Source organism: Heterodontus francisci, chromosome 16, assembly GCF_036365525.1.
Source record: "Heterodontus francisci isolate sHetFra1 chromosome 16, sHetFra1.hap1, whole genome shotgun sequence".
Classification (NCBI taxonomy): domain Eukaryota; kingdom Metazoa; phylum Chordata; class Chondrichthyes; order Heterodontiformes; family Heterodontidae; genus Heterodontus; species Heterodontus francisci.
The window spans coordinates 42,085,640-42,142,818 of record NC_090386.1 but is presented as its reverse complement, the minus strand read 5'-3'; the positions used below and the strand labels follow the sequence as shown (position 1 = coordinate 42,142,818).

Here is a 57,179-nt window from a genome sequence, read left to right as displayed (position 1 = left end):
TGCTCTAGAAAACCATCCCTAACCCACTCCAGAAACTTATTCTCTACAGCATTAGTGCTCATTAGGTTTACCCAGACTATGCTGTCAGGCAAGCCCCCCTACCCACCTGCCAAGAATGAGGAAAGTTAATTTTGCCACATGAATATTGATATTAAACTGTTGTTGGTGAAGAAAGAACTTTCTTTAGAAAACAGTTGGAGACTTTAGCTGGAGAGAGACATGAGAATATCAACAGACAGTACTTCAAAGGACAAAGGGGTTATTCCCTGCTCCAATTTAATCCACAATGGACTTTTGATTACCAGATGTTGAAGGTGGAAAGGCTAACATTCCAGGTTAACTGCTAAAATGGACGAATACACAAACAGACGTAGTCAGACCGGTTTGTGTCACATGACTTACTGATTGTTGGAGTTTTTTGAATTTGAACTTCCAACAAGGAATTTGAAGTCAGAAAGCAGTTTGCTCCTGGACTGAGAACACCTCTCTCCTGTCTGCTCTCATCTCCTTCTCATGGAACTGAAAAAACCATTAAAAATGTTTGAACCCCAAGAGAGAAAAGTCTCCTCCAGTGAAGAAGGTTTAAGAAGATTACTGGACCCCAATGAAAAGCAAGATTACCTACAATCAAGGACCCTACAGTGAGCTCGAAGCACAGTAAAAAAACCCTCTTCAGAGATTGTCTCAAACTTCTCCATTTCATTTTTCTTCTGCTCTTTTTTGTCTCTATTTGCATGTATGTATCGTGTATGCATGGTATGCGACATGTATCCATAGGCGTAAAGCAAATTAGAGTTTAAGTTTCAATAAATTTCACTTTTCCTCTTTAAACCTAAGAAAACCTGGTGTGCCCATTTCTTTGCCTTGTAATTGGAAAGTGGTGAACCAGGATTCACCAAGGGGGGAGCTCAAAACACAGAGTGTTTAAAAATCAAACCTTGTTACAATAAGACCAGATGAAGACACTAAAAGACCCCTAAACACCTTTCTCACCTGGTCATAACAGTGAGCAGATTGAAGTCATGTGGTCAGAAGCTGACCTTGGGGTCAAATAACAGTCTAGTTCAGCCTCTGACAGTTGCCAGAGAAGAGATGGAGTCAGTGGCTACGAAACAGAGTTGTGTTGGGAACTGAAGTCAATGGATTTGATCTTCCCAATATTCAGTTGGAAGAAATTTCTGTTCATCCAATACAGGATGTTGGACAAACAGTCTGATGATTTAGAGACTGTGGAGGGGTTGAGAGTAGTAGTCATGAGGTAGAGCCGGGTGTCATCAGCATACATGTGGAAACTGACACTGTGTTTTCAGATGATGTCACCAAGAGTTAGCATATAGGTAAGAAATAGGAGAGGGCCAAGAATAGATCCTTGGGGGACATCAGCTTTAATGGTGAGGGAGCGAGAATATAAGTCATTGCAGGTGATTCTCTGGTTGCAACTGAAGAGATAAGAATAAACACAGGCGAGTGCAGTCTCACTCAGCTAGATGATCAAGAGGTATTGGAGAAGGATTCTGTGGCCAACCATGTGAATGGCTGCTGACATGTCAAGAAGGATGAGGATTTAGTGGTGTAAATGCTGGAAGCTAGCTCACTGATAAGACATAAAATTTTTTCACTCCAGTTCTGCTTTGGGTAATATATGATTCTGGGCTGAAATACTTCTGTTAAGTGAATAGGAACTGAATGTATATAATTGTTTGTTGATCACATTTTATTCATTCTCTCAAGTGAATAAATTTAGCTGCAATTTCCAGTTGGATAAAATAACTCCACAAAATTCAAATGATAAATTTTATCAAGTTAACATCTCAAATCTTACACACTCACTTGTTGTCAATGGTTGCCATCTATAGAAGAACTCAGCCTGTAATATGGATAGACTGCAGATGAGCTGGAATGTTCAGTAGAAGCAATTCACTCAACACACCCTTATTCAAAATATTGGCAGCAGAGGCTCTATTTTTCTTAAAGATTACTTGAAGGTGCAGAAGTTTCATTATTTTTAATTCTAGCATCAGACTATTTTGGGAGTGCACTCTTTTTAAAAGAAAGAGTTAAGAGATTGCAAGTTAATTATAAACAAGGAACACCATTCAGCCCATCTTAATTCATCCTTCAAGAATGACCCTGAAGTCCCTCCATTAATGCATATAATTGTTTCTGAAATGATTCCAGGGTTCTTGCTTCTACAACTCAATGTGGAAGTCCATTCCAAGTGTTTATCACTCTGTGGGACAGATTTTGGCTTTGTGTGATAGTATGAAACGGGTGATAGTGAATTGGCAGCCCATTTTACCAATTCATAACCAAATGTTGATCTCAAAGGTTCTGACAGAGCAGCAAACTAAATTTATTCAACACAAAGTAAAATGGAACCGTTTATGGTTTTCTTTGCTCTTTACTTTTATAATTTGAATATCCTGTGGATTCTGTTGCAGTTGCTGAAATGAATTACACCACTGACTTCCATTGTGAGAAGAACAACCAAGAGCACAGGACTGCTCAGATCAGCACCAATCAACTGATAGTCAGGCGGGGACAGAAGTTCCGCATCACGGTGCAATCCTACAGCGATGAATATATACACAATGGCATAATTGCACTCACTGCTGAGACAGGTAGTCATGAATGAATTGGGGAGGTTTAAATGTCTTACAGAGTCATAGAGTCATAGAGTTATACAACACCAAAACAGGCCCTTTGGCCCATCGTGTCTGTGCCGGACATCAAGCACCTAACTATTCTAATCCCATTTTCCAGCATTTGGCACGTAACCTTGTATGCTGTGGCATTTCAAGGGCTCATCTAAATACTTCTTAAATGTTGTGAGGATTCCTACCTCTACCACATCTTCAGGCAGTGAGTTCCAGATTCCAACCACCCCCTGGGTGAAAAATGTTTTCCTCAAATCCCCTCTAAACCTCCTGCCCTTACCTTAAATTTATGCCCCCTTGTTATTGACACCTCCGCTAAGGGAAAAAAGTTTCTTCCTATCTGACCTATCAATGCCCCTCATAATTTTGTATACCTCAATCAAGTCCCCCCTCAGCCTTCTTTGCTCTAAGGAAAACAATCCTAGCCTTTTCAGTCTCTCTTCATAGCTGAAATGCTCCAGCCCAGGCAACATCCTGGTGAATCTCCTCTGCACCCTCTCCTGTGCAATCACATCCTTCCTATTGTGTGTTGCCCAGAACTGTACACAGTACTCCAGCTGTGGTCTAACTAGCGTTTTATACAGCTCCATCATAATCTCCCTGCTCTTATATTCTATGTCTCGGCTAATAAAGGCAAGTATCCCATATGCCTTCCTAACCACCTTATCTACCTGTGCTGCTGCCTTCAGTGATCTGTGGACAAGTACACCAAGGTCCTTCTGACCCTCTGTACTTCCCAGGGTCCTACCATCCATTGTATATTCCCTTGCCTTGTTAGTCCTCCCAAAATGCATCACGTCACACTTCTCATGATTAAGTTCCATTTGCCATTGCTCCACCCATCTTACCAGCCCATCTATATCGTCCTGTAATCTAAGGCTTTCCTCTTCACTATTTACGACACCACCAATTTTCATGTCATCTGCGAACTTACTGATCATTCTTCCTATATTCACGTCCAAATCATTAATGCACACTACAAACAGCAAGGGTCCCGCACCGATCCCCGTGGTACACCACTGGTCACAGGCTTCCAGTCGCATAAACAACCCTCGATCATTACACTCTGCCTCCTGCCACTAAGCCAATTTTGGATCCAATTTGCCAAATTACCCTCGATCCCATGGGTTCTTACCTTCTTAACGGCGGCACAGTGGCACAGTGGTTAGCACCGCCTCACAGCTCCAGCGACCCGGGTTCAATTCTGGGTACTGCCTGTGTGGAGTTTGCAAGTTCTCCCTGTGGCTGCGTGGGTTTCCTCCGGGTGCTCCAGTTTCCTCCCACATGCCAAAGACTTGCAGGTTGATAGGTAAATTGGCCATTAGCAATTGCCCCTAGTATAGGTAGGTGGTAGGGAAATATAGGGACAGATGGGGATGTGGTAGGAATATGGAATTAGTGTAGGATTAGTATAAATGGGTGGTTGATGGTCGGCACAGACTCGGTGGGCCGAAGGGCCTGTTTAAGTGCTGTATCTCTAAACTAAACTAAACTAAACTTAACCAATCTCCCATGCGGGACCTTATCAAAAGCCTTACTGAAGTCCATGTAGACTACATCAACTGCTTTACCCTCATCTACATATCTAGTCGCTGCCTCGAAAAATTCAATCAAGTTTATTCGACACGATCTCCCCCTGACAAAGCCATGCTGACTATCCCTGATTAATTCCTGCCTCTCCAAGTGGAGATTAATCCTGTCCCTCAGAATTTTTTCCAATTGTTTCCCAACCACTGATGTTAGACTCACCGGCCTGTAATTACCTGGTTTATCCCTGCTATCCTTCTTGAATAATGGTTTTAAAACTTAACTGCAGGGTGGTTAAGCTAGCAACCTACTGGATCTTCCACCACAAAGCTGTGAGCTCCCAATATTGGTGTTGCACATATCGGGAAACAACTTGCTTAATATTAATGAGATAGGACATGGCAATCTGAACATTTCCTACAAACAAATCAACGAGCTTGAAGCCCATTGTAACCAATTCTTCCCAGAGCAGAAGATTCACACTATTGCATTTATAATGTAAGCAAAATTATCTTATGATAAGGAAAATATCAGGGTTGTGCAGAAACCACACTCATTACCTTGCTACTAAGAAGGGATGCAAAATATACTTTAAACAACTTTTTGAAATATATTTCACCATTTTATTTTATTAAATTTGAAAAAGATGGGGATCCTCTAGTAAACAGAATTGGTTGATTTGTTAGCATACAATTACAGTCTGGTCGGATGTGGGCTTGATTTAATTTTTCTTGTCTTACTTTAGGGACAAAACCTTCAACGGCATATGGAACCAAAGTCCTGATTACATTAAATGTAATGAGTGAAAAAAAGTGGAGTGGGATAATTGTTTCTAGCACTGGAACCAGATTGAACCTGGAGATAACCTCATCTCCAAATGCCAAGATCGGACAATATAGCTTATATCTTCTAAGCTCAACAGAACATGAAACCAAAAGCTACAATCTTGGAAAGTTCATCCTACTCTTCAACCCATGGTGCACTGGTATGGATCTTTTTAATACTGGATCTATATTTAGAGAGTTAAAACCAGGTTGCAAATGAGAAAGGATCTATATTAATGAAAATGGGCCAAATTTGTGCAATCCACTAAAATGTTGTTGAATCCACTGACATTTTGTATCATGGCCAGAACCAAATACTTCCACTTCTGGGAGTCCAAAACTATGAGCCATAAATATAAGATAGTCACTAGTAAATTTGATAAAGAATTCAGGAGAAACTTCTTTAACCAGAGATTGGTTAGAATGTGAAACTTTTTACTACATGGAGTAGTTGAGGTGAATTTATGCTTTTAAGAGAAAATCCAACAGTAATTTCCATCCTGGTATCTCAACATGGACACTTAATTATAAATCCTACTTCCCAAACACACTGATATTGATAGCAGTCATTATTCACAGAAGGTCAATAAAGCAATTTAACAGTTTGGTTAGTTCTGATGAAAGAACATTGACCTGAAACATAGAAACATAGAAAATAGGAGCAGGAGTAGGCCTTTCAGTCCTTCGAGCCTGCTCCGCCATTTATTATGATCATGGCTGATCATCCAACTCAGTAGCCTCTTCCCGCTTTCGCCCCATACCCTTTGATCCCTTTAGACCCAAGAGCTATATCTAACTCCTTCTCGAAAACATACAATGTTTTGACCTCAACAGCTTTCTATGGTAGTGAATTCCACAGGCTCACCATTCTCTGGGTGAAGAAATTTCTCCTCATCTCAGTCCTGAAAGATTTACCCCGTATCCTTAGACTATGACTCCTGGTTCTGGACTTCCCCCACCATCCGGAACATCCTTCCTGCATCTACCCTGTCAAGTCCTGTTAGAATTTTATAGGTTCCTATGAGATCCCCCCTCACTCTTCTGAACTCCAGCAAATATAATCCTAACCGACTCAATCTCTCCTCATATGTCAGTCCCACCATCCCAGGAATCAGTCTGGTAAACCTTTGCTGCACTCCTTCTATAGCAAGAACATGCTTCCTCAGATAAGGAGACCAAAACTGCACAAGTATTCGAGGCCTCACCAAAACCCTGTATAATTGCAGCAAGACATCCCTGCTCCTGTCCTCAAATCCTCTCACTATGAAGACCAACATACCACTTGCCTTTTTTACTGCCTGTTACACCTGCATGCTTACCTTCAGCCACCGGTGTACGAGAACACCCAGGTCTCGCTGCATATTCCCCTCTCTCAGTTTATAGCCGCTCAGATAATAATCTGCCTTCCTGTTTTTGCTACCAAAGTGGATAACCTCACATTTATCCACATTATACTGCATCTGCCATGCATTTGTCCACTCACTCAACTTGTCCAAATCACCCTGAAGCCTCTCTGCATCCTCCTCACAACTCACCCTCCCACCCAGTTTTGTGTCATCTGCAAATTTGGAGATATTACATCGTTAGCGCTTTTTCTCTTTTCACAGATGGTGCTTGACCTGCTGAGTATTTCCGGCATTTTCTACTTTTATTTCAGTTTTGTTAGTGTCTGCACATCCCCAGGGATAGATCTACCTGTCACATTCCTTAAAATCTTTAAGCATACCCTTAGACTCCTGGTTAGCACCACCAAAGTCGGGGGTGGGGGTGGGGGGGGGGGGGCGAGGAGTGGGGTGGTGGGGAATATCTCCTTGCATTTGTTTAAAACTATGGGCTAGAAATTGGATTGCACCTGAATTGATGCAGGTTCCTCGTGCAGCACATGCTGCAGGTGCCTAATAATGTAAATTGATCCGCTGGCCTCATTAGGATAGAACCAGCCTGCTCTGGGTGTTGGGGGAACAGCAAGATCAGTTGCTTTGAATGCTGACTGAGGGCCTCAGGGGAATTTTGGGAAAAGAGAGGGCAATCAGCAGTTTGGAGGCAGTGGGGGAGTTGTGCAATGAGCAGTGGCAGGCAATGGTTTTAATGTGGAGAAGGGAGAAGCATTTCTGCAATAATGTAAGAGAAAAATATTTTGACTTACCTGTCAGGTGGCAGCCTCCAGCAATCCCTTTAAGGCCCACTAGTTTGGCTGCTGAGCATCTTAAGAAACTGACTGCAACCTGCAGGGTGCATGCTGTGGCCAATCACAGTCCAATTTTGCATGGGATCCTAAAACAGCAGTTATGCATTTGCAATGGGCTTAACTCTAGTTTCAGGCTTGCGCCTTTGACAGCTACGGAATAGCCCTAACTCATATGGAGGGAGACACATGTCCAGCACAAAATGAGCACACGCACACCATATTTGAGTCGTAGGTACTTGTTTTAATGGGTGCTGCACAATCCCATTTCTAGGCTGTTGGTGTTTACTTTGAAGAATAAACACAGATCTGTCAGATTATTGTATCTATACATCCTGTCAATTTGCTGGTCATAAATGTTGCTGCTATTACTTTCCTACTGTTGCAAGTTGTGATTCCTAATCCAGTCCTGAAGAAACTTTTGTTTGTCTTTTTACTTCACATATACAAATTACAAATGATTGCTGTGTTATGAAATCTGTGCTTTACCCTATCAGAGGATGAAGTCTTTTTGGACAGTGAAGAACAACGCGAAGAATATGTGCTGAATGAAGATGGAGTCATCTACATTGGGAGTAGTCGTTCTATTCAAAACCGCCCATGGTACTTTGGACAGGTATATGAAATTCTTGAACAATTTGTTATTGAGCTCTGTTTAGTAAGTGAGCCATAATGCATCTTCTGCCTGTATTCGAACTTGCACCAAGTCATATTCACCCATCACCCCGGTGCTCTCTGATTAGCTCCCGATCCACCAATGCCTCAATTTAAAAAATCTTATTCTTGTAATTCAATCCCTCCACAACTTCTCCCCTTCCTATCTATGTAACCTCCTCCAGTCCTACAGTTCCCTGAGAACTCTGCGTTATTCCCACTTTTGCATCCATCACTCCCTTCATCCCACTATAGGCAGTCGTGTCTTCAGCTACTTAGGCACTAACCTGTGGAGTTCCCTCTCCAAACCTCTTCATTTTTCCAACCCTCTCTTCTCTTTAAAGATGCTTTTCAAACCTACCTCTTTGATAAAGCATGTCCTAATGACGCCTCCTTGGGCCCAGTGATAATTTTGCCTTTTTATGCTCCTGTGAACGCTTTAGAACATTTCACTACATTAAAGGCACTATATAAATGTTGTTATTGTTTAGATGGCACTGAGATCAAATTGCAGTCTATGGTACTCTGTGAGCTATTTTCATCCCAGTATATAGAGTAACATTAAATCCCCTGCAAATTCAGTGAAATTTATCTCTGAATGTATGCAGCTCAACTCATGTAAACAAGTGTAAGTTTCCTGCCACTGATGCCAAAGTTAAGTTGCATGCTTTGAAGGTAACTGTAAAGGTTGCAGGTGATATATATTGAATACAGTTTTGTTCCCTGCTGCTACAAAACTGCAGCCTAGACATTATTGTTAGTGACACAAGCTTAACACCTTGAGATAATGGGCTGAATTTTACCAGCCCCTCGACACCATGAGTTGCAGTGCGGGGGCCGGTAAAATGCTGCGGGGAGAAACTCGCCTCGACCCGCAACGTCAAGAAGGGCCCGACGCATATTACCGGCGGGGGAGGGGGGCGACCTCGGTGTGGCGGGCCTGGCGGTGGGCCCTTCAGCTCCATATGCAGATGGCCACTAAATATATGCAAAGTAACTTAGCTGCCGTCCCACACCGATTTTACGGCCTCCGTTCAGCCTTCGCACGCCATCAGAATTCCGCATGGAGTTCCAAGGCAAGAAGCTGGTGGGAAGGGGGGGAATAATAAAAATTTCAGGGCGGGAGGGGTGGGGAAGCAGGGAAAACAGATTTAATTGGTTATGTGAATAGTGGTAAGGGGTTAGAGGTCTGATATTAGAAGCTTGGGCGGGAAGTTCGGGTATTCGAGAAATCAATTGATGGTCATTTCGATCAATTGGGGAATGGCCTCCATTAGTTATCTTTCTATTTAGTAACAGTCACCTATGTTTTGCCTTTAAACATTAAAATGAATTGTAAGGGATAAAAGCCCTTTAAAATTGATGCCGGCATCTGCACAGTGACGTTGGACGCCATTTCCGGGGACGTGGAGGCCGCCCCTACACCTCATCAGGGGCGGGCACTCCACCCCCACTATTGAAATGAGCCCCAGTGTGAAGGATTGCAGAGGCTCCTCGGCGGTCGCTAAATGCGGGCACCCCGCTGAGTTTAAAGGGTGCTATTTTAACAGGCGGCAAAAAGCTATTGAAAATAAACCGCTTAACATCTGCATTAATATAATAGACAAAGGGACGCAATACTAGCGTATTAAGTGTTTGATCATTAGTGTCACGAATACTAATGTCCAGACAGCAGATGTTTTCTCCTAAATTCTGTAACCAAAAGTTAAATAGCAGAAAGGCTTCATGGAATGCATGAATCCTTGGTTCTATATAGCAAATACTTTCCTAACAGTGGTGGTTTAGCATTCAGTGATGTAATACGTCAAGATAGCAGTATGAGCAACAAAATCCCTGAGATCAGGGAGAGGATATTTGCATGACTTATGTGCCGAAGGACCACTGTCATTTGAAGTGGATTTGGAAGGACCCAACATTCATCAGCATTCCACTCCTTTTCAGTCCCAACAGAAATCACAGCAATTTCAAGGCCAGGTGCAAAGAATCTTCACACATTTGTGAATTTCTGTCACTTACTCCCTTAGCAGCACTAGGTGGCAAGGACATCAGTGAATCCCTGCTGTCCAGCATTGTTAGAGCCACAAGGGTGGGGAGGGGGAGGGGATGGCTGCTTTCAAAATCCAAAGGCTGATTTTGCAGAGAGATCAGTTGTGTTGTATAAGCCGGCAGATGAAACAAATGGAGAATATAAAAAAAGAAATTTGGGCTTCCTTCCAGAGCTCCATAGGCTGATTAATGTGGCAGCAGCTGTCACAGCGAAGTTCATCCCCCGTGCTCAGGTAGGTGCCCCAGTTGTGCCAGAAATATCTACCCATGACATTTAAATGACCCTAACCCTGGAATCTCAATGGAACCAGGGTCAAAGCAAAGATGAAAGTACTGCTTTGCTTCAGATCTACACCCATCCTTGGTGCCCCAGGTACTTCAGGGTCATAGTGTCAGATATTCTATCATCCTGCTTACTTTTGCACTTACAATAATTTTGTTCATAATATTGCTTGCACTTCCACAAACTATAATATATTTAATTCTACGTCATAAATGAAACATGAAACAGTGAAAAAGAAATTTCTGTGCTTTGTGGCCCTTCTGCACATACGTCAGGCCAGATTTTGTGCTCGACCCAATGGCGGTTTCCATGGCGGGGTGGGAAGGGGGCCGGAAAATCAGCGCAACAGCGGCTGCCATAGAACCCAACACCTGAATTGCCGGGCCTGATCTTCCCGGGGGCGGGGACGTTCCATGGCGGCACCTCTGCTGCTCTGTGGCAGGACCCTGGTTTAAATATGTTAAATACATCTTTGCATACATTTCAATGTCATCCACTGTGATCTTCCCATCCATTCCCAATCTTGAGCTTGACGTGCGACACTCTTGTACCTTCACTTTCCTGTCCACAAGAAGCTGGTGCCACCAAGGCGGGGAAGGGGTCACCTCCGCATTCATCTATGGATGGTGGGAGGGAAGGTGTCACCTCTGTCTTCTCCTCTGGATGGTGGGGGGGAAGGGATCACCTCTGTCTTCTCCTCTGGATGGTGGGGGGGAAGGGGTCACCTCTGCATTCTTCTATGGATGGTGGGGGGAAGGGGTCATCTCTGCATTCTTCCATGGATGGGCGAGGTGGAAGGGGTCAACGCTGCATTGTGTGTATGGATTGATGGGGAAGGGGTCGACTTTGCATTATGTTATGGATGGGGTGAACAGGGACAACTCTGCATTTTGTTTTCAGGGTTGACAGCCTTTTAAAGATAGCGCCAGCACCTGCTCCTGCATCAGGTGACATCATTCATGGTGTTGCTGATTATGCCCTCGTCACATGATTCGGGAGGGGGGGCGGCCGCCATCAATATGTTAAGTGGCTGCCCGCTACGGAATCACGGCACTGCGTCCGCAAGGGTCACAAGCAGGAGAGCAGCCATTTTCCGCACCCGCCACCAATCCTGGCAGCGGGACAACAAGATCTGACCCATCATCACTACTATTGATAATTTAGCTACTGTCATTGCTACCCGTAACGTCACCGTTTCAAATCCCTGGTGATAACATCTCCCATTATTAGCCAGCAAGGCTTCCTGTGCCAAAACAAGGCCGTTATAATATTTCTTCAGGAAAAAATGTATTATATCCATCACAGAGAAAAGATATACAGGCAAAGTAAAGAAACTGGATAAGTACTCAACATTTGAATGGTTTTTTGCTGTTGGGGGAAACTATTATTCACTTCAGCCAAATGTCCCTCAGTGTAAAAGCCCTGCAATTATTCATCAACATGCCTTATTGGATCTTAGCATCATTGATTTCTAATTGTCCTCTTGTGGTAATAGGTGCGGGTGGTTCCCAGGGTTCACCTCCGAACTGACCATAATTGTGTTTTGTTTAAATTGGTGGGCTGAATTTTACAAGTCTGCCTCCAATATCGGCAACAGATAAAAACAATGGTGGCATCATTCAGCCGCCACAATCCTAAGCACAGTAGCTCATTTAAGTAGCCGGAGCGGGCCACCCTCCCCCCACCCCCGATCAAGTGGAGGGGGCGGGCTGTCCATCCCTGACAATGGCGTCAGCTGCCTGTGTGCAGGCTTCTGACTCATTTTTAAAGGACTTTGAGCCCTACCATTACATTTAAATATTTAAAGATACAGTGATAAAAATACATTTATTTTGGCCCTCTCCCACCACCACCCCCCCAAAAACCATTAAATTAATTACTTGCCCACTCCCCCCAAAACATTTACCTTGACCACCTGACCTTTCCCCTCCACAAAGTGCATAAGCTTTAACCTAAAACCCTTCCCATCATCCCCTACATCAATGATGTTACTTTGGCCCCATTCTCCCCCTCCCGTACTTAAAAAATTACCTCCTCCCTTCTCCCCGCAAGTGTCCTGACTCGTTTCCCTGGACGGGGATCCGAAGGCATGCGGGTGCCGGCCAGCGGCAGGAAGATCACAGCGGGGCGGAAGACAATGGTGTATGTATGATTAATTCAATTATTTTAATTTTTTAATATGTAAATGGGGGCCGCGCCACCAACCATTGGAGGGAGTGGGCAGGTTGGCCCGCCCAGCATCAGGGTGAATGGTGGCCCTCTCCGGGAGACATTTTCCGGCCACCCCCGTCACACAATCCGACGTCGGGGTGGGGGATCTGTAAAATCCAGCCCCATGAGTTAGCCCCTGAGTGTTTTACTTGCCAAATAAACAGACAGTGGCATGTTTTCTTGCAGGTTTAAAACAGAAGATTATGGAGCAATATTCATTCGCTGAAATGTTCACAACACCACTCATGCATGTATTCACTCTCACATGCACTCTCAAGCAAAGATAGGTAGAAGGTAAAGGGTAAGAATTCAATGTGTGGTAGGTCTTTGTGGTTTACTAAGTAGGACAGTTTCTTTTAAAGATGCAGGCCTGTGTGTTTGTAGTCTTGAATGTGTTGAGATGTATATTTCTGGTGGTTACGATTTCAGCCTGGAAGTGGTGATCACTTTCAGTTCTCTGCTGCACCAAGTTGGTGTGGAATTAGCAGCAGGGCTTCTTCTTGTTTGGGCTGAATCTTTCCACAGCTTCTGGCTGGACTGTCTTCTGTGAGGTTGCAGTTATCTCTCTCTCCCTCTCTCCAGAGGGTTACCTTTTCAGCTCACAATTCATCATGATAGCATTTCTGTTATTTGACACATGGCCTTCTCTCCTGGTGTGACAGCACATTGGACCAGGATGTAGAATCCATTGTTATCTATTGTTATCTGGATGAGTATCATTCTGTTAAGATGTAGCTACTTGACACCTTCTTTGCCTCAAAAGAAAACCATTCAATTCAGGAGTGTCTATTGATGGTTTCAGGATAGGTGTAGTCGATACCTCTTAGTCTGGAATATATCCTTTAGTCATTTTGAGACAGTGAAGCAGTGTTTGAATACACAAGCCAAGTCATGTGACGTTCAGCATCCATCTTTTGCAGCACAGCATCCATGTGTTTAAAAGGAAAAGTCAATTTCGAAGATTTCACATTGAATTAAGTTTGTATCTTAAATGTAGGATATGTCTTTACTGGGCATGACAACATAAAGGAGCTATTTGTTTTACAGATTTGCCCTTTGAGCTCTTAAATACAGAGGCAAGTGTTGAAAGTCGTCCTGAGAAAGACTGGTATAATATTACTTCATCTAGGACAGTAACTAACTAAAATCAACTCCTACCCTATTTTCTACACTCGAGTTGACTGTGTTGTATGTGCTTCAACTATGTGATGCTCTACGCCCAAGTGGTAAGGAAGAAAATTATTGTCACATATCACAGGCACTGGCCATGCCGTCCTGTGTTGTGGAGGGCATTGGCTGTGCTACACTACCCTACAGACACCAAATGTTTCCAGCAAAGTGGACTCCCTGGGCATGCAGCATTTCTGACTGAAACCTACCAAAATGTATTTAAATGAGCTGACTGTGGAAAATATCCCAGGGTTGGTTCACAGCCAAAGAGAGGATGCAAGGATATTGCACTTTCAGCAGCATATGCAACTAAATGGAACCACCGGGCCATGCTATCCCAGAACAGGAAAGAGAACCTCAGAACAATATCACTGAATGCTGTAGCTACTGAATATCAATATAATATTGAAGCTAACCAGATATTCATATTTCTGCTATTGTGGGAATTGTACATAAAAGTAGATATAAAAGACACTATCATCGCTGATCAGTTCTTGAAATGTTCTTTCTTTTTCAGTTTGAAGAGGATGTCATAGGTATCTGTCTTAAGTTATTGGAACTCAATCCCAAATGCATAAAGAACTCACAGAAGGACTATTCACGCAGAAATGACCCTGTTTACATCAGTAGAATAGTGACAGCTATGGTAAGCACAGTAATATTACAGCTGACAATATTGAGAGTAAAACGTAGTAATAATGTGATGGCTTTGAACAAAGGTTTATTTGTCTGCATAGATTTCATGTATTCTCTGGCTTAATATTTCTGTTTCCCCAATCCCTTCTTCCAGATCACAACAAACATTGTGAGATTTTGATGTTAGTTGTAGTTTGGTTGTCTTTTAAAACACTGCACCACACGATGAAGTTTTGAGACCTTGCTGAACATCTTCCATCCACTTTTTATAGCACGCCCGCAGTACTACATTGACGTGTCATCCTTGGATCAGTCTGTAGTACTCTCATCTCTAAGACCAAAAGTTGTGGGTTCGAGTTCCAATCCCAATATTTGAACACAAAATTTAAACTGACACTGTTGGAGTACAGCACTGTTGAATGTGCCACCTCCCAGATGTGATATTAAACCAGGAACTCATCTGCCCTTTCAGATGGACGTAAAAGATTCTATGGCCATACCTTGGGGGAAAAAAAAGGGGAGTTCTCCCTGGTGTCCTGACCAATATTTATCCCTTAAGCACCAACAGTAAAAAAAAAAGTTTCTCTGGTCATTATCTGATTGCTGTTAATGGGACATTGCTCTGCACAAACAGCTGCGTATTACTCAAAATCCAACATTTATTTCATTGTAGTAGTTCAATAGCTATAAAGAACATTGGGATGTCCTGAGATCATGAAAAGCACTTTATAAATGCAAGTTCTTTCTCTTTCTTTCTTTCTAAGTCACCCTGCAGAATAATAGAAAGAAAAACCAGGAGATATTCAGAAATACTGGCCTTTAGTCCTGATTGAATTATCCAGTGGCTCTTTTCTAGTTGTTCATTGATCAAAGGCAATGCCACTCTTTCTGGCCATCACTCAATCTCCCTCTCATTCATGCATCCTTTCTTATTTCTTTGTTCCTATTCACGTTTTATGATTTTATTTCCGTTGTGCTTGCTTAACTATTTCAATAGCCAAATATTTAAGAAAATAAGAAAGTCTGATGGAACAAATGGCCACTCAGTCCATCAAGCTCGCTCCTTCTTTACTGCAGGTCTGGAAGTCTACAGTAACCTCATTTAATGTGACTGCATAATCTGCTTTTTAAGAAAAGAGCAAAAAATTAATTCAACGTAATTTAATTCAGCATCACTGTACCTTATTACAATCTTTACTTCTGCTGTCTCAGTTAGCAAAGGTCTTGATCCTCAATGAGATATAATGGACTTGTGGCCTTGCAAATTGCAGCAAAGGACAAAGAACCTAGCAAGTGTTGAAGTGTATGGTTCTCCCTTCAGGGAAAGATGAGGGAAAGACGAAAGTCATCTCGATGCAAGTTTCATAAAAGGCTGTAAACTTTCTATTGCAATAACCATGATCACTTCAATGTAATGATTTCATTGCTAGTCTTAGGAATAAAAATTACACAACAGTGTTAATACAGTCTCACTGTTCTACCTTTTTCAGGTGAATTGCTGTGATGACAGAGGGATACTTCAGGGAAGATGGAATCCACCATATGATGGCGGGAAGTGTCCTTGGAATTGGAATGGAAGTTTTCCCATCCTTCATGAGTGGAACAACAATGGCTATCAACCGGTTCTCTATGGACAGTGCTGGGTGTTTGCAGCAGTGGCTTGCACAGGTACAGAAGGGAGGAGATAAAAAGGATTTTATTCTGAAAAGGAATCTAATTCTAAGGAGATTGTGTGATGGCCAGAAAGAGTAGCAGTGACTTTGATCAATGAATAACTAGAAAAGAGCCACTGTATAATTTAATCTTTATTGCTAGGGGGTTAGAGTTTAAAAATAAGGAAGTCTTGTTACAACTGTACAGGGTGTTGGTGAGGCCACACCTGGAGCACTGTGTACTGTTTGGTCCCCGTATTTAAGGAAGGATATACTAGCATTGGAGGCAGTTCAGAAAAGGTTCACTTGGCTGATTCCTGGGATGAAGGGGTTCTCTTATCAACAACGACTACACAGGTTAGGCTTTTATTCATTGGAGTTTAGAAGGACGAGAGGTGATCTCATTGAAACATATAAAATTCTAAGGGGGCTTGACAGGGTAGATGTTGAGAATATGTTTCCACTGGTGGGGGACTCTCGAACTACAGAACATAGTTACAGAATAAGGGGGCTCACATTTAAAACTGTGATGCGAAGGAATTTCTTCTCTCAGAGGGTGGTGAATCTCTGGTATTCTCTACCTCAGAGAGGTGTGGAGGCCATGTCACTATATGTATTAAGGACGAGGTAGATAGATTTTTGAAATCTCGGGGAGTCGAGGGTTATGCGGAGCAGGCCCGAAAGAGGAGTTAAGGCCTCGGACAGATCAGCCATGATCTTATTGAATGGCGGGGCAGGCTTAAGGGGCTGAATGGCCTACTCCTGCTCCTATTTCTTATGTTCTTATGTCTTAATCAGGGCTAAATGCCAGTGTTTCTGAATATCTCCTATTTTTTCTTTCCATTATTCTGCAGGGTGACTTAGAAAGAAAGAAAGAGAAAGAACTTGCATTTATAAAGGGCGTTTCATGATCTCAGGACAACCCAATGTTCTTTATAGCTATTGAACTACTACAATGAAATAAATGTTGGATTTTGAGTAATACGCAGCTGTTTATGCAGAGCAATGTCCCATTAATAGCAATCAGATAATGACCAGAGAAACTTTTTTTTTTACTGTTGGTGCTTAAGGGATAAATATTGGTCAGGACACCAGGGAGAACTCCCCTGTTTTTTTCCCCCAAAGTATGGCCATAGAATCTTTTACGTCCATCTGAAAGGGCAGATGAGTTCCTGGTTTAATATCACATCTGGGAGGTGGCATATTCAACAGTGCTGTACTCCAACAGTGTCAGTTTAAATTTTGTGCTCAAATCTTGGGATTGGAACTCGAACCCACAACTTTTGGTCTTAAAGATGAGAGTACTACAGATTGATCTAAGGATGACACGTCAATGTAGTACTGAGGGAGTGCTATTAAAAGTGGATGTAAGATGTTCAGTAAATGTGAGGTAATGCATTTTGGAAGGTCTAATGCAGGTGGGAAGTATACGATAAATGGCAGAACCCTTAGGAGTATTGACAGGCAGAGAGATCTTGGGTGTACAGGTCCACAGGTCACTGAAAGGGGCAACGCAGGTGGATAAGGTAGTCAAGAAGGCATACGGCATGCTTGCCTTCATCAGTCGGGGCATAGAGTATAACAATTGGCAAGTCACGCTGCAGCTGTACAGAACCTTAGTTAGGCCACACTTAGAATATTGCATGCAATTCTGGTCGCCATACTACCAGAAGGACGTGGAGGCTTTGGAGAGGGTACAGAGGAGGTTTACCAGGATGTTGCCTGGTCTGGAGGGCATTAGCTATGAGGAGAGGTTGGAAAAACTCGGATTGTTTTCACTGGAACGACGGAGGTGGAGGGGCGACATGATAGAGGTTTACAAAGTTATGAGTGGCATGGACAGAGTGGATAGTCAGAAGCTTTTTCCCAGGGTGGAAGAGTCAGTTACTAGGGGACATAGGTTTAAGGTGCGAGGGGCAAAGTTTAGAGGGGATGTGGGAGGCAAGTATTTTACACTGAGGGTGGTGAGTGCCTGGAACTTGCTGCCAGGGGAGCTGGTGGAAACAGGTACGATAGTGACGTTTAAGAGGCATCTTGATAAATACATGAATAGGATGGGAATAGAGGGATACGGACCCCGGAAATGCAGAAGGTTTTCGTTTAGGCAGGCATCAAGATCGGCGCAGGCTTGGAGGGCCGAATGGCCTGTTCCTGTGCTGTACTGTCCTTTGTTCTTTTGTCTCAAAACTTCATCGTGTGGTGCAGTGTTTTAAAAGACAACCAAACTACAACTATCATCAAAATCTCACATGCATATGCATTAAAAGTATCCTTAGAAATATATTTGTATGACTGATTCAAGCATTTAGACACGTTTACATGTTTTGGAACATATGCTTATGTTGAAAAATATTTTGTAATTCTTTTATTGAGAAGATAATCTATAGTGGTGATTCATTGACCTTTTGATTGTTAGATTAAATGCACATCTTGTAACCAATTCCATGAACTAATTCTGGAAACACAAATAATAATGACTCAAAAAACTCTACTCATCTTTGTGGAAATAATAACAAACAGAAGTTTTTATGATAAACTAAGATATACCAAGGAGCTTCTTACTCAAAAACTCATACCATCCATTTTCTGCTTGTTGTCTGGGTTTTCTTCCACACTCTTTTATCACACTAGTGGTCTGATAACAGTTACGATAAATGGACACAAACAATATGAAACCCGCCTCCATCATTTTCTGGCATTCTGAGTAGCTAAAAATCAGAATCAGTCCAGGGGTATTCTCCGAATCCCCTACCTCAACTCGGGTTGCAGATCCCACGGAAACCTCATAAACACCATTTTACTCCGTTTCTCTGGCGTTTCTGTCGAGCTGCCACTGAAGACATGGTGCACAATCGGGTGAACCCTGCACAGTGGCACAGGGGCGGCACAGTGGCGCAGTAGTTAGCACTGCAGCCTCACAGCTCCAGGGACCCGGGTTCGATGCCGGGTACTGCCTGTGTGGAGTTTGCAAGTTCTCCCTGTGTCTGCGTGGGTTTTCTCCGGGTGCTCCGGTTTCCTCCCACAAGCCAAAAGACTTGCAGGTTGGTAGGTAAATTGGCCATTATAAATTGTCACTAGTATAGGTAGGTGGTAGGGAAATATAGGGACAGGTGGGGATGTTTGGTAGGAATATGGGATTAGTGTAGGATTAGTATAAATGGGTGGTTGATGGTCGGCACAGACTCGGTGGGCCGAAGGGCCTGTTTCAGTGCTGTATCTCTAATCTAAAGAAACTCAACCGCCATAGAAACTTATAGTAGGGAAGGGGGAATAATTGAGCTTGTTACACTTGCCCCAGCTCACAGTAAAATATAGGCACTCTGTGCCATTCCCCTGCCCTATTCTCGTTTCCTTTCAATTGTTTCTTTATCAAATATTAATCCATTTTTCTTTTTAAGAGCGATTGTGAATTCTGCTGCCATCTTTGTTTCTGTTCAGGCAATTCCATGACACAACAATGCTCAGCATAAAAAATATTCTAGCCTCTCCCATTATTCTTTATTAAATTCAGGCCTTCGGGTTACTGATTCAGTGCCAATGGTTTAATCTCTATTTACCTACCAGAAGCTTTCATAATTTTAAATCGCTCTATCAGATCGCCTTCCAGTGAAATGAGTCCCAGTTTCTCTATCCTTACCTCATAACTAAACACTCTGATGCCCAGGATCATCTTGCTGAATCTATTCTGCATTCTTTCCATAGCCTTCATATCCTCCCTAGAGCAGGGTTCCCAAAACTGGTCATGATACGACAAGTTTTTTCCTATTGAATTTGGGTGTATTGGATCTCTTGGGTGCAGGACATTGAGAACATTAGGCAGGCTTCTTAACTGGTGTGCACTCTTTCCCACCCTATGTTCCTCTATACTAGGGTTATCCAACATATGGCCCATTGGCTTCTTCTTTCCCACCAGATTGGCTTTATAAAAATTACACTATTTCACAGCTGAATTGGAATTTCCAATCTCAGATCTTTATCTTTTTTCATTCATTCATGGGATGTGGGCGATGCTGGCCAGGCCAGCATTCATTGCCCATCCCTAATTGCCCTTGAGAAGATGGTGGGGAGCTGCCTTCTTGAACCGCTGCAGTCCATTTGGGGTAGGTATACCCACAGTGCTGTTAGGAAGGGAGTTCCAGGATTTTGACCCAGCGGCAATGAAGGAACGGCAATATAGTTCCAGGTCAGGATGGTGTGTGACTTGGAGGGGAACTTGCAGGTGATGGTGTTACCATGTATTTTATGCCCTTGTCCTTCTAGATGGTAGAGGTCGCGGGTTTGGAGGGTGCTGTCTAAGGAGCCTTGGTGCATTGAGCAGTGCATCTTGTAGATGGTACATACTGCTGCCACTGTGCGTCGGTGGTGGAGGGAGTGAATGTTTGTAGATGGGGTGCCAATCAAGTGGGTTGCTTTGTCCTGGATGGTGTCGAGCTTCTTGAGTGTTGTTGGAGCTGCACCCATCCAGGCAAGTGGAGAGTATTCCATCACACTCCTGACTTGTGCCTTGTAGATGGTGGGCAGGCTTTGGGGAGTCAGGAGGTGAGTTACTCGCCTCAGGATTCCTAGCCTCTGAGCTGTTCTTGTAGCCACGGTATTTATATGGCTACTCCAGTTCAGTTTCTTGTCAATGGTAGCCCCTACGATGTTGATAGTGGGGAATTCAGCGATGGTAATGCCGTTGAATGTCAAGGGGAGATGGTTAGATTCTCTCTTGTTGGAGATGGTCATTGCCTGGCACTTGTGTGGCGCGAATGTTACTTGCCACTTATCAGCCCAAGCCTGGATATTGTCCAAGTCTTGCTGCATTTCTACACGGACTGCTTCAGTATCTGAGGAGTCACGAATGGTGCTGAACATTGTGCAATCATCAGCGAACATCCCCACTTCTAACCTTATGATTGAAGGAAGGTCATTGATGAAGCAGCTGAAGATGGTTGGGCCTAGGACACTACCCTGAGGAACACCTGCAGTGATGTCTTGGAGCTCAGATGATTGACCCCCAACAACCACAACCATCTTCCTTTGCGCTAGGTATGACTCCAGCCAGCAAAGGGTTTTCCCCCTGATTCCCATTGACCTCAGTTTTGCTAGGGCTCCTTGATGCCGTACTCGGTCAAATGCTGCCTAGATGTCAAGGGCAGTCACACTCACCTCACCTCTTGAGTTCAGCTCTTTTGTCCATGTTTGAACCAAGGCTGTAATAAGGTCAAGAGCTGAGTGGCCCTGGCGGAACCCAAACTGAGCGTCACTGAGCAGGTTATTGCTAAGCAAGTGCCACTTGATGGCACTGTTGATGACACCTTCCATCATTTTACTGATGATTGAGAGTAGGCTGATGGGGCGGTAATTGGCCGGGTTGGACTTGTCCTGCTTTTTGTGTACAGGACATACCTGGGCAATTTTCCACATTGCAGGGTAGATGCCAGTGTTGTAGCTGTACTGGAACAGCTTGGCTAGGGGCGCGGCAAGTTCTGGAGCACAGGTCTTCAGTACTATTGCCGGAATATGGTCAGGGCCCACAGCTTTTGCAGTATCCAGTGCCTTCAGTCGTTTCTTGACATCACGCAGAGTGAATCGAATTGGCTGAAGTCTGGCATGTGTGATGCTGGGGACTTCAGGAGGATGCCGAAATGGATCATCAACACGGCACTTCTGGCTGAAGATTGTTGCAAATGCTTCAGCCTTATCTTTCGCACTGATGTGCTGGGCTCCCCCATCATTGAGGATGGGGATATTTGTGGAGCCACCTCCTCCAGTTAGTTGTTTAATTGTCCACCACCATTTACGGCTGGATGTGGCAGGACTGCTGAGCTTCAATCTGATCCGTTGGTTATGGGATCGCTTATCTCTGTCTATCGCATGCTGCTTACGCAGTTTGGCACGCAGATAGTCCTGTGCTGTAGCTTCACCAGGTTGACACCTCATTTTGAGGTATGCCTGGTGCTGCTCCTGGCATGCCCTCCTGCACTCTACATTGAACCAGGGTAGGTCTCCTGGCTTGATGGTAATGGTAGAGTGGGAGATATACCGGGCCATGAGGTTACAGATTGTGGTTGAGTACAATTCTGCTGCTGCTGATGGCCCACAGCGCCTCATGGATGCCCAGTTTTGCATTGCGAGATCTGTTCTAAATCCATCCCATTTAGCACGGTGATAGTGCCACACAACATTTGGTGAGGTAATGCATATTGGAAGGTCTAATGCAGGTGGGAGGTATACAGTAAATGGCAGAACCCTTAGGAGTATTGATAGGCAGAGAGATCTGGGCGTACAGGTCCACAGGTCACTGAAAGTGGCAATGCAGGTGGATAAGGTAGTCAAGAAGGCATACGGCATGCTTGCCTTCATCGGTCGTGGCATAGAGTATAAAAATTGGCAAGTCATGTTGCAGCTGTACAGAACCTTAGTTAGGCCACACTTAGAATATTGCGTGCAATTCTGGTCGCCACACTACCAGAAGGACGTGGAGGTTTTGGAGAGGGTACAGAAGAGGTTTACCAGGATGTTGCCTGGTCTGGAGGGCATTAGCTATGAGGAGAGGTTGGAAAAATTCGGATTGTTTTCACTGGAACGACGGAGGTGGAGGGGGCGACATGATAGAGGTTTACAAAGTTATGAGCGGCATGGACAGAGTGGATAGTCAGAAGCATTTTCCCAGGGTGGAAGAGTCAGTTACTAGGGGACATAGGTTTAAGGTGCGAGGGGCAAAGTTTAGAGGGGATGTGCGAGGCAAGCTTTTTACACTGAGGGCGGTGAGTGCCTGGAACTTGCTGCCAGGGGAGGTGGTGGAAGCAGATACGATAGTGACGTTTAAAAGACATCTTGACAAATACATGAATAGGAAGGGAATAGAGGGATATGGGCCCCGGAAGTGCAGAAGATGTTAGTTTAGGCAGGCATCAAGATCGGCGCAGGCTTGGAGGGCCGAATGGCCTGTTCCTGTGCTGTACTGTTTTTGTTCTTTGTTGTTCTAACATGACAGACGGTATACTCAATGTGAAGGCGGGACTTCGTCTCCACTAGGACTGTGTAGTGGTCACTCCTACCAATACTGTCATGGACAGAAGCATCTGCAGCAGGCAGATTGGTGAGGACGAGGTCAAGTATGTTTTTCCCTCGTGTTGCTTCCCCCATCATCTGCCGCAGACTCAGTCTTGCAGCTATGTCCTTTAGGACTCGGCCAGCTCGGTCAGTAGTACTTCTACCGAGCCACTCTTGGTGATGGACATTGAAGTCCCCCACCCAGAGTACATTTTGTGCCCTTGCCACCCTCAGTGCTTCCTCCAATGGTGTTCAACGTGGTGGAGTACTGAGTCATCAGCTGAGGGAGGGCGGTCGGTGGTAATCAGTAGGAGGTTACCTTGCCCATATTTGACCTGATGCCATAAGACTTCATGGGTTCCGGAGTCGATGTTGAGGACTCCCAGGGCAACTCCCTCCCTACTGTAGACCACTGTCCCGCCACCTCTGGTGGGTCTGTCCTGCCGGTGAGACAGGACATACCCAGGGATGGTGATGGCAGCGTCTGGGACCTTGTCTATCGGGTATGATTCCGTGAGTGTGACTATGTCAGGCTGTTGCTTGACTAGTCTGTGGGACAGCTCTCCCAACTTTGGCACAAGCCCCCAGATGTTAGTCAGGAAGACTTTGCAGGGTCGACAGGGCTGGGTTTGCTGTTGTCATTTCCGGTGCTAAGGTCGATGCCAGGTGGTCCGTCCGGTTTCATTTCTTTTTATTGACTTCGTAGCAGTTAGGTACAACTGAGTGGCTTGCTACGCCATTTCAGAGGGCATGTAAGAGTTAACCACATTGCTGTGGCTCTGGAGTCACATGTAGGTCAGACCAGGTAAGGAAAGCAGATTTCCTTCCCTTAAGGACATTAGTGAACCAGATGGGTTTTTACAACAATTGACAATGGTTTCATGGCCATCATTAGACTAGCTTTTAATTCCAGATTAATTAAATTCAAATTCCACCTTCTGCTGTGGTGGGATTCGAACCCATGTCCCCAGAGAAATACCCTGTGTCTCTGGGTTACTAGTCCAGTGATAATACCACTACGCCACCGCCTACCTAATGCTCATTCCAACATCTTTCCATATTCACAGCTGCTGAGAGCGGGAGCAGCAGTTTCTAAACTTTGGACAGATCGTGGCTTTCCGGTGAGCTTTTAAAAAACAGTTGGAACCCATGGGAAAACCCCAAATCTGTCTGAAGTTCGGAAACTGCTGTTTCCGCTCCCAGCAATGCTTAGAGAGAGGGGGTGTGGGGGGGCAGAGAGAGAGAGGGGGGCAGGCAGAGACAGAGCAGGGGCAGAAAGAGAGGGGGGACAGGGAGAGGGGGACAGAGGGAAAGCGGGGACAGAGAGAGGGGAGGACAGGGAGATGGGATCAGAGAAAGGGGGGAGCAGAGAGAGTGTAAGGTCAGAACAAAAAAGCGAGAGGGGGACAGAGAGAGAAGGAACAGAGAGAGAGGTGAGGGCAGAAAGGGAGGGGGGCAGACAGAAGGGGGGACAGAGAGAGAGGGGGGATGGAGAGAGAGGGTGGGACAGAGAGAAGGGGAATAGAGATAGAGAGGGTACAGAGACAGAGGGTACAGAGAGAGAGGAGGGACAGAGAGGGACAGATAGAGAGAGGAGGGACAGAGATAGACAGAGCGCTGGGACAGAGAGAGAGGAGGAACAGAGAGAGAGGAAGGGGAATGGAGACAGAGAGGGGGAACAGAAAGGGTACAGAGAGAGAGGGGGGACAGAGCAAGAGAGACAGAGAGAGAGAGAGAGGAGGGGCAGAGAGAGTGAGGGGGAACAGAGAAGGAGAGACAGGGAGAGGGGTAATAGAGACAGAGGGGGGACAGAGCCAGAGGGAGAGAGGAGATAGAGAGAAAGGGAGGGCAAAGAGAGAGGGGGACAGAGAAGGGAGGACAGAGAGAAAGATAGGGGTCAGAGAGAGAGGAGGCAGCAAGGAGAAAGGAGGGGAACAGATAGAGGGGGCAGAGAGAGGGGCAGAGAGAGAGAGGGGGGACAGAGAGAGAGGGGGGACAGAGAGAGAGGGGGGCAGAGAGAGAGGGGGCAGAGGAAGAGGATGCAGAGACAGAGATGTGGGACATAGAGAGGGGAGACAGAGAGAGTGAGGGAGGGTACAGAGAGAGAGGGGGGGAAAAGAGAGAGATGAGGGCCAGAGAGAAGGGGAGGAGCGAAAGGGCATAGGGAGTGAAAGAGAGAAGAGGGATAGGGAGAGAGAGGGTGAGGGGGGACAGAGAGATGGGGCAGAGAGAGGGGACAGGAGAGAAAGAGAGGAGGAAGGGGGTGGGGAGAGAGAAAGGAGTAATAGGGAGAGAGAGAGAGGGGGAGAGTGGGACAGGGGAGAGAAAGAGAGGAGGGACAGAAGGACAGAGAGGGAAGGAATGAGAGAGAGAGAGAGATGGGGGACAGAGAAGAAGAGGGTGGATAGAGAGTGAGAAAGTGGGGGGGAGGACAGAGAGGGGGGGATGACACACAGAGGTGGAATGATACAGACAGGGGAGGGAACAATGCACAGAGGGGGGACAACACAGCGGGGAACACCGAGAAGGAGGACACAGGGATGGAGGGGGAGAGAGACAGACACAGAGGGTGAGAGAGTGAGACAGATACAGAGAGACAGAGGAGGGAGAAAGAGCAATCAAGATCACTCCTGCAAGATGGACATCTATCCAGAATACTCCGCATCGCTACAAAGAAGTGTGCGCGCAGACATTGACTACTTGTGCAAGTGAAAAAATGCCAGGTATCTCACTAAATCAGTGTCCAACATAGTGCCAAGAAAGTAAGTCAATAAGTTAATATACTCATTTAAAGCTTCTCCGCAAAAATGCACATTAGTTGTTGTTTTGATTAATAGTAAGATAAATTTTAATGCCTTTATCTTTCCAAAATTGTCTCACCAGCCCCCATGTAAGGTAAAAATTGTAATGTGGCCCCCCCCCACATGAAAAGGTTGACACCCTTGCCTTATACACTGCACTCGAGTGACCCAATGGCCCAGGTTTTGCATGAAGAATAATGGTAAGGCTATCAGTGCTCACTGTTATTAAGAAGTAAATTGAGCAGAAACTTCCACTGTCCGCACACACAGTTAAATAGCACCTCACTGAGAGATTCAACATTCAAACACATGAAAAGCATGAAGTTGTGATATTTACCCACTAGTTACCCCTAAACTTGCCAGAAAAATTTAGGACTTGTCCATTCAAGTGTAATTGAATTTCTAACAGCATGGTAAGTTTCAATTACTATCAAACAACTGCTCTGGCACTGAAAATGTACTTTTACAACAGTGAAGTCTTATTTCATCATGTTTTAATTGTTGTTGGAGATTTAAAACCTTTTTTAACTTCTTTCTTTTTATCTCTTTTTCCTAATCCCATCTTTCTTTGCCGCTCTTATTTTGCTTCCTGAAAATAACTTTATGTTGAATAAAATATTCTAACTTTTACATTCATTTATAGGATGTAAGCATTCATTGCTCATCCCTAATTGCCCTTGAGAAGGTGATGGTGAGCCACCTTCTTGAACTGCTGCTGTCTTTATGGTGTAGGTACACCCATAGTGCTGTTGGGGAGCGATTTCCAGGATTTTGACCCAGCAACAGTGAAGGGATGGCGATGTAATTCCAAGCCAGGATGGTGTATGACTTGGAGGGAAATTGCAGGTGGTGGCATTCGTGTGTCTCTGCTGGCCTTGGTCTTTTAGGTGGTAGAGGTTGTGGATCTGGAAGGTACTGTCGAAGGAGCCTTGGTGAATTGCTGCAATGCATCTTGTAGATGGTACACACTGCTGCCACTGTGCATCAGTGGTGAAGGGAGTGAATGTTTAAGGTGGTGGATGGCATGCCAATTAATTGGGCTGCTTTGTCCTGGATGGTATTGAGTTTCTTGAATGTTGTTGGAGCTGCACTCATCCAGGCAAGTGGGGAGTATTCCATCACACTCCTGACTTGTGCCTATCAATGGTGACAGGCTTTAGAGAGTCAGGAGGTGAGTTACTTGCCGCAGACTTCACAGCCTCTGCCTGGCTCTTGTATCCACAGTATTTATATGGCTGGTCTAGTTATGTTTCTGGTCGACAGTAATCCCCAGAATGCTGATGGTGGGGATTCAGCAATACTGTGCCATTGAATGTCAAGGGGAGATGGTTAGATTCTCTCTTGTCTCTTAAACCTCCTGGTTTAGACTCAATGAGGGAAAATACATTCGTATAGTGATGCTTGCAGTGGTGCTACATAGACTTATGTCAATTCTCTGGGGCAGGCAGCATTGCAGGCCGCTACCTGCGCAGTCCACATGACATTCCTCAATGATATCAGTGAAGAATGCCACAGGGACTGCGCAGATAGCAGCCTGCAGTGCTGCCTGCCCAAAGGGGGAAATTGACGTAGTCTGCTTAACACCGCTTGAATTGGCGCTATGTGAATGTGCTTTTCCCACTGGATGTTTCAGTTAAGATTTTTCAATCTGATTTGGTTCCAGAGACTCTCCATTGTTTACTCAGTTCACGCATGTCCTAGATCTCCTGTAGAGGATGTCGCACCATTTTAATTCTCTAATTACCACAAAGCACGGTGTAAAACCCCACAGAAATTCTGTGAGCAAGTGTAAGATCAATGAACGGCGAGCACCGTTTGTTCCCCAATGACCACACCATCTGGGCCATTATATCCAAGAGCTATAACTGAAAAATATGCCCCTTATTCTCACTGAAAATAACCAATGATTTGCATAGTTTCGCATTACTTCTGCACTTCTACTCTCTGCCCCTAATTTTAAGTGTTAAGATCCTTTCTTTTTACATTTTTATCAACTAAATTATCCTATTGAACAGTATTTAAACTGGAAATCAAATAGCAACTTTACCATGCATCCAGTTAATCAGGAAGCCAAAAAATATCAATCTATGGGTCATTTCATACAGACTAAAATCACAGAATTTTTTTTAAGTTAGTTAATTTATGGAAGCAAACTTATAGACAAGTACTATAAAGTATAAATAATAACCCAGATTACAAACTAGAATGATGTTTTTTCAAAGAGTGCATTGTCTTCCCAATCCCACCAAAATAATTCACTCTCTTGCTATGATATGTATGATATATATATATATACATGGCTTGGCCATGTGAGCCGCATGGAAGATGGCAGGATCCCCAAAGACACATTGTACAGCGAGCTCGCCACTGGTATCAGACCCACCGGCCGTCCATGTCTCCGTTATAAAGACGTCTGCAAACGCGACATGAAATCGTGTGACATTGATCACAAGTCGTGGGAGTCAGTTGTCAGCATTCGCCAGAGCTGGCGGGCAGCCATAAAGACAGGGCTAAATTGTGGCGAGTCGAAGAGACTTAGTAGTTGGCAGGAAAAAAGACAGAGGCGCAAGGGGAGAGCCAACTGTGCAACAGCCCCAACAAACAAATTTCTCTGCAGCACCTGTGGAAGAGCCTGTCACTCCAGAATTGGCCTTTATAGCCACTCCAGGCGCTGCTTCACAAACCACTGACCACCTCCAGGCGCGTATCCATTGTCTCTCGAGATAAGGAGGCCCAAAAGAAAAAAAAGAAAAGAAGATATATATATATAGGGCAGCGCAGTGGCGCAGTGGTTAGCACCGCAGCCTCACAGCTCCAGCGACCCGGGTTCAATTCTGGGTCCTGCCTGTGTGGAGTTTGCAAGTTCTCCCTGTGTCTGCGTGGGTTTCCTCTGGGTGCTCTGGTTTCCTCCCAAATGCCAAAGACTTGCAGGTTGATAGGTAAATTGGCCATTAGCAATTGCCCCTAGTATAGGTAGGTGGTAGGGAAATATAGAGACAGGTGGGGATGTGGTAGGAATATGGAATTAGTGTAGGATTAGTATAAATGGGTGGTTGATGGTCGGCACAGACTCGGTGGGCCGAAGGGCCTGTTTCAGTGCTGTATCACTAAACTATATATGATATGTAATTAATCACTAATCAGAGTCTCATGCAGTTGACTGTATGTTGCCAGCATGACAGAAGGGCAGAACACTGAAGTGACTGTACATGTTCCTTTTTTCGTTGAGTGTATCTGTGATAGTTTTCTTGAACAGTATGTAATGGAACCGACGAGGGAGCAAGCTATCCTAGATCTAGTCCTGTGTAATGAGACAGGAATAATTAATGACCTCATAGTTAGGGATCCTCTTGGAAGGAGTGATCACAGTATGGTTGAATTTAGAATACAGATGGAGAGTGTGAAGATAAAATCCAATACCAGGATCCTGCGCTTGAACAAAGGGGACTACAATAGAATGAGGGAGGACTTGGCTAAAGTAAACTGGAAACAAAGATTTTATGGTGGGACAGTTGACGAGCAGTGGAGGACTTTCAAAGCAATTTTTCAAAGTGCTCAGCAAAAGTATATTCCAGTGAAAAGGAAGGACTGGAAGAAAAGGGGTAATCTGCCATGGGTGTCTAAGGAAATAAGGGAGGCTATCAAATTGAAAGAGAAGGCATACAAAGTGGCCAAAAACAGCATGAAACTAGAAGATTGGGAAAACTTTAAAGGTCAAAAGAAAGCCACAAAAAGAGCTATAAAGAAAAGTAAGATAGAACATGAGAAAAAACTAGCACAGAATATAAAGACAGATAGCAAAAGTTTCTATAAATATATAAAACGAAAAAGAGTGGTTAAAGTAAACGTTGGTCCTTTAGAGGATGAGAAGGGGAATTTAGTTATGGGATATGATGAAATGGCCGAGGCATTGAACAGGTATTTTGTATCGGTCTTCACGGTGGAGGACACTAATAACATGCCAGTAATTGACAAAGAGACGAACGTAGGTGAGGACCTGGAAACAATCATTATTTTGGAAGAGGTAGTGTTGGGCAAGCTAATGGAGCTAAGGATTGATAAGTCTCCTGGCCCTGATGGAATGCATCCCAGGGTACTAAAAGAGATGGCGGGAGAAATAGCAGGTGCACTGGCGGTAATTTTCCAAAATTCGCTGGACTCTGGAGTAGTCCCAACAGATTGGAAAACAGCAGATGTGACGCCACTGTTTAAAAAGGGAGGTAGACAAAAGATGGGGAATTATAGACCGGTTAGCTTAACCTCTGTAGTGGGGAAGATGCTTGAGTCTATTATCAAGGAAGAAATAGCAGGGCATCTCGATAGAAATTGTCCCGTTGGGCAGACGCAGCATGGGTTCATGAAGGGCAGGTCATGCTTGACAAATCTTTTGGAATTCTATGAAGACATTACGAGCAAGGTGGACAATGGGGATCCAGTGGATGTGGTGTACCTAGATTTCCAAAAGGCCTTCGACAAGGTGCCGCACAAGAGGCTGCTGCAAAAGATAAGGATGCATGGCGTTAGGGGTAAAGTATTAGCATGGATAGAGGATTGGTTGACTAACAGGAAGCAGAGAGTGGGGATAAATGAGTGCTATTCTGGCTGGCAATCAGTCACTAGTGGTGCGCCTCAGGGATCGGTGTTGGGACCGCAATTATTTACAATTTATATAGATGATTTGGAGTTGGGGACCACGTGTAGGGTGTCAAAGTTTGCAGATGACACTAAGATGAGTGGCAGAGCAAAGTGTGCAAATGACTGTGAAACTTTGCAGAGGAACATAGATACATTGAGTGAGTGGGCAAAGGTCTGGCAGATGGAATAAATGTGGGCGGCACAGTGGCGCAGTGGTTAGCACCGCAGCCTCACAGCTCCAGCGACCCGGGTTCAATTCTGGGGACTGCCTGTGTGGAGTTTGCAAGTTCTCCCTGTGTCTGCGTGGGTTTCCTCCGGGAGCTCCGGTTTCCTCCCACATGCCAAAGACTTGCTGGTTGATAGGTTAATTGGCCTTTATAAATTACCCCTAGTATAGGTAGGTGGTAGGGAAATATAGAGACAGGTGGGGATGTGGAATTAGTGTAGGATTAGTATAAAATGGGTGGTTGATGGTCGGCACAGACTCGGTGGGCCGAAGGGCCTGTTTCAGTGCTGTATCTCTAAACTAAACTAAATTTCGGTAGGAGTAACAATAAAAAGGATTATTACTTGAATGGTAAAAAGTTGCAGCATGCTGCTATGCAGAGGGACCTGGGTGTCCTTGTGCATGAATCGCAGAAGGTTGGTCTGCAGGTACAGCAAGTAATTAGGAAGGCAAATGGAATTTTGTCCTTCATTGCTAAAGGGATTGAGTTTAAAAGCAGAGAGGTTATGTTGCAGCTGTATAAGGTACTGGTGAGGCCGCACCTGGAGTACTGTGTGCAGTTTTGGTCTCCTTACTTGAGAAAGGATGTACTGGCACTGGAGGGGGTGCAGAGGAGGTTCACTAGGTTGATTCCGGAGTTGAGGGGGTTGGCTTATGAGGAGAGACTGAGTAGATTGGGATTATATTCATTGGAATTCAGAAGAATGAGGGGGGATCTTATAGAAACATATAAAATCATGAAGGGAATAGATAAGATACAAGTAGAGAGGATGTTTCCACTGGCCGGTGAAGCTAGGACAAGAGGACATAGCCTCAAGATTAGAGGGAGCAGATTTAGGACTTAATTGAGAAGGAACTTCTTCACCCAGAGGGTTGTTAATCTATGGAATTCCTTGCCCAGTGAAGTAGTTGACGCTACTTCAGTAGACGTTTTTAAAGCTAAGGTAGATATATTTTTGAACAATAAAGGAATTAAGGGATACGGTGAGAGAGCGGGTAAGTGGATCTGAGTCCACGAAAAGATCAGCCATGATCTTATTGAATGGCAGAGCAGGCTCGAGGGGCCGGACGGCCTACTCCTGCTCCTAGTTCTTATGTTCTTATGTACAAGGATTTTTTTTCAGAGATTATCCTTCACAGCAATTTTGAAAAGGTTAGAGAATCATACATATTTGGCAAGGTAGCCAGTTGAGTTATTGCCATGATGCTCCCAGGAATCGCAACAATGAACAACAAAGAACAGTACAGCACAGGAACAGGCCATTTGGCCCTCCAAGCCTGCACCGATCAATGGTCTGTGTTGTGGGCAGCAAGACTGAAAACGCACAATGTCAGACATCTAGATTGAATAAGATGATAGATGTTAAAAGGTTCAAATGATAAAGTCTTCAAACAGTTCTTAATCATTTCAGTAGTGATTAAAGCTATTTGTATTATAACCATTAACATTGAATAGATTATACAAGCTATCTTAACAGAAATACCAACCCCACCGTCTCATAAATTAGGAGACAAACACCTAAAGATCAAGAGATTTGGTACAAAAATTGAGTTGCAATTTTTTTTCTCCAACATAAACCAATATAGATTGATGATTGGTTTATAAACCTCATTAGTGCCTTATTTAATCTCTAACAAGTTAGCACTCTTCACAAAAACTATATTACTACATCTGAAAATGCTTTACAAAAAACTTTTTTAAAACCCTGGAAATACTCAGCAGGTCTGGCAGCAAAGCTTCTACATCCGCTGAGTATTTCCAGGATTTTCTGTTTTTATTTCAGATTTCCAGCATCTGCAGTATTTTGCTTTTGTTTTTAAAAAATTCCTACCCGTTATTTCCACACAAGTAAAAGAAGGATCCACCCTCCCAAAACAGTGACGACTGGCTGATACATCTGCATCCTTATAGGATGAGACCTAACCCATGTGAACCAGCTTAATGCATTAAGACATTGAAAATGCATTTACCTACTGTGGAGTAACTATTATCAACTCCAAAGTTGAGTTATTTAAAATATGATAGTGGCAGTTAAGTTAATACAAACATATGAATAATAACTGATAGGTAAAGACCATCTAGTCCATTAAGCCAGCCCCACACAATTGAGATAGCTTGTGTATCACTACATATTCACTCACAAGCCATAAAATGAAACATTTCAATTATCAGTTTCAACGACTGGTTTTAATCATTGTTTTCATATGCAATATCTTGAAATAATTTAATATAACAAATGGCCATGTGGAATAATAGACACTGAGTGAACAGTATGGTTGTGCTGCTCTTTTAGTATTAATAGAAAGCAATTTTACAGCACTCCTTATGGAGGGGCACACTTCAAAGTGCTTTAAATTGAAGAGTGCAAAACAATAGATGCGAAGCAGGAGGGGAAAGTTCCTTCTCCTATCCTCTGGAAAGAGCACCTGCCTCCGTGCCCTTACAGCTTCCAGCATAACCTCAAGTGCCATGTCCGTAAATCATGGGGCTGCTCTCCCCTTTCTAGCATCCATCTTCCGCCTCCTTTTGTCTCAGCAAATTTGCTATTCAAAATGTCATGTGCAGCTACAGTGCTTGCTGCCATTGTGTCTTTAAATGTTGTGCCCTCAATTGGACTTCCAACAGCTACTCCCACCTGCTGCTCCTAATTGGATGCCAAACCTGGAGGTGCCCTCCTAATTTACTGGCCTCTGGAAAATTCAGTCGGAAGGCCCTCTTTTCACAGGGTTTGGGTGCCAACCCAGATTTGGTCCTGATGCGCTGTCAAATTCTAAGTGCACAAAATTCCACCCATAGTCTCCTTAGGCCAATCTATATGAACTTCTAGATGGCTGTACATAATTTATATGCATTGTGCTACCCAATTCCCACCTATGTTGTCACAAATTTTAATTCTGCTCAGGACTAGAAAGAATATAGAAGAACATTTTCAATGGGTTATGTTTGATATAACAAATTTTCCATGGCTCTGCTCTTGGACCAAAGTTTTGCCAGATAAGTGTGTGAGTTTTAGAATTGGCCTAATAATAGAGTGCTTTTTCTGTCCTACACTGCTGTTTCATAAGCTTCCACACCAAGAGGAGATATAAACAAAATTTACCTTTCATTACCCACTGGATCCTACTATAAGACTCTAATGGTTCTCATACCAGATGTGACTGAGAAAAATGGCTGGCTGTTAGGTGCCAGCCTTGGCTCAGTGGTACCACTCACATCTTTAAGTCAAAAGGCCGTAGGTTCAAACCCCTATCCAGAGGTTTGAGCATGTAACCTAAGCAATACTGAGAGAATGCTGCATTGCTGGAAGTCCTGTCTTTCAGTTGAGATGTTAAACTATGTCTCCCAGCTCAAGGTTGGTATAAAAGATTCTTCTGAAAGAAGAGCATGGAGTTCTCCTGAAGTCCTGACTAACATTTTATTCCTCAACCAACAGCACTAAAACAAATTATGCGGTTATTTCACTCATTGCTAGTTGTGGGAACTTGCTGGGCTGGATTTTGTGCCCACGACAGGTGGGAGAAATCCACCTCACTCCATTAGATTTGGAGCCCCCCCCCCCCCCCCTCCCCCGGAGTGATTGTACAGCACCAGGCCAATTAACAGCCCCGTGCCAAAATCCCCATCCTTTTAAAGATGGAAATCCCGCTTCTAAGAGTTGCCAGTCAATCACAGGACCAGCAGCTCAGCAGTATCACCAGCGCCACCGAGAGTGGTGGCCACTGTCGGTACAGCAAGAGGCCTTAGACACAGGCTCAACGTTGGAGCATTTAGTGCAGAGGGAGGGTTTTTTCCAGGGGTAGAATGTCTGGCAGCAGGGGTCCTCCATGAGCCACAGATTGCCCACAGAGAAGACAATTCCCCTCCCCGCCCAAAGCCTGCAGGGATGTTGCCAGCAGAGCGGAGGCCCCCCGCCCAACTTACTGCTGCTTAAATCCCAGAAAATGCAGGAAGAGACCCTTAAGCAGCCATTTATAGGCCCCTTATAGGGCTCAATTGGTCTCTGGGTGGGAAGTCTGTCATCAGCCTAACCTGACCTCGACAAAATCACATTGCAACAAGGAGGTGATGGGCTGTCCGCCTCTGCCTCCCATTGCAATTCTATGGGATGCCCACTCCAAACCTGTCTCAGCGGGATGCATAAAATTCAGCCCACTGTGTACAGACGGACTGATGTGTATCCCTACATTAAAACAGTGACTACAATTCAAAAGTATTTAATTGATCCTGAGGTTGTGAATTGCTTGGCATGCTTCCATCTACGAAAGTTGATGGGCATGCAGCAAGCAATCCATTTAGGTGGGGTGTCTTCTATTGGTGCACCTTTGCTGATGGTTGTGAAGGCCAATCCTTGAGAGGCAGGTTCTGTGCTGCACATAAAGCTGCCAAGCGATACTGTAACTAATTGTTTTTGCTGCTGGCACCTGTTGCCAAACTGCTGTATCCACTGGTCGTCATGGTAATGCACACCAGTCCACAGGATCTGTCGCCATTTCCCTCTTGTACCAGCTAGTGACTCCTAGGTGTGATAGTCATCATTTAGGGTATTCATGTCATGCTTGCAAGCATCCTTGAAGCGGAGCTTTGGACCCCCCCTGATTATGTGGCCCCGGCTACCTCACCATGCAGAAGGCCTTTGGGTATGTGACCATCTTCCATCCTGTGGATGTGTCTGATCCACCGAAGCCGCCTTTGTTTGATTAGTCCCAACACACTTGGCAGCTCTGCCTTTGAAAGAACTGCCACATTTGTGATTTTGTCCTGCTAGAATTTACCCATAATGTAACACAAACAGCCAAGATGGAAATTATTGAGCGTCTTTTCCTGGTAGTTGGAAGTTGCCATGTTTCACAGCCATACAGAAAGGTGCTGAGAACACAGGCTTATTAAACCATCAGCTTGGTGCTAAGGTTCAGTTTGGTGTTATCCAATGTGCATTTCGCAAGTCAGCCAAAGGTGGTTGCTGCTTTCCCTATGCTATATCGAGCTCTGCATCAAGGGACAGATTGTCTGTCACCGTGGACCCAAGGTAATAGAATTGTGAATGGTGCTATATAAATGCAAGTTTTTTCTTGTTATATTGATTAGACGTTGATAGACTAAAAAACACTTTAAAGGAAGAATATTCAACATACCTGTGTAAGCTTTTCCTGAAAGTAAAATTCTAAGTTACCAAATACTCTATTAAGATGCTGGCAGTTTTCTCAGATCTCTGATTCTCACAGTTATAAACATGTGCAATTAAGTTGTTATAAAGTAACCTTTTTTTTATTCCTTTAGTTTTGAGATGCTTAGGAATTCCTACTCGTGTTGTCACAAATTTTAATTCTGCTCATGATACCAATGGGAACTTAACAATTGATAAAGTAATTGATGAATATGGGAGAACATATGGACAACAAAATGATAGTGTCTGGTGAGTCAAATTAGTATAAAAATGCAAATGTTAGCAATCTGAAATAAAAATAGAAAATGCTGGAAATACACAGCAGATCAATCAGCACCATTAATGAGAAAAAAGAGGTTAATATTTTTTGTGTCCACCTCTCATCAGAAATGAAGATCCTGTTTTTTGACAACAGCCAGAAAGCCCTACAACCCTTGACCATAACTATTGCTACAGATTTCTTAGCCAGTGGCTGACTGCTTCTCCTTCGCATTTAAGAGCTAAGCCCTGCCGGGGTGATCATGCCAAGGGTGAGCGGCATCTGGCCTATGCAATTGTTCTCAACCAGGAAATAGAGGCAGGTTCTGGTCAAATCCGCCCTATTCAAATACCACCCATGTGGAGGAGAAGCGAAGGAAAATCAGCCCTAGTCACCAGATGTTTGAAAAGGTTGCCAGTTTTCTCCTAGAGACCCATCTCCTGAAGGCGGAGGGTTTGTCTTTGCGGTTGCTCCTCTTGTTTTGTCCAATGCAACCATTTATTGACCTATGCAAATTAGGAATTTGCTGAACAAGAAATGCTGGAAATACTCAGCATCTATGGAGAGAGAAGCTAAGTTAACGTTTCAGGTTTCAGGCAGAGGACTGCCTGCAGGGTATCACTGAGGGGCAGACTATAAGTGAGGAAGAGAAGAGAAGAGGGCCAGGAATGAATCCTTGCAGAACTGCCAAGGTGATGTTGCAGAACTAGTAACAGAAGTCATTGCTAGAGATGCTCTGGCAATCATCATCAAAGTAAATGAATCAAATAAGTACAGTGCCACTGAACAGGACAATGTAGAAGTGGCATTAGAAGATGACAGTGTGTTTGACCAAGTCACAGGTTGCAGAGAGGTTGAGGAGGACAAGGAGGGATAATACAGCATTATCACAATTACAGAGAATGATTAGGGCTCTTTTGGGGCTGGGGGAAGGGAAGGATCCTGATTGGAGAGATTCAAGCAAACATTTCTGGGAGAGATGGGCAAAGATAGGGGAGGTGACAACGCATCAAGAACCTTGGGAGAGGAACAATGGCATGGAGATAGGATGGTACTGAGGTCAGAAGGATTGAGGGTGTTTTTTGAGGAGAGTTTAAGACAGTTTTGAGACAGAAAAGACCAGTGCCTGATGAGAGGGATCCATTTAGAATATCCACAAATATGGAAGCCAGGAAGGGAAGTTAGGTGATCAGGAGTTTGGTGACAATGGAAGCAAGCAAGCAGCAGGCAGATGTTATGAAAGGATTGAGCTTGGAGAGGGCATTGGACAAGTTGGGAAGGAGATTGGAGAAGGTCTCGCATAGATGAAAAAGACAAGGTGAAAGTAGCAGAGGCAGCTGAATGAATGGTCACTATCTTGTCAAAGAAGAAATCCATGAGCATCTTGCATTTTTTAGAAGTGAGCATGGAGGAAGCAGGTGAGAGGAATTTAAGGTAACAATTGACAGTAGAGAAAAGAGCTTGTGGTTATCTTTTCCCTCCAAGATTCTAGAGTTGTGGGCAGTTTTTAGAAAGGAGAACTCGATGTAGGTGAGTCAGATCTGGGATAGTTCTCTTCTTGTCTTGTTAAAATGTATTTTCTTTGGCCAGTCATTTAGTTCACAATTACAACTTGTATTTATATAGTGTTTTTAACTTAGTAAAACTTCCCAAGGTGCTTCACAGACAAAATTTGACATTAAGCCACATAAAGAGATATTGAGATCCAAAAGAGGTAGTGTTTAAAAAGTGACATAAAGGAGGACAGAGTTTTAAAATTATCTTTGATGTTCCTCTCTTTTTCAATGCTTATGTCAAACCGAATTGTGTTAAGGACACTATGTTCTAGTTGAATCCCAATAATTTTTTATCTACTTTCCCTACTTCATTTTATTTAATACTTCTCTGTCCTGCTGAATATATTCACAACATTCACAGTTAAGACAAAGATTTAGACTGGTCTCCAACCACTCTCAAAGAAGTGTTGTGAATGGGAAAAAATAGTTACAGTATATACTGGATAATCTTACCGAAGTGCAAATTATAACCAGAAAATGCTCTGTAATAGTGATCACAGATATCCAGTGACATCATGTGCAAATTAATGATAATTGATCCTTATGGAACTGAAAGTTCAAATGATCATTATTACTGATCCTGAGACTGATGATCTGTTCTTTATTGCCCTCATTAAGTACACAAACAATTATCAATTATTTCTGTGAGAATTTTAGTTATATGGAGATGTTTTGATGTTGCTGCACTTTAGGAACTTCCACGTCTGGGTAGAGAGTTGGATGGCGCGAAATGATTTGAAGTCAGGCTACAATGGATGGCAGGTACTGGACCCAACCCCACAGGAGAAGAGTGAAGGTAAAGAGAGGGATTCTGTTCCATGAACTATAATAGTGCACCTCAAGCAGTTCATACCTTTTCTCATAGTTGCGACTTACTGTTGTATTGAGTGTAAATAGTGCTTGTGTCATGCACTATTTTATTGGCCTAATACAGGTCTGCCAGTTGGGCAGCATTAGCTTCTCAGGGGAAAAGGTCCTCTCATCAATAGAGATAGTGAAATAAATTCTGAAGCATAATTTAATCACATCACTTTCAATGCTTCTTAGCTTATCTATCTAAAATAACATTATTTCAACAAGGTTGCATGATAGAGGAAGCAATCTTTAAAAAATAAAAACAAGCAACTATATTGTAATAAAAATGTATGATTTTTGAGTAGATTGATGTGAGGTGACTGTAAGGGCTTCTGAAAGGGTTTGTTAAATTTGAATCATGGTAATGGTCATTTAAATTCATTGAGATTGTTTCTCAATCATTACTTTGATTTTTTAGAAATTTACTGCTGTGGACCTACTTCAATCAATGCAATCAAAGAAGGGATTGTGGATATGAAATATGACACTCCCTTTGTGTTTGCTGAGGTCAATGCAGATCAAGTAACTTGGATCTGCCATGGAGATGGCAGAAAAGAAAAGGTATTTGTTGAAACTAAACATGTGGGCCAGAATATCAGCACCAAGAGCTGTGGCAGTGCTCTTCGCAATGACATCACATGCAATTACAAACATCTTGAGGGTAAGGAAGAGAAGCATATATTTTAAAATATGACTTTTAAGCTTTATTATTCTTCTTGTGTACATCTTGGTGCCAGTTTTATCAATCCAGTTTTATGACAATGAATTCAAATATCAGATGATATTTTGTAATTAAGGTGAACTGCTAGTATATTGTATTCTACAGCTACACTTGTGGGTTAAGAAACCCACACTCACACACATTATGTGGGGGGGGTGGGGTGGGGGGGCGGGGGGGTGGTGGGTGGTGCCATTGGTTAGCTTAGATGGCTGGCGTGTGATACAAAAAGACACCAACGGTGCAGGTTCAATCCCCGTACCAGCTGTGTTAGTTCATGGAGGCCTGCCTCCTTGCCTTGCCCCACATTTGTGGAGTGGTGACCCTCAAGCGATACATCACCAACTGCCTCTCTAATGGGGAGAGATGTCTATGATCCTTTGGGTCTATGGCTAGAACAACAACACAAATAATCTAAATAAAGGGAGCAGAAAAAAATAAGTAAACCACAGTTTTCTTATGTAACAATTTATTTTTCAACATATTTAGGCTCTCATCGAGAAAGAGACGTCTTTAATGAAGCTGATCTCAGAAATAGACTGGGTCCTCAGCCACAAAATAAATTCCAGATCCATGTGAAGACTGGTGAATCAGTAAACAATGGGTCTGATTTTCAAGTTCTTGTAACCATCTCCAACCACAGTTCAACGAATATGGTCTGCAGACTTAACTTCAGTGCTCAGATAATGGGGTATAACGGATACTCACACAGCCAGTTTATGAGAAAGAATATGGAACCAATTGCTGTTAAAGCCAATGAAGGTAATTCTTTCTTTTGGGCCTCCTTATCTCGAGAGACAATGGATACGCGCCTGGAGGTGGTCAGTGGTTTGTGAAGCAGCACTTGGAGTGGCTATAAAGGCCAATTCTAGAGTGACAGGCTCTTCCACAGGTGCTGCAGAGAAATTTGTTTGTCGGGGCTGTTGCACAGTTGGCTCTCCCCTTGCGCCTCTGTCTTTTTTCCTGCCAACTACTAAGTCTCTTCGACTCGCCACATTTTAGCCCTGTCTTTATGGCTGCCCGCCATAATAAGGTAATGGAACAGCTAGTAATCTTGCATCTTACTTGTCTTCATTTACTGTTGTAACAGATATCCTATTATGATCTGATCAGATCTGCTGTGATAACCAGAAATATAATACATTTAGTAATGTAATCTGTTAAATTGTCAGGCTTGCTAAATGATATAACTTAGTAACCAGTTATGGCAAAATTTAGGAGCAACTTGGAATTAAATATCCCAGATCCATATCTCTCTGTGTAGCTCTTTCATGCATATAGATATCCATGCATCATGATCCAAGCATTACACCGTTTGTATGCAAATCTCTGTCACACTTTTACCTGACTGGTTTAAATCCATATTCTAACTGCCTGCTTCCTTCTGATTGTCTGGTGTCCACAGTATTCATCATTACCCTCACCACCTATGCCCCACCCCACAAAACCCCCAACAACATTTTGGATCTGGAATGCAATGAAAAATCCTTCCCTTGTTAGTCTATGGAACACTCATAGAGCAGGAAAGACAGGAGTTGCCACTTAAGTTCTATGATGGAAACCTTGGAAGTCAATAAGTTAGGTAACTTTTCATTCAAAACCTCAAAACAACATAAACCAGAAAAGGAAAACCAAGAAATGCTGGAAATAGTCAGCAGGTCTGGCAGCATCTGTGATACGAGAAGCAGAGTTAACATTGCAGGGGTGACCCCAAGCTTCCGGTTGCTGGCCATTTCAACACTCCCCCCTGCTCTCATTCCCACATCTCTCTCCTGGGATTGCTGCATTGTTCCAGTGAACATCAATGCAAGCTTGAGGAACAGCATCTCATTTACCGATTAGGCGCGCTACAGCCTTCTGGACTGAACATTGAGTTCAATAATTTCAGAGCATGATGGGCCTGCCTTATTATTTTTATTTTTAGTTATTTTTATTTTTTATGTGTTCATTTTATTTTAGTTTGTTTAGTTTGTTTCTACTGTGCCTACCCACTGTTTTTCCATGTTTGTGCTTGGGACCAGGCTGTTCATTTTTCTGTCCATTAACACCCTCTCTGTACTAACGCTTTGTCTTTCAACACACCATTAATATATCCTTTGCCTTTTCTCCATGACATTCTGGTCAGTTATTCTCTGTAACCTTGTCCTATCTACACCTTCTCTTTTGTTATCTCTTGCCCCACCCCTGCTTTACTTGCTTAAAACCTATTACATTTCTGGCTCAGTCAGTTCCGATGAAGGGTCACTGACCTGAAACGTTAACTCTGCTTCTCCCTCCACAGATGCTGACAGATCTGCTGAGTATTTCCAGCGTTTCTTGTTTCTCTTTCAGAGTTCCAGCATCTGTAGTATTTTGCTTTTATAAACCAGAAAAGATTTTATCTGAGGAAAATGATATAAATAATTATGTACAAGGGATTGTTTGCTAATGTAATTTACATTTATTAAAGTATTTACATGCTCATTTATTATGTGAAAGATAGACCTTCAAATCTTCAACCAAACCCTTACCTTTCTGCATTGGAAATGTCTGTAATAAGGTTTTCCAAAAATTATAGAAATGTTCATCATTGACATCAAGATTAAACATTCGCAAAGCATGCCAGTACTTGCTGTTTTTAAAGCTGAGAAATTACTGCGTGAAGATCCCCAGGGAAACTATATCCCCAGGATAGCGAAGATGATTCTCGACAGGGGCGAGAGTAACAGGGTAGTTGTTATGGGGGATTTTAACTTTCCAAATATTGACTGGAAATACTATAGTTCGAGTACTTTAGATGGGTCAGTTTTTGTCCAGTGTGTGCAGGAGGGTTTTCTGACACAGTATGTAGACAGGCCAACCAGGGGCGATGCCACATTGGATTTGGTACTGGGTAATGAACTCGGCCAGGTGTTAGATTTAGATGTAGGTGAGCACTTTGGTGATAGTGATCACAATTCGGTTAGGTTTACCTTAGCGATGGGCAGGGACAGGTATATACCGCAGGGCAAGAATTATAGTTGGGGGAAAGGAAATTATGATGCGATTAGGCAAGATTTAGGATGCGTAGGATGGGGAAGGAAACTGCAGGAGATGGGCACAATCGAAACGTGGAGCTTATTCAAGGAGCAGCTACTGCGTGTCCTTGATAAGTATGTACCTGTAAGGCAGGGAGGAAGTTGTCGAGCGAGGGAGCCGTGGTTTACTAAAGAAAGTTGAAGCGCTTGTCAAAAGGAAGAAGAAGGCTTATGTTAGGATGAGACGTGAAGGCTCAATTAGGGCGCTTGAGAGTTACAAGCTAGCCAGGAAGGATCTAAAGGGAGAGCTAAGAAGAGCAAGGAGAGGACACGAGAAGTCATTGGTGGATAGGATCAAGGAAAACCCTAAGGCTTTCTATAGGTATATCAGGAATAAAAGAATGACTAGAGTTAGATTAGGGCCAATCAAGGATAGTAGTGGGAAGTTGTGTGTGGAATCAGAGGAGATAGGGGAAGCGTTAAATGAATATTTTTCATCAGTATTTACAGTAGAGAAAGAAAATGTTGTCGAGGAGAATACTGAGATTCAGACTACTAGGCTAGATGGGATTGAGGTTCACAAGGAGGAGGTGTTATCAATTTTGGAAAGTGTGAAAATAGATAAGTCCCCTGGGCCAGATGGGATTTATCCTAGGATTCTCTGGGAAGCCAGGGAGGAGATTGCAGAGCCTTTGTCCTTGATCTTTATGTCGTCATTGTCGACAGGAATAGTGCCGGAAGACTGGAGGATAGCAAATGTTGTCCCCTTGTTCAAGAAGGGGAGTAGAGACAGCCCTGGTAATTATAGACCTGTGAGCCTTACTTTGGTTGTGGGTAAAATGTTGGAAAAGGTTATAAGAGACAGGATTTATAATCATCTTGAAAAGAATAAGTTCATTAGCGATAGTCAGCACGGTTTTGTGAAGGGTAGGTCGTGCCTCACAAACCTTATTGAGTTTTTCGAGAAGGTGACCAAACAGGTGGATGAGGGTAAAGCAGTGGATGTGGTGTATATGGATTTCAGTAAGGCGTTTGATAAGGTTCCCCACGGTAGGCTATTGCAGAAAATACGGAAGTATGGGGTTGAAGGTGATTTAGAGCTTTGGATCAGAAATTGGCTAGCTGAAAGAAGACAGAGGGTGGTGGTTGATGGCAAATGTTCATCCTGGAGTTTAGTTACTTGTGATGTACCGCAAGGATCTGTTTTGGGGCCACTGCTGTTTGTCATTTTTATAAATGACCTGGAAGAGGGTGTAGAAGGGTGGGTTAGTAAATTTGCGGATGACACGAAGGTCGGTGGAGTTGTGGATAGTGCCGAAAGATGTTGTAGGGTACAGAGGGACATAGGTAGGCTGCAGGGCTGGGCTGAGAGATGGCAAATGGAGTTTAATGCGGAAAAGTGTGAGGTGATTCACTTTGGAAGGAGTAACAGGAATGCAGAGTACTGGGCTAATGGGAAGATTCTTGGTAGTGTAGATGAACAGAGAGATCTTGGTGTCCAGGTACATAAATCCCTGAAAGTTGCTACCCAGGTTAATAGGGCTGTTAAGAAGGCATATGGTGTGTTAGCTTTTATTAGTAGGGGGATCGAGTTTCGGAGCCACGAGGTCATGCTGCAGCTGTACAAAACTCTGGTGAGACCGCACCTGGAGTATTGCGTGCAGTTCTGGTCACCGCATTATAGGAAGGATGTGGAAGCTTTGGAAAGGGTGCAGAGGAGATTTACTAGGATGTTGTCTTGTATGGAGGGAAGGTCTTACGAGGAAAGGCTGAGGGACTTGAGGTTGTTTTCGTTGGAGAGAAGGAGGAGGAGAGGTGACTTAATAGAGACATATAAGATAATCAGAGGGTTAGATAGGGTGGATAGTGAGAGTCTTTTTCCTCGGATGGTGATGGCAAACACGAGGGGACATAGCTTTAAGTTGAGGGGTGATAGATATAGGACAGATGTTAGAGGTAGTTTCTTTACTCAGAGAGTAGTAGGGGCGTGGAACGCCCTGCCTGCAGCAGTAGTAGACTCGCCAACTTTAAGGGCATTTAAGTGGTCATTGGATAGACATATGGATGAGAATGGAATAGTGTAGGTCAGATGGTTTCACAGGTCGGCGCAACATCGAGGGCCGAAGGGCCTGTACTGCGCTGTAATGTTCTAATTCTAATTCTAATTCTATTTCTAAGATAGTCAAAGAAACCAGAATTTGTTTTACTTGTGCAAATTATCCCCCCTTTCTATCCCTACTTATCTCCACCATTGCTGAAATCTTTATTCATGCCTTTGTCACCTCCAAACTAGACTGTTCAAGCCTATTCCATACCAGCCTGCCTCCAAATCTCCATTTTACAGAAATTCCAACTCATCCAGAGCTCTACCACTCATATCCCATAGTATGTCCAGTTCGTATATCACCGAGACCTTGGTAACCTTTACTGGCTATCAATGCTTTAGTGCTTTGGTGGATTGGATTCAAATTCATTGTTCCAACCCCCCCACTCCACTGCTTCCGCACCGCCCCCCCCCACTCCCCTCCCGTACCCACAGCTTTACTCCACCCTATCTTTGCAATCTCCTTCAACCTTATATCATGGCTCATACCCTCTGCTTTTTAGAGTGTGGATTCTCTGCACTTCTCGCCCCCATTGAACCGTCCTCCTCACACCATCTCTGGTGACAATGCTTTCAGTCATCATGGCCTTAAATTCTGGAGTTTTCATCCAAAATCCCACCGTGTTGCTACATCTCTCCATACCTTTAAAATCCATCTTAAAGACAATCTCTTCAACCTTGCCTTTGTTTATCTCCCCATCCAATTCCAGGCCCTCCTCCCCTTTGGGGAGTATGGTGGAACTTATAGACATTATAAACATATCAAAAAAGGCTATTCCATCTAAACTTATGAAACGTTTTTAGTTTATTCCTTGTTCTTAAATTGTTCTTTCAGTTGAGACTGTGCGTCTGGAAGTGTCTTACTCAGACTATGGTCATCTCCTTGAAAATCATCATTTGATCAAGCTGACTGCTTTGGCAACCAATATAGCAACAAATGAATGTGCATTTGCAGTGGAAGACATTACCGTGATCAATCCTGACATCACAATTCAGGTAATAACCTGTAACAATGCCATCAGCTGCTTCTTCACAATTGAAACTACAATTGAACTGCCCATCTCTGAAGTTATTTCACTCTTTCCATCACATTCAGTGGTCTCCCTGCACTTACCCTCTATTAATAGACAGAATGATTTTTTTAAACATTACATTATAAAACACAATACAAAATTTGAATTATTATAATGTTAAATCAAATTATTTTCATTAATGACTTTTCCCCTGAGAAGCTGATGCAGCCCAACTGGCAGTATTGGATAACACGCAACAATTGGTAAGAAACTGAAAGTAAATGGGATTTTCCATAGAGCAGGAACAGCTCCGAGGAATTTCCCAGTTAGTTGTTTCCTCCAATTCTCCCAGTTTATACTGGCATTCTTTTCCATATTCCCCATAAATTCAATGTGGCATTCTTCTCCCTCTCCAACACTGTTCAAGTTGACCTTCTTTAAGCTGGCACTCTCCTTCCCCATTCCCCCTGAGTTAATACTAAAGCAATCCTTTCTCCTTTGTCCCAAAGCAGCTCCAGTTTCTCCTTTCCCTTCTCAAAGAGCTGGCTAAAAATGTGATGCCTTTCTTCTTCCCCTTCCTTCATTTCTCTTGCTTTCTGCTTCCCCTCTTCCCTCAGTGCCACTCCTACCTGAGTCGAGCCACAAATAGAATTGATTCTGGTTTCTCCAATTGTATGCACAAACTTCAGTTGTCATATGAATTCCTACCTGCAGTATATGGTGGCAGCCAGAATCACTTCAAGTTAGCAGCAGGTCTCAGATAGGGACTGTGTCAAGGAGAGAAGGATTGCATTGATTTTTGTCATCAAACATTGATATGTGAACTGTGCTCCCAAATCACCGATGCCAATTTGAAAGTCTAATAGTTGGCATGCAGGTAAGAGCTTTGAGTTCTCATATTAGTGACAGAACAATCCTCAATAGTCATCAAAAGGGAGAAGTGGAAAAGGAAATAAATTCAGCTTCGGGACGGCTTAGATGGAATTTTGTTTCACTTCAAATCAGTAAATGTTCAGCTCCAATCACACCACTTTAATAAACATGAGTTTGATTTCAAGAGTCTGGATGAGAAGGAATAACTACAGCGTTAAATACTGACTTGTTTCCTCAGATCCTGGATGATCCTGTTGTGAACCAACGGTTGACAGCAATAATCAGTTATACAAATCCTTTGCGTGTGTCACTGAGGAATTGTATCTTCACCATAGAAGGAATAGGTCTCATTGATGGGATGGAAAAGCAAATGTAAGTGGAGAAAGAAATGGTTGCTAAAAATATAAAATGCACACAATTGAGCAAACAAATTATTCTTTTATGGCATATCTAAGTGCCTTCTTTCTTTCTGTAACAATACATATAAGATTAAAACTAAGTTCACTTACAGGAAATAACTCAGCTTGTTTCGATGCACAATAGGACCCAGAGAGATGTTGTAGAATTAAATGCAACTTCAGTCGTGGTGTAAAACAGGTGGTGGAAAATCAGATTGAGTTTCTCATCCACTAGGACCTGTTTCATGCCCCTCCCAAAGTTAAATTTTACTCGCGTTATGTCTGTGGCAAATTTTGGAAGGAGTGGTTAAGTCATCAATTCAAATACAAGCATATTTTGTGTTTTATTTTAATACATGTTCGATTGACAGGCCCATTTGTGTTCAAGAATTATGAATAAACGTTTCATTTGTCCAGATCAAATTGTGAAAGTTTGGCAATTTAAAGCCAGTGGTCCAGTCCAGTGAAATATTCACTCTCCTGCCTTCTGCAGTCAGGGAAGATCATGAGAGGGCACATAGCATAACAATTTGCTGAACCAGAGTGATGAGGGTTTTCCGTTTACAGCAATTGCTTAAAAAGGGAATGACGTGATTAGTAGTTGAACATCACAGCAGGGCACAGTACCCTAGTGATTACAGTACTGTCCTAGCAACCCAGAAGTTGTAAGTCAAATCTATCCATGGCAAATTGTGAAATTGAATGAAAAAAATATGGTGGTTTATGGGCTAGCACCAGGAAATTTGATTCCTGCAATGATATAAAAACCCTATTGGTTCACTAGTGTCCTTTAGAGAAAGAGCGTAGCTCTCTAACCTGATTGCAACTCCAGTCCCAAAGTACGCGATTGACTCAATGTCACACACATTTGCTGCATTCCAGGCCGAAGACTGTGCAAACAATGCCATATGTAATAGTAAATTAGACTATTATGTGTACAGAAATATTTAATCCAATTTAGTTATAATATAGATGGATGTCAAGTAAGTTACATTTGTAATCTAATGATCAAATCTGTTTTTATGAGAAAAGTGGAGGTTGAGATGACAATAATTTGAACTTATTTTTCATGTAATTGATTGCAAATACAGTTATAATACATTGTCAGGATTCTAATGTATTTTTGCACCTACTTTAATGGACAGAAAGCATAAATTCTATGCTGTAGAATGGTTCCTTGAGCACTAGGTGCCCTCCACTACCTCTTTCAAATGTCTGTTCTTCATGTATGATCTTAAACAGTGAGTGTTGACAAACTATTCAGCTGTAGGAACATCCCACCCAGTCTTTACCTATCCTTATTAAACATTGGCCCATGCACATTTTCCATTAAATAACTCTTCAATACTGATCATCCATGGGAGCCCTGGTTGGTTTCTCCTTCTTTAGCCCAGAGCCACAAAGGTTGTTATTGTCTCCACCTAGCTGAGATTAATTTAGGGGTCACCAACTGATTAGATGAATGGGCCAGATTCTTGTGATACAACAAGTAACTGGACTGTATCTGATTGATACTTTTTAGTCAAGTTAAATCATGATTACATTCCCACTGCCAACACATACCCAGAAAATTAAATCTAACATATCTAACTTGCACTTCCTCAAATCTGGGATAATGCCATTTACAAGAACAGCTTGCATTTATATTGTGGTTTAATGCTCAAAGCTCTTCATGGAGGGAGTGAATGCTTAAGGGTGCCAATCAAATGGGCTGCTTTATCTAGATGGTGTTGGGCATCTTAAATGTTATTGGAGCTGCACTCATCCAGGCAAGTGGGGAGTATTCCATCACACTCCCGACTTGTAGGTGGTGGAGAGGCTTTTGGAAGTCAGCAGGTGAACCACTCACTGCAGAACACTCAGCCTCTGACCTGCCATGGTAATCACAGTATAGATGTTGCCGAGTCCAATTTAGTTGCTTTCCAGAAACGTTAGGACCAGTTCTTCTCTTGGGGTCTCAATGGTGCACTCAGCAAGCCAAATGTATGGCAGAAGTACTGCACCAGCAGTGCTTAAACAATCTGGTCCAGGAGGCCTGTAGCTGTATTCCTGGTTGCCAGTATCAGAACCAGAGAGCAGCAGCTATAAGGCATGTCAACATGAAGATACTGTTAGGTTTGGACAGGGCAGGGGTGTAGGGTATTGTTGCACTTTATCTATATTCTGTCTTGTTGATTCTACAGTATGCTTATGGGACTGTGCAGATCCTGTGGCCCGCACAAGGTTCCAGCTCAAGATCCACTTTTCCATTTAGGTGTCCAATGGGCATAATAAGAGAAAAATGAAACAGGAAATCCAGGAATGTTCCTCTTTGCTTTCTTAGAATGCTAACTCTGGGCCTGTACCTATTGCAGGTACAGGCCAAGTTACACCAATTTTAGCAGCCCTGGAAATCCTAAGGAAACATGGACTTCATATAACTGGCCCTAGTTTCCATATCCCTGTCTGTGAACTGAGCATTCTTCAGGCACAACAGAAAGAAAAATCACTGCTCTTATTTTTGAGTTGATTTCTTTATCCTCAACATTTGTCAATGACTTATGCAGGTGCCTTTGTGCAATTTGCTGTGGGGCTGCAGCATTTCAGACAAGACACAATGGGTTTCCCTTTGTGAATTCCCCTGCTGTTTGGAGGACAAAACAGAAGCAACAGAAGGATAGTTGAGCTGGTTAGACATGAGGGGTAGAAAGTCAAAGCTCCCTGGAATTGATAAGTTCTGAGAACCATAGAACCATAGAAAAGTTACAGCATAGAAGAGGCCATTCAGCCCATTGTGTCTGCACTGGCTGAAAAAACTAGCCGTCCGTTCTAATCCCACCTTCCAGCACCTGGTCCATAGCCTTGCAGGTTACAGCTTTCAGATGCAGGTCCAGGTACCTTTAAAATGAAAGCAAAATACTGCGGATGCTGGAAATCTGAAATAAAAACAAGTGCTGGAAATGCTCAGCAGGTCTGGCAGCATCTGTGGAGAGAGAAGCAGAGTTAACATTTCAGGTCAGTGACCCTTCTTCAGAACCTTTTAAATGAGTTGAGGGTTTCTGCCTCCACCACCAATCCGGGCAGCGGATTCCAGACACCCACCACCCTCTGGGTGAAAAGGTTGAGTAGTGGGTCTGAATTGGCCCACAGCTTGGAGTCCTTAGAACTAAATGAATACACATAGGGGATCTGAGACCTGCAGAATAAAATATATGCTGTCATTATCAAATCAGCCATTAGGAAAGCTGAAGATGATTTCAGTTTGGTTTCTTTTCTTTGCATTAATGTTAATTTACCTATTTTTGAGATCTCTAAAATATTTTGCGAGATTGTTTTCTTTATCCAATGACATTGCTCTTATATTCTTTCAGTATCCATGAGATAAAAACAAATGAAACAATAAATTTGCAAATTCAGTTCACTCCCAAGAGACCAGGCTCACGGAAATTAATGGTGGATTTCGACTGCAACCAAATGAAGGATGTGAAAGGATTCCAGAATATCACTGTCCAAAGTTTTTAAAGTCTGATTATCTCTTACCAATACATTGCACATTCTGTGCCATTACATGTTATAATCTCACTTTAGCATTTAGTGTGCTTGGAAACACTTTTTAATCAAAATCACTCAGGCTGTTGGAAACTGTATATGCCTATGTCTGCTATAATCAATGTGATTGTGCATTTTTAAGATGACTTATCTAAGAAATACTAGGGCAGAAGAAATTGGTCGCTATCATTGCTGATTTATGGGTAAAAGCTAAAGGAATCAGGCTGGCCCATTTCCAGGATGGATCTGCTGCATCTGATGGCAGCCAGCGATTTCAGAGTGCTTGGGCCACCAAGCGAAAGCAGGCATTAGGCCCCTTGAATATGCTAGTTAGTAGTCCAACATCTCATTTAGGATCAAATGCTATATTGGGGAAAAGCTGAATGTTGCATGCTTTTCTCAGCTTTTTGGGTTTTACAGTCACTTACTCAGCTGTCCTTAATGTGAACTGCTGGAGGCTGGCAAAGACCAGGTAAGTGTTCATTTTTGTTTTTAAACTTACCTTAATGAGGAGCCAGGAGAAAGAGTGCTCTCCTTCCTCCATATCAGAACTGTGGGCCACTGATGGCCTGCATTCTTGCCTTGCTTGATTGCCATCCTCTTCCTTTCCAGGCTTTTACATGCAGGTACCTGAACCAGTAAATTTTGAGCAGGCCCAGCTGATGGGCTGCATCAGTTCACCCAATTGGCATCTGCAGCTCACCAATATCATACAGGTGAAGACCAATACCCAATTACTCAGGCATTCATATACGGACACACATTGCAGACACACTGTCCATATTACGCCTTTTTTTTCACACGGGAGCAATTTCTTGGCTGCACTCTCTAAACCTACTTACACGGAATGTTTTACAGAAAGGTTTTGACTTGTTAAGAATTTAAAATCTTGTGTTTCTCTGGCAGGGTTATGGGTAAAGATGTGACTGTATACATGGACATGAAATGGGAGCAGAAAGTGTTGGTCTGTTTAACATTTTTTTAGGAAATTTAACATGATACTTAGGAGCCAGCTTTTTGGCAGCAAAATGAAAGGAGCCAGACTGAATCCTTGTGCTGGATTGTTAATTATCATCACAATTCTTTTTTGGAGACACTCCCTTTTTAAACTTAAATTTAGAACTCTTTGAACCGGAAGTTGAAATTTTGCTGAATGATCCAATGTGGCCAACATTAACATCTTCATATTCATACTATAAATAGAAATATGGAATTTTTTCTTCTTAACTTGCGGGCATGCACTCCTTTGAAATTAGGGACAATAAGCAAAATGCTGCAGGTACTAAAACATGAACATAAGATGTTGGGAAATACTGAACAGGTCAGGGGGCATTTGTGGAGAGAACAACCAAGTAATTTTAGCCAACACATTCTTCTTTGAAACTGGAAACTACATTTAGTGACAACTCAGTCCTGCTGAGCACTTCACATTGCAGCTCCAGAGCAGGTATTTTGAATCATCTGCATCTAGATTTATCTAGGATTTCCAGACATTAAGTAAGTAAGTGCAGTGATATTGTGTCACTGAACTGATGTCTAATTCACTCAAAGATCAGGATGACTTTGCAGGGCCCAATCCTCTTTTGACTGCTACACTTTGTTAAATTGGTAAAGTACAGACCAAAAAAGAAGCCAATTGTAGAGGTCATGATTCATCAGCCATGAGAAGCCTATTGCTTGCAATTTGTATTACGGGCCTTGTATCCTGGTAGACACACCACATTATCCATGTTATTATTATATTAGAATTATAATTATTATTTTCATTTGATTATGTATCTTTACACCTTCATTTTAACTTTACAAATTCAAATGTTTGTGATCTTTACATTCCTAATATTTTGTTAATTACAACAATACTGTTATTTTTCATGAAAAATAATGAGAATATTGTAGTGTACAAGAACATTGAAGAAAAATTACAATGTACTATTGCTTTTGCATATTGATTTCCTGGGTACTGACTATTATACAAATTATATTCATAAAAAAAGAAAATAAAGCTGATGTTCATGAAAGAATTCTGAATAAACTGCATTAGTCAGGCTCTATTGCTTGCATTAATAATATAATTTAACTGAGTAACAATCTGTGAATCAACAACTATTTGCCTTTATTTGGCACCTGTAACATAGAAAGAATGTCCCAAGGCACTTCACAGAGACACTTGGAAACAAAATGGATGCTGAAGCAAAGGAGACGTTAAAAGTGGTGACCAAAAGTCTTGTTGAAGAAGTAGGTTTTAAGAAAGAGAGGAATTTAGGGAGGCAATTTCAGACCATGGAGTCTATGAGCTGAAGGCACAGACAACATTGTGTGCAAAAAGGTCTGGGAATGTGCAAAAAGCCACAGTCAGAGGAACAGGGAGTTTAGAAGAGGGTTTAGGGCTGGAGAGGTTGCGGAGGATAGGGAGGGGTGAGCCCATGAAGGATGAAATTTTTAAACTGGAGGCACTGGGGAACAGGAGTAAATGTAGGACAGCGAAACGGGGTGACGCATGAGCAGATAGCATACAAAGAGCAGAGTTTGGGATGAGCTGAAGTTTATGAAAAGTGAAGGATGTGACATCAGCCAGCGGGGCATTGGAATAGTTGAATGTGGAGGTGTTAAAATCATGAATGAGGGTTTTGGCAGATGAACTAAGGCAGGATTTTAGGTTGGCAAAGGAGCAGATGTGGGCAATGTTCCAGACGTGGGCAATGCAATGGACAAGGCAGTCTGTGTGACAGAGGGATTTGGGGTGGGAAAATCAGCTAAGAGACAAACAGAATGCTGAGATTGTGAACGGTCATGTTCAAGCTAAGAAATGGCCAAGGACGTGAATGAAATTGGTAGCAAGAGTACAGCATTTGGGAGGAGGGTGGATGGGCAGGGTTGGGGCAGGTAGGGAGAAGCTGAACATGACGGCTTCAGTCTTACAAATGTTTAACCTGAGTAAATTGTTGGTCATCTATGATGTCAAACAATCAGCCTGATGCCATAAAGTCAGTGGGAGAGGGTGAGAGCGACATTGGAGAAGTTAGAAGTATCATCAGCATAAATGCAGAAGCAGACTCCAGGTCTTTGGATGATATTGCTAAGAAGCAGCATGTACTTGAGGATGAGGAGGGAGGGAACAGGGTAGATTCTTAGGGAACTCTTGAGATTTACAGTTCAGGGGCAGGAAGAGAAGCTATTGTTGAAAATGCTCTGGCTACAATTGGATAGGTAAGAGTGGAACCAAGCAAGGGCAGTTCCATTGGGCTGGACAACAGATGAGAGGCATTGGAGAGGAAGGTTATAGAGGTAGGGTAATGCACTGTGATAATAGATATCATCTGTGATATTGGTTACAGTCATTTTCATGCTGTGGTACAAGCACAAAACTAATTGGAAGGATTCAAAAGGGGAACTGCAGGGAAGATGAGAACAGATTTGGGAGACAGCAACATGCTGAAGGACTTTGACGATGATGGATAAGATGAACTTGGAGACAGCAAAAATGTTGTCCAGTCACAACTGGTAATGGATGATTAAACCAGTGGTACACCAGATATGATCAATTCTGCATCCCTTGGACGTCAGTGAGCAAAGATGGGGAAATATCAGAGGAAATGATCAGGATGGGAGAAAGTAAAGTTTGACTGGCGACAAGGGCATCAAAGGTTGTTCAGTTGCAGATGTATTGTGGTGAAATATTAGGGGTATTCTGCATTAGAGGATTTACCATTGACCAATTCCAGCATTTCAGTTTCTAACCAAATCACTATCACTAAATTATAACTCAGTATCTCTGCTTTTGTATGGGATATCTTTCAAAATTGAGAAGTTTCAATAATCACACTAATACCCAGCAGACATGTTATTTCTATCATAGATGTACTGAGCACAGGCATCACCTTCAATATTTTGTAAAAGCTACACTTTATTGGGAGTATTTGCTCCTAGAAAGGCACAATAATACATCATACAGTCTAGTGGCATAGTCCACTACATACATTTTCATTTCCACCGGCACCCAATATCTCTCCATTTGTGAGTCCTTCTTTGTATTAACTCTAATTGAAAAAGGCAGTGGAGTACAGCACAGTGATCGCAACACCAGTTACTCACACTACAATTACACTGTACTAGCTATGACAGTGCAAGTTAAAGTTGCTAAAGTGTCATACTCAAGGTGTCAAGCACCTTTTTTATTCAAAGGCATATGGTGCATTGCCAGCTAAGCCAGCAATTTTTCCAAGAAGAACTTCACACTGAGATTTGCAGGTCGCCCAACCAGTCTCTCTGGTATAGGAAAGCATCAAACTTAATGAAAAAGCGTATAATTGCACAAATGATGACTGGTCAGAATATGAAGAACAGCAGAGAATGACAAAACGGTTAATCAGGGGAAAGAAATTAAAGTATGAGAGGAAGCTAGCTAGAAATTTAAAATTTGTAGCAAGAATTTCTACAGGTATTTAAAAAGGAAAAGAGTAAGTAAAGTGAGTGTTGGTCCTCTAGAGAGTGAGAACGGGGAGTTAATAGTTGATAATAAGGAAATGGCAGACGGAATGAACAAATATTTTGCTTTTGTCTTCCCTTTATAGGATAGAAGAAATGTTCCAGTAATAGCTGAAAATCAAGGGGGTGGGGGGGATGGTAGAAGTAAGAGAGGAATTTAGTGAAATTACAATCCCCAGGGAAGTGGTACTGAACAAACTGATGGAGCTGCGGACTGACAAGTCCCCGGGTCCTGATGGGCTTCATCCAAGGGTCTTAAAGGAGGTGGCTAATGCGGTAGTAGATGCGTTGGTGTTAATTTTTCAAAAATCACGAGATTCTGGAAAGGTTCTATCAGACTGGAAAGTAACATATATAACCCCTCTATTCAAGAAGGGGAGAGGCAGAAAATAGGTAACTATAGGCCAGTTAGCCTGATGTCTGTCGTAGGGAAGGTGTTAGAATCTATCATTAAAGAGGTTATAGCTGGGCACTTAGAAAAACTTAACGTAATCAGGAAGAGTCAGCATGGCTTTGTGAAAGGGAAATCATGTTTAATCAATTTATTGGAGTTCTTTGAAGGGGTAACATGGGCTGTGGATAAAGGGGAGCCCATTGACGCACTGTACTTGAATTTCCAGAAGGCATTTGACAAGGTGCCACATAAAAGTCATTGTGCATAATAGGAGCTCATGGTGTAGGGGGTAACATATTAGCATGGATAGCAGATTGGCTGGCTGGCAGAAAACAGAGAGTGTGCAAAAATGGGTCTTTTTCTGATTGGCAGGATGTGATGAGTGGAGTCCCACAGGGGACTGTGCTGGAGCCTCAACTCTTCACAATTTATATCAATGACTTAGATGAGGGGAGCGATGACATGGTAGCTAAATTTTCAGATGGCACAAAGATAGATAGGAAAGTATGTTGTGAAGAGGACATGAGGAGGTTGCAGACCAATATAGATAGGTTCAGTGAGTGGGCAAAAATCTGGCAGATGGAGTATAATGTGGGAAAATGTGAAGTTGTTCACTTTGAAAGGAAGAATAAAAAAGCAGAGTATTACTTAAACAGAGACAACTGTAGAATTCCAAGGTGCAGAGGGATCTAGGTGTTCTAGTGCATGATTCACAAAAAATTAGTATACAGGTACAGCAAGTAATAAAGAAGGCTAATGGAATGGTATCCTTTATTACGAGAGGAATTGAAAATAAAAGTAAGGATGTTATGCATCAGTTATACAGGGCATTGGTGAGACCACATCTTGAATACTGTCTGCAGTTTTGGTCTCCTTATTCAAGGAAGGATGTAAATGCATTGGAAGTGGTTCAGAGGAGGTTTACTAGATTGATGCCTGGAATAAGCAGGTTGTCTTATGAGGAAAGGTTGGACAGACTGGGCTTGTTTTTACTGGAGTTTGGAAGAGTGAGGGGAGACTTGATTGAAGTATACAAGATCCTGAATGGTCTTGCCAAGGTGAACATGGAAAGGGTGTTTCCTCTTGTGAGTGAGTCCAGAACTAGGAGGCACTGTTTTAAAATTAGAAGTCGTCCTTTTAGGGCAGAGACGAGGAGAGGTTTTTTCTCTCAGAGGGTTGTGTGACTTTGGAACTCTCTGCCTCAGAAGGTGGTGGAGGTGGTGTCATTGAATATTTTTAAGGTGGAGGTAGATAGATTCTTGTTAGACAAGGGAATCAAAGGTTTTCGGAAATAGATGGAAGTGTGGAATTCGAGACACAAGCAGATCAGCCATGATCTTGTTGAATGGAGGAGTAGGCTCGAGGGGCCAAATGGCCTACTTCTGCTCCTAATTTGTATGTTCATATGTATAGAACAAAATATAACCAGTGGTGGAAAAGAATGAAGAATATAATGCAAGCAAAATGAATTAAAAATAGAAACATGGGATTCCTCTTTCTTTATCTTATTCACTTAATCACATTTGTATTGCAACCATGGTGTCATATCTGACTCCAAGGTAAGGTTCTGACCACATATTGTGATGGAGTCCGCATGTTATTTGAACAGTTGACCTTCTGAAGCTACTTTTAGGTGCACCGACTTTGGATTCACAGCTTGTATTTTTTTCTGAGACAGTTCTTTACCCGAAAATTAATCTGAAAGTTTCAGAGTTCTGGGAAAATCAGAACTAGATGAAACCAGGCAAAACAATCATTTGACCAGTGATATGTGACTGGAGCTCAGAATCCAAACTGCAGTGTTGAAGCAAGCAGCAAGCAGTTTTTAAAAAAAAAAGACAAGGAGCTGAATTTTACTGGCCCTGCGATGCTGTGGGTTGCGGTGCAGGGGCCGGTAAAATTCTGCAGGGAGAGGCCCGCCTTAACCCGTGACATTGAAAAGGCCCACCGCAAATTACCAGCAGCGGTGGGACCTCGGCGCTGCCCCCACCCAGCCATTCAGCGGCGGCACCCTAATTAGAATATGTCAAACAGTACTTACCTCTCCTGATTATGCAGACCGTCGCCTCTCGATGCACACTTCCTCATTTTACCTAGAACAAGCAGCCGTCACGTGCCATCCCATTCACGATTAGAAAAGCCGCCGGGTCATCAGAAGCAGAAGGTTTCGCCATGGAATCTAAGTTCTGATATTCATGGGTCTCACTCTGCATTATTAAAGGGAGGGGGGGGGGGTGATTACAGGGGTCTCACTCTGCATGCTGGAAGGGAGGAGGGAGGGGGCATA

General features: G+C 43.1%; 1 protein-coding gene across 1 annotated transcript; it reads left to right on the top strand.

Annotated features, from left to right (window-relative positions):
* The first annotated feature begins 2,449 nt into the window (after positions 1-2,449).
* Positions 2,450-49,986, top strand: LOC137378452 (protein-glutamine gamma-glutamyltransferase 2-like). The gene is made up of 12 exons (XM_068048785.1): positions 2,450-2,621; positions 4,930-5,169; positions 7,691-7,809; positions 14,075-14,203; positions 15,684-15,861; positions 35,827-35,962; positions 38,221-38,324; positions 38,802-39,044; positions 39,591-39,863; positions 45,037-45,197; positions 46,326-46,459; positions 49,836-49,986. Exons 1-12 carry the CDS (start codon positions 2,450-2,452, stop codon positions 49,984-49,986), a joined length of 2,040 nt encoding a protein of 679 aa, XP_067904886.1.
* The last annotated feature ends 7,193 nt before the right edge of the window (positions 49,987-57,179 follow it).

Excerpts from the sequence above, each read along its gene's own strand:
- LOC137378452 (XM_068048785.1), top strand. The coding sequence starts at position 2,450 with ATGAATTACACCACTGACTTCCATTGTGAGAAGAACAACCAAGAGCAC. Across the intron at positions 2,622-4,929 it reads TGCACTCACTGCTGAGACAG|GGACAAAACCTTCAACGGCA; the intron begins GTAGTCATGAAT and ends GTCTTACTTTAG. Across the intron at positions 46,460-49,835 it reads GATGGGATGGAAAAGCAAAT|TATCCATGAGATAAAAACAA; the intron begins GTAAGTGGAGAA and ends ATATTCTTTCAG.